Genomic DNA, 72,089 nt, shown 5'->3' on the forward strand with positions numbered 1-72,089 from the left:
CGTTCACACACTGCCTGCCCTCTGCCTGCCCTCAATGACCCATAAATCTGCAGCGCTGCTCGAGACTAAACATGCCACATGCACAGGATTTAGCTTAAAACACCTTCTGTTCTTTCTTTTTGAAGCTGTAATTTCCTGCGTTTGCTTATTCAAGCAATGAATCTTTCTCACTTGCCACAAAATAAGTGACTTCCTGATTGCACAGGCTGTATAGTTTATGCCTTGCTGCAAAAACTCAATGTTAATTATAACAAAATATAATTTTAACTTGGGGCTACAGTAAAGCACTTACAATGTAAGTGAAAGGAAACAATTTCTGGAGGATTTAAAAGCAGAAATGTGACAATTTTAAATGAATTCTTCTGTTATTTTAATGTTTATGAATTGGCCCCATTTGCTTTCATTGTATTTTTTCTTTTTTAAAGAAGGACCATTGCAAACTAATTTTTTTGTGGCAATCAACCTTATGCGAGAATTGCCGTCAGTTGAGCTTAACTTGTACTGAACCAGGAATACTTCTTTAATTTGATGTGGGGAGTATAATGCTTTTTCGTGTTCCAAGAATATGTCTTCTCACATCATGAGAAATGAGAATTAATAAAAGAGAATTGAATCTGCCAGGTATATAATTACATTCTACATCTGCAAGAACGCTCTTTGGGTGACAGGAGTCCGACAATAAGTCTATCTTCCTGTATATACGGCGCACTATAGCACAAAGGAGAGGATTGTGTGTTTTTACAGTGAGGATATCTGGACAGGCATCCTTTGGGAGGACAGAGGAACCAGGAAGCAAAGCAACAGAGCACAGAGCATGGAGGTTGGGGGTGATTGGTGTTGAGAATTTGACGTCTGCTCGCCAGGCTATGTCCCATGGGAGTAACTGTCAAGATTTGGGGTTTTATCCCTGTTAAAGGTATAATTCACCCAAAAATAACAATTCTGCCATTATTTACTTAGTCTCAGGAAATTGTTTCCTTTGAGTCTGCATGAATTATAAGCATCAGGAAAAAATAGTGAACATCTTTCATGTTGTTCGATAGATTCTTCTTGCCTCTAATGCACAAAAACTTAAATTAAACATTCATTAAAAAAAAAATTACATTTTACTTGAAAACATTTTTTTACTTTTAATTTATTTGCAATTAAAATATCATGATATTTTATACTTCATGATATTTTATATATTTTATGAAAAGTGCATAAAATTACACTTTTCATAAAATTAAAAATTTTAATTTAAATAAAAAAAATAATGGTTATTTTTTGACATATTTGATGAAGCAGCATTGTCTTTTTGGTTCTAACAGTCATTTTTTCTCAGTCTTCATCAGTACTTCAGAATTTTCTTAGTTATATTGGCCTTCTCAAGCGAAATATCTTTTTTGAAAAAGTTTTTTTTTTTAACGAAATGCTTTGATTTGCAAGTGAAGGCCAATACACTGACCTCAAACCTACCTTTTCCCCCCTGAGATTTTCACTCACAGATAGCACTGTTTCCTGAGAATGTGCCTCATAATATAACCTATTACACTGCTATAAAACTGCAACAATACGACAAATTGTAATGAGTTTCTGCAGAATGACTGCCCTAATAAAGCCAGAAGCTGATAAACAGGAACATTAGCCTAGAACTCAGTGCAGCAATTGTTCCTGTGGGGCGACTATGTTAACAGCTGAAAATCCCTTCCTTTAGGTAGGATTCGGGTTTTTCTGCAAGAACCAGAAATAACCAGTGATTTCAAACTGACTTGGACTGGTTTCTTGTTGGCAGACTAACTTGTTTACTCTTTAACCAAATTACAGCCCAGAACGCCACAAGGCGTCCACAAACGGTGTTTCCCTCTGAGCAGAGACTTAGTGACTCCCATCTGTGGCATTTTTTTGGGAAGGTTCATTTTGGGTCCTGTACCTCTCTAACAGTGCAGTATCACAGACAGGTCAACTCTCAGAGAATGAGGATCTGTCTCCGGTCCTACTCAACAATGAAATCTGCCCTGAGGCCTGCTAGTGAGCGCTATATAAAAACATCTTGTTTGTTGTTAGTGGTGTTTCATTAATCTTGTTGCAAATATGGCCTTCTGGTGAAGATATTTAGGCACATTATGTGCATTTGTCTTTTGAGTTTCTCCACATGTTTCAGATTGAGGTCATTTATTGGATTTTACCCACTTATTATATGCTGTTTGCATGGCTGAAACTATTCATTGTGCCTTAAGGCATAGCTTTTTAAAGCAAGGTTAGACTGGGTCACTAATGCAAACGCTGTGAGAGATTCAAGATGAACATATGCTTGAACATTCCTAAAAAGTAATTTATTAATGGCTGATATTACTGTTTATTTGCATGTGCTGTTTCTCCAAAAGAATCATGCAAATTATGATGTGCAGAAACAAATGACACTGGTTAAATTTAAAATATTTTTTGAATGTCAAAATTCAACCCTATGTTGCCTATGTTTTTTAAATTAAATTAATAAAATAGTTTACATTTGCAACTGGCGTCCTAAAGCCAGAAGGTTTATAATATATTCTAGTATATTTAGTTGCTTTCCATTTTGTACTAAGATTTCTTTTTGTCACAATGCAAGATAAACCACACATTTTTATATTTTTAAGATGGCATCTCTTTTGCCAAAGATCTTTTGAAGCATGAATGTGTCTAAAATATCACAAGAAGTTGTTACAGAAAGACAGCTTTGTTAGCAGTCCCTCATGTCACCGGCCTCCGGGTTCTCACAAGATCTTCAGAGAAAGTTGGTCTAGATGAGGATGGAGTCACATGGCTGGCTGCCAGAGGCTAACATTAGTATTAGCACCTCTGTCTCTTGAGACGAGCAAAGTTAATACTGTGTCAACATTTATTACCACCAGCAGAAGTTACACAATACAGAAGCATAGTTAAAGTCTCCAATGTACCCTTTCGCATCTCATAGAGAGAACAGAAACTATAAAGAAATGTTTTAGAAAGCTAATTCATACAAAGCAAGTATTTCTAAAGCTTAGTGTGAGACATCAGGTGTAAACCTTGAAGGATGTGAATATTAATGATTCATTTCAAAAGACTGCAGTCTGTCAGTACACCCTCAACTGCCTTTCCTTCACTGCTGGCATAATTACTGGTTTAGCCTTGTGAGTTTGTGACACCAGAGCCCCATTAAGTGTTGATAATGGCAGCCCCAGCATTCCAACAGCTGGAGCCTCAAGGCTGACTGGAGAACTGGAGAACTACACACAACCTCCCATTGCCATTGCATTTGTATGTGTGTCTATGTGTGTTTTGTGGAATGGATCTGTCAGGTCATGTGTTTTATCTCACTGCCAAAATTTCACCTTATAAAAACATCTTGGGGCAGTTTAATTTGCATTTAAGCTCTCTTAAGGGAACATTTGCCTTATCTAGATTACAAATTATGTAGTTTGTGTGTATGTGGTTTGTGGTAAAGGATCACTTGTGAGTTGGTGTTACTTATTATCAGTTCTGCCTTTGGCAATCAACATTTAAAAACGTTAAACAGCTTGAAAAAACAAGTTGGTTAGGTTAATATAACTATTAATATTGCTCATTTGAACAAATGCTCAACTTTAACTGTTGTGCTGCATAATATTTGTGTTTTTTTTAATTCTTCGAAAGACAAAGTTCAAAAGCATTTATTTGAAATTGAATTTTTTTGTAACGTTATAAATGCTTTTTCTGTTTTTTTTTTGTTAATTGAATGCACCCTTGCTAAATAAAAGCAATTAATTTACATAAAATATGTTTTTAAACATTTATTAAAAAATGGCATGATGATGGTGAGTTTTCCTTGGTAAAATCTAATACTCATAATGCACTATTCTTTCTTTCAACTAAACTCAAATTCTCTAGCATCAAATAAAAAATCATTTTCTGAAGGCTTTCATACTTTCATAATATCTCCACAATCAGAAGGAAGGAAATTAAGGAGGGTTGTGAAAGTATGTGAGGGATGCTTGGCTGCTGAGGTGTTGAACTGTTTATGTAATCCAGCCAGCCATCACCCCTCCCAGGCTTTTAGTCCCGCTCGCTCTGGTTTAAACCCTTCATCCCCCTCCTTTAGCACGAGGAAGAACACTGAGGCCTTGTACTAGTCCAGGCTTGGGGTTCCGGGCCCGGTGCCGACCATGGAGGGACCACGTCAGTCTCCCCCGAGCCATTTCCTGCCCTAACCCTCCCATCTAATACCAAACAGACCTCATTCTGCTTGTGTTCCTCGACAGGACTGAGCCAATGGGTGTGCCAGAACCCTCCATGCTCTTTGCACTTAGCAAAAACATCAGAAAACAGAGAAGGTCAGCATGGAGTGTTAAACAGTCTCCATGGTTTCAGTCTCGCTGTAGCAGCATTGAATCTTTCACCTGATAGTTGTCGACGGAAATAAGTTAGTTCACTTTTGCTATAAACAACATCTGCTTATGAATGGGTGTGGCAGTTTCTCACGAGGACCTCGGTGGGAAAAACGTATATATGTTTTTGTTTGTTTCATCCTTATATAAGAGGGTGGAGACTTTACCTTAGTAGGTAAGAAGTTCCTGGAATTCTCCAGCACATATTTGTGCATCAGTACAGTTTTGTTTTTCCAATCCCAATTCTTGTTTGTAAAGATTTTAGTGGCAAGATGACAGTCAAATGTCTAAGTCAGTCATAATATTGTTATTTTTACATTTTACATTTAGTGTCTGTAAAAATATAATGTGATGTAACCACCAAGCAAAAGGTATTTTTAAACACCTTGAATTCAGATGAGTGTACTTTAAATTAAAACATATTCATAAAATGTTTGTTCAAGTCATTTTATGAAGCTGTAGATTTAGTAATTTTCATATTTTTCTTGATTCAACAGAGCCCTGTTGAACTCCCTCCAGGAATCCTTGGCATTCATCTCAGCACATGGTATTTTTTATGCACCAGAATTGGGCAATTTTCTATCATACACGCTTGCTCCTGTTGCAGCATCTGAAATAGCATACTTATTCTTCGCAGCTGCAATTATCCCAGTCAATTATCAGATTAGCGGTTGGCTGGAAAACTAGTAACTTCTCTACAGGAAACTGTTCTCAATTAAAGACCTACTGTAAAAGGAGACTGTATAGTGGCAGAGTTCACTGGTGTATGGGACACCCTCACAGCTAACAAAATTTAGTCTTTTATATTATTATTTCATATACATTATATTTTTAAAGAAACTAATACTTTTAATTACTTTTAAATTGATCAAAAGTGGCAGTAAACACATCTATAATATAAAAACAATTCTGTTTGAAATAAATGCTGTTATTTTGAACTTTCTAGTCATCAAAGAATCCTGAAAAATAAATGTTTTTTCCACAAAACTATTAAGCAGCACAAGTGATTTTCAACATGGGTAATAATAAGAAATGATTTTAAGCACAGAATTGGCATATTGGCATACTTTCTGAAGGATCATGTGACATTAAAGACTGGAGAAATGGCTGCTGAAAATGTTGCTTTGCCATTATAGGAATAAATTACACAGAAATTCTAAAATATATTATATTTGTATATGTTATTATTATTATATGTTATTTTAAATTGTAATAACATTTCACAATATTACTGCTTTTACTGTAGTTTTGATCCAATAAATACTGCCTTGGTGAGCGTAATGTCTTTCAAAAACACAAAATCTTGCCCCAATCTTTTGAACAGTAGTGTATATAGATGCTATTTATACATACATAAAGATATACAGTATATCTACATAGATATAGATATACAGATAGGTCAAAAATCTTATTTTGCAAACAAAATCTAAAATCTAAAATGACAGATAAATAAAAGTTATTTTAAACAATCTTTACCACTTGTATAGATTTCCATTCCACATCTTAAGTGGGGTTAACTGAAGTATGACTTTCTTTTCATGTACATTCATCTGCTAACACACCTGGTAAGCTTTATCACCTCATTTCACCTCGGTTATGGTCTCGGCAGACAGGCACAATCTTGCCTGTGATATCCTCCTGTCTTCACCACCCATTACAGCAGATTTCTCACATGAACATATTTGTGCATCTTCAGACCGAATGGTCTGCTTTTGACAAATATGTCGTTGATAAGTGCACATCGCCCCACTCGTTCGCTAAGCTTTGGATGTTCTTGTAATTCACTCCTTTGTGTAAAAAGGGAGCACTGGGTTTATGTAGAACGGGTCCAACCTACTGGTCTGTCTCCAGTTTTGCTCCCCCATGCTCCCTACTGGCTTTGAAGAGCCGCTGCAGCGGAGTGTAAATCAGCCCGTGGGACAGGTGGATATCTGCCAGCTGTGTGGAGATCCAGGCAGGATGTCATAGGGGACGGAGAGCTCTGGTAAAGACCACTGGATCTTCTCTAAAAGTGGGAGGAGAGGTGAAAATGATTGAATTGGACAAACATCATTTATGTTGCCTATTACGTCAACAGATATGATGCAAATGTGTCTGGCAGATAACAATAATAACTAGATTTATTAAGTTTTCTGAAGAAAATGGGAGTGCTGCTTATAGACAGTGTTGTAGTAAATGAGTCTAACAAAACCGGACTCAGTCTCATGTCTGATTTAAAGACCATATTTTCTATAACCAGTCGAGACTCAAGGCCGAGTCCAAACACTCCTGAAAATATGGTCAATGATGTTTTTGTTTTTAAAAGATGTCTCTAGTCACCAAAGCTGTATTTGAACCAAAACAGCAAAAACTGTAATAATGTGAAATATTTGTACAAATTGTTTTATTATATTCTAAAATTGTATTTATTACTGTGATGGTAAATCTAGGATTTTTGGCAGCTATTTCTTTAGTTATTGTCACTTCAGAAATCATATATGCTGATTTTTGAAACTGTATTTTTTTTCAGGATTCTTTGATGAATAGAAAGTAAAAATAAAAATGTCAAAATTACTAAAGAAATCTTTTGTAACATTGCAAATGTCTTTACTGTCACTTTTGATCATTTTAATGCTTCCTTGCTGAATAAAATCCTTTATAAAAAAACTTACTGACCCCACAATTTCCACAATGTTATCTTAGATGACATTTTCTTATTTAGCAGTTATTTGTCAGTTTGAGGGACATGGCCATTGCTCCTATACCAACTAATGGCTTTTACTTACCTCAGATGGCTAGTTTTGTGTATTACATAAAAACTAGCCATTTAGTCAAACAAAGTAACACACTAAGTTTCGATTTTGTTGTGTTATGTTAAGTGACATAGCACCAAATAATGGTTGGAAAGTATCTTAACCAAAAAAATACAAATAAAAGCGAGGCTGTCTATTTCAGTGTAGTTAACAACTTTTTGATAGCTGCTTGAAGTAGCTAACCACTCTTTCCAAACAGTAGATTCAGTGTAGTGTAGTTCTGTACTGTGAACTGCTTTCAATTATGATTAGCATGTAGCTTCCCCAAACTGAGGCAAACACTCCCTGTTCAGTCAGTGATTCTCTCAAAGGCTCTTTCATTCTTCTGTTCTTCCATGTTTTATTCAGTGTGGAAAATCTTAGTTAATTGGTCTGGAGTTGGCTTTTCAATGGCTGTTTCCTTAACAACAGTGGAAAGACCCCTTCTCCCTCCCCTTTTTTCTTTCCCAAACCCTGCCCATTTAAGGCTGTACCACTTTTTTCCCCTTTACTCCCTCTACCTCACTCGCTTTCCACGTCTTTCTCCCTTCTGCGTGTGAGGACTCTGGGACAGCTTTTCCTGCTGCTTGTAGCGAACGGCTGAAAGGGAGTGAACACGCGGCTGCTTGTAATACAAACTCGAATACGCAGCTGAGCAGTCATTGGACAGGACTGTGAAGACCCTTCTCAGTTTGGGCTGCAACGTATTGATGCCGTCAGTTCTGGACTAAACTTCCCAAGAAGTCTGATGAAGTGTGTGATGCTGTAGGAGAAGAAATGTGAGATTTCTGTGAGGTAAGTTTCTGACCTTTCGTCATGCCATATTTAGTGATAGCTATTACTTGATATAACTTTAGTAAACTGGTTGCACTCTGTGAAAATTGATAAGATATAAGAAATGTTCTGTGATGTTCTGCACTGCATTTCTATTTTGCATTTCAGTAAAGATATATAAACATCCTTAACCCAAGATGTATTTTCTTGAGAGGCACAATAGTATTTTTTTCTGAAAACATGTCTTGAATTAAGTTTATTTTTGTATTATCAAGGTTCTTGTTTTGAGCATAAACCTCACTTTGTAAGACTGTGTAAAACCAGAATTATTTTTTAAAGAATGTTACATCCTAATAACTTAAGCAATTTTGCTTTTACAGAAAATGAATATTTTTTTATACTTTGATATTTTATGTATATTTTGATTTTTGATTTATACAACTAAAATGCATTTTATTTATTTATTTATTACATGAATGTGATGCTGAGTGTTGTAAATATAGAGCTCTGGCACATGTCACATCTCTATGAATTTGTTGACTCATATGCTCATGAATCATGTCCTGGTTATGATTATGAATCCACCAATCAGAGATATCATCTTTACAGATGGAAGTTATTTTAGATTGCACCGCATGAAGCATGTGTGTGTATAAATGTTTTCCTATATGAGAGTTTGATCCAAGTTCTGGACAGAAGCATCCCTAATATAACTGAGTTTGTATTAGGGCCAGAGCTGCAGCTGTAATGTTTTGGTTAATGTTTTAAATTTACCTTTGACATGAAAATCTATTCAAAGTCTCGCACCTTTGAGCAGCTGATTGTTAAAGTCTTTGTTCGTTTTGGCATGCAGTGTTAGTTTTGATTTATATCCCGATGGAGAGATGTGCAAAACTCACAGCTGCTTTTTGTTTAGAGATGGCTGACTTGTGTTCAAATCCGTTCAACCCTGCTCTGAGCATCTGCTTTCTTCCACTGACGCTCTCTACTGTTGATCAGTGAGTCACCTTATCTTCTTTAGTGCTGGTAGATAATATAGTCTGTCGATTTAGGGAAGGTCAGAGGTCAGTCTCTAATCTAAATGCATTTGTAAATCCTGCTGTATCCACATTTTTGTGATGATGACTACAGCAACCCACGTACTCACAAAATATAGTGCTGACTAAGTAATCATCCTATGACTTGATATTATGTTAATATTATATACATATTATATTGCATTGCAAATCTTCTTAAGTTTTGTGCAATGAGCAGCTCGAAAGTAATACAATATTTTTGTGTGAGACCAAAATGTATCAGACCAAACAAACCAAAATACCACATTTATTATTATTATATTCACTTATGATATTCCCTTCCACTCTTAAAGGGGTCATATGATGTTGCTAAAAAGAACATTATTTTGTGTATTTGGTGTAATGAAATGTGTTTATGCGGTTTAAGGTTAAAAAAACACATTATTTTCCACATATTGTACATTATCGTTTCTCCTCTATGCCTCGCCTTCTGAAACGCGTCGACTTTTACGAAGCTCATCGGTCTGAAAAGCAAGGTGTGCTGTGATTGGGCCTAGATTGAGCAGCGGCGGCTTAGAGTGAGGAACGGCCGGAGGGCTAGAGTGAGCAGAGGCGGTGGGCTTGAGAACAGCGTGGCCGGCGGATTCGACGAAGGAGGCTTGTGGCAACCACATGTGACGACCCTGGGCTGGACTCCGCTTCGTCCACGGTGAAAGCCGATCCGGCGATCCACAGCGCAAAGTTATAGTATTTCTTCAGTAACCAGCACGGATCAGCTCCAGGCATGACGAAGCAGATATCGTCCTCTTTTGGAAGACCAAACAAAGTAGTTTCGCTTTCACAACGAAACACGCAGCGCCTTCACTACATGGCGGCGGTAACAACAATACTACAGCGAGAATAAAAGTTACACCTTCTTTCTTTGCGTGAACATTTGGGCGGCGTTATGCAAATCTTCCCACATAGTGACGTAGGTATGTTTTAGGTTAGGTAGGCTGACTCTTTTTTTTTTAAAGAAAGACTCTTTTTATAAAGAATATCCCTTTGGATTTGAGACTTTAGTCTTTGCAACTTTACAGATCTTCTTTATGCAACAAGAGCTTGTAACACTCCAAAGAATATGGCACCATTAGATGTGTTGAGATTTGATGTCAATGACATTTGGTCACAAGTATCAGTGGCATCAATCACTGATGTGCACTTTTACTCTCTGAATTTGTCTCAGAGGTTCTGAAAATGACTACATTTTGATATATATGCTTAATTCTGCACACTCTCATTGGCTCTCAAATGTATCAACTCTCAAATGACTGCTTTGAAGACAGGGAAGGGCTTCGCTATGCCTTATCTAAGTTTGTTTGATTCAGAGGAATATTTACACTGACACTCCTTTTGTTCTGAAGATTTGAAAAGTTTAATGACTATGTCAGTCTGTGCTTTTAAATGCGTCCCCAACATTCTTTCTCTCCACATCTCTGTTTTTATGAGCTTGTGGATTTTGATTGAGAGAATAAATCCCTAAATTCAACAAAAGAGCAAACCCCAGATAATATAGCACAAAATGCTCAGTTAATGCCATTGGCTTGATTTACAAATGCATTGAGAGTGTCAGTCTTGTTTAATGGAGCAATATTAAAGTTAAAGGGAATTAGTAAATCCCTTTGAATGAGATTGAACATGGGTGTGTTTAAGTTAAACATCATTCATTCTTTGTATGCTGCTCTTTTTTTCTGTTCTTTTGTACATATAAATCAAGTAAATATATATATATATATATTTTTTTTACTTGTTCTTTTTAAATAAAGCTAATTATACTGTACTTACTACAGACTTAACACACACACACTAAAGGACACTTGTATTTTTAGAATAAAATAAAAACAATGTCTTTATTAATAAATAAGACTCCACCAACGATAAAGAGGATTTAGCAAAACGTGCATGAGAGATGGAGGGGCGAGCGCTCTTTCAGATGGGCTGTGCTATCACATTATTGCATCTAGCAGCAAAAGCAGTCTATTTTAAACACGGCCGCCCTGCCAAAAAGTATTTAACCACTGATGTCACACACACTCCCACACGCACAAACACACGCATACACACACTTGCACCCTCTAAACTGTAGACGGAGCTGTTTAGTCAGCGTTAAACTAAAATTGTGCATGAATGATTGTAGCAATTAGGTTAGAAACAGCTCAATTACTGTATCCTTACCAAACAACCCACATCTCACACATACTTGCTCTCTATTTTACTGTACATGCATTAACACACACTCAGTCAAGTTACTATATATATATATATATATACGTTTTCAACATTGCTAATAATAAATGTTTTTTTTAGCACAAGATCAGCCTGTAAGAATGATTTCTGAAGGAACATGTGTCACTAAAGATGAGTAATGGCTGCTGAAAATTTAGCTTTCTTAAAAAAACAGAGGGAAAAGTATGTAATAGAACTTAATAAAAAAACAAATAAGAAAAGTATCAGAATCCTGATCAGTGATTGGTTACTCCTAAATACCTTAGCCAATCACAGCTTTCTTTGATCTGTTTGCTCTCACAAACCTGAATATTTGTGCTATGTTAATGCTTTAATAAAGCTCTGTGGCCAGTATGGGGTTAACAATGCCCACCCATCCATGGGAAAGATGGACCACATGCTTTGTGTCGTACAGTAATCAGAGGGTCTGCATAATGGATCCAACATGTTTCTTGGGATCTCCAAAGGCCTCCAGGCTCAGATCGATCTGCAGATGAGAACATTGTGCTATTTGTGGAGCTTTAGAGCTGGGATCACCTGAGGGTTAGTTGTCCCATCACCCACAAACTTTCTGTGCTTTTTACACCAAACCCAAACAAGCAGGAACAAGACTGCAGATGCACGTGATTAATTAAATCCAAATAACTCTCGCTCTCATTTTCATTATAGGTCTCATTAGGGATTTAAAACTAAAACAAGTGTTAATTGCTTTTATTTTGGGGTTTTAGAGACTGTGTTGCACTCTCATCCATTCCCATATTCCCATATAGAGTGTTTTGGCCCTGGTGACCCTAGAAGTGGATTGGAGCCAAAGATCAGGGCACATGAAGCACACATTATTAAAAGAAGTGTTTTTCTACTCTGCATTTGCATAGAAAACTAGTGAGGCTCTTTGGCTCCATTGAGACAGACATCTGGTCCACATTAACACCCAAAAGCATAGCCTTCAGCCACACAACCCCCACTGACACCCCAGGCTGGCAAATACACCCTCTGTTATATTAAGATCATTGAATGGTACCAAACACCCAACATAAGAAGAAAGGCTTTTAACTTTTAGTAGCATTATTGAAGTTTTGAATTGAGTCCCAATTCATATACTGACACTATGCACTGAATGTATGTACAGGACTTTGTTGATGATGGGGAAGTACTTTGAAGTATGTATACAGTTCGTCTGTGTTGTAATTCCACTGCCATGAGTCATGACATAAAATTGCATCTTATGTAAATATTAGCATTAAGCTGACTTCATTAGCCTACTTAACCTTCATTATTACTTCACTTTTCAGTCCATTTGTTTATGTAAATGAAAAGATAATTTCACAAACTTTTTTTATGCAGCTGGACATGTGATCTCAGAGCATGTCTGTCCACATGAGGGAACCCACTAAAATAATACAATTAATTTAATTGTTTATTTAATTTATTTATAGTAGTATATGGCTAAGATCCCATGAGGTGACCTGCTTCATATGAATATATATATATATATATATATATATATATATATATATCATGTCTGACTTGGCTCCAAATGAAATATCCCCCTCAGTAAGAGCTACTGGCAGGAAACACAGTCCAAATGAGTTACACGACTTAATCTGCTAGATTCTCTGTCAAGAGAAACAAGAAAGAAAGACACTCTACACTGTTTTGGAAATGTCACGGTGAGGTCCAGGCCTGTAAAGGAGCTCAAAATAATTCATGTAGCAAAGGCTTTTACCATGCAACCCTCCTGAGCATTTTTACAGGCAACACAGCCAGTAGAAATGTGTCCAAGTTCACTAGTTGGACAGTTACCCTCACCTCTTGAGGTTTTGGAAGTTACATTGAGCTTCTAACTTTGATTTGTTGAGACAATTCTGGACATGGTTGGTGTTCAGGTAAATCTGCCTGATGGGAGAAAATGAGACCCAAGGGGCTTGGTGTTGGCTGAGGGATTGCACAGTCAGCACTTTTACAATGCTTTTGGACGGTTGTTTATGGAAAAACTCAAGATTATGAGGATGTTAGGATTGTAGCGTTCCGCCAAATGCAAAGATTATGATAAAAGCATTTCAAATGTGCTTTCGGGGACACGTTTTACTCCCCTCACTCCTTTTTCCAACATAGCTGTTTATGGGATTAGAGGAAAACATTTTCTTTCTTAATTTTTGAAGTGAACTTTTCATCTTAAAAGGACATTTTAGGAGAACAGACACTAGTCTAGTCATAATAAAGTTGTTTTCTACTGAGGCTGACAGAATAAAGTCGTCATTAAGAGTAGTTTGTTTATTGAGATGACCACCTCCAGCCTGTCCACAGTTTGGGAATAGTTTAGTGAGACAAAGAAACCCAATTATATTTAGATTTAAAGTTCTGTATCAGTCACCGAGCCCTTTGCCAAGAAGACCACATGTGGTTCAACCACTGTGGCAGTAAATTCCAGTGGCTCCGAGAACATTTCTAGTATCAAAAATATCCATTTGCTTGTTTTGGCTGGTGGTGTCATATGAACGAAAAGGCTATGCTGGCTGCTCGGATTATGTTTTTCTTTTGATATTAGTGAATTCAATTATAGCCTTTAAAGTCATGGAGTAAATTCCGTTCATGCTTTGTGATGATATTTTTTAGTGCTTTACAATGAGGGAGTCGTTCAGTCAGGTTGTTTTTGACCGATGTGTCCCTCGATGGTCAAGACTGAAGCTTCTGTTTAACAATTAACAGAAAAAGGAATCGCTCCAGAGATCTTTGGCCTGTCACTTTGTCCCACACAAATCATCCACTTACACTCTTTATTTGAACAGACAACTTAATGAGAAAAACAGAGAAATAAATCAGGGGGTGCTGTTTAGGTATTTGCACTAGGTCTCAATTTTTCCTGTCAGATGGAGACTGATCTAGGGGAAGGAAATGCTACTGTGCAGGGCTCTACAGTGTGACCATTTCAGTCGCATTTGCGACTGAAAACTACTGCTTGCGACTATGACATTTTTTTAGGAGCACCAGTGCGACTGACCCCATCTTCATCATACTTGTGATTGTGCTCAGTGGAGCTTCAAAGGTTTCTACGTGTTTTTGCAGCGTTGAGTAATGCATCACAGACATATCTCACGAATCCTTTCATAAGCAAAGTGTAGACAGGATGTAAATAAGAGATTCATTGCGCAGTGTAGAGAGCTTTGTTGATTATAAATGTGAGATCGCGATAAACTAAGATGAGTGACAGCTTTTATTGATTTTTAAGGGAGTTTGTAAATGTGATACTGATTTAATACAATACAATTCAATAAACAAGAAGTTAATATTAAGTGACTTTGTCCGACTATCACACTATTGTCTGATTTTGCTCTATTTCGTCATCGAAAATAGTTTAAAACAAAGACACAGCAGAGCCGCTGCACATCTCCATTCAGACACAATGGTGTTTCGTTTATGAATGAACAGGTTTTTTTTTTTTTATGAATCTAGTGAGTCAGTGATTCATGATTACCCATTCATAAAGACAGTCACTTTCTTCATTCCTGAATGAATCAGCCGTTCGAATGAATCAATTGAATGAATGATGTGATAAAATCAGTGACTTGCCACCACCTGCTGGCAGTTTTAGTTTAATTTTAAAGTATCTTTTCAGTTATTTAAATCATTTAATATTTCTATATTCAAAATTTTATATTTAAAACATTAATCTCATCATGAATTTATGGATTTAATTGCACTCATGCCGCCTCTGAGCCTCATTAAATGTCTGAAAGGACACCAAGCCACTCAATTCTACTTGTTCTTATTCTGTTGTTTTAATCACAATTTTTAAAAAGCTTATAATGTATATATTTTTTAAGAATTTGACAAAAGATGACATACTTTTAATAAAGTTAGAGGAGTCAAATATCACCTCGTATTGGGAAGGCTACTTTTTGATAAAATTTTGGATTATTGATTAGAAGGTGCTCCTAACATTTTGAACATGATCCTACATTTTTTAAGTTAGGAGCACAAGTGCTCCTAAAAAGAAAAGTAAGCGTAGAGCCCTGCTGTGGTCGTCTTATTGTGAAAAAGACAAGAATTATCACCAGATATGACAGTCTCTGGACTTGTAATTTATATTAATAGATACATTACTATAAAATATTAATGTTTTTTTCCCAAGTTAAAATATTATTTAGTAAGACTCTAGGAACCTGACCACATGGGGTTGCACCAACAAGAGATATTTTTAAGGGTCAGATCAGGTAGAAAGAGCCCCTAACTGTACATTTAAACATTTAAACTTTGACCATGTGCCTATAGTTAGCTCAAACTAATAAATGATGTTCTCCGAGCTTTATTAATGTCCCCAGATGTCAGAACATACATTGGTATTTTCCTCTTTGCTTTGTCAAGTTTAAATGCATGCAACATCTGCTTTGGAGCAGAACATGAGGTCAGAGAAAGAAAACCGCTGATGTTGGAGTGACGGGATCGCATGAGGGCAGGAGGCCTGCAAATAATTTCCTCCTCAGGGGAAAAACAAAACACAAACACTGATACCAACAAGAGATATTTTTAAGGGTCAGATCAGGTAGAAAGAGCCCCTAACTGTACATTTAAACATTTAAACTTTGACCATGTGCCTATAGTTAGCTCAAACTAATAAATGATGTTCTCCGAGCTTTATTAATGTCCCCAGATGTCAGAACATACATTGGTATTTTCCCCTTTGCTTTGTCAAGTTTAAATGCATGCAACATCTGCTTTGGAGCAGAACATGAGGTCAGAGAAAGAAAACCGCTGATGTTGGAGTGACGGGATCGCATGAGGGCAGGAGGCCTGCAAATAATTTCCTCCTCAGGGGAAAAACAAAACACAAACAAAACAACATGGCAGGTTAATAGGTGTTTAGATTGACTTGTCTTCAGCTGCCAGTAGACTCCACTGAGACGTGACTGTGCTGTGAGTGAAGAGTTAAACAGAGCTAGTAGGGTGAACATTTTTTTGGAGATAATTACTTTACTAAGTTTATATTTCTATATTTTCTGGTGTTTTGTGTATTTTTGTGTAACTAGATTATTGTAATTTTTATTAGTGCATCTGTGTTATAGACTTTCTGGATCAGCCACTGCAGTAATTCAGACAGGAACCCAACAAGAACATGCATTTTGATCCAGCTTCCAAGTGAAATATGTTCATACTGTCTCTCTTCTATGTCATTCCTGGGTTTGCCATGTGGGTCAAAATTTGTAATGATCTCTGGCTGTGGTTTCTATACACGTTACGAGCTTCCAAGAGTCAGCTAGATCCAAATCGGCACTGCAAAGCAAAGGGGCTTTACTAAACCAACTCTGAAAGAAACCTCCTGCTTCTGCAATTTTTTTCACACCATCTGCCTATGCTATATTTCAGATGTCTGGAAGCATAGCTTTATAACTGGCACAAACTGAATAATTTAGGCTAGTACTGTGTAACATATGAAGAAAGCTGACAAAAATGAACACAGAGGTTAATATTGAAATATTTATTCATGATGCTTCTGTTCAGCCGGTTCACGCTGTGATTTAATTTTCTAATTCAGTTCACTCCTGCTAAGTTTGAGAACGACTCCTTCATCATGTAGTGGATTCCTGTCTGGGATATGATTTATTGCATTTTCATAGATGAAATGTGAATCTGTTTTAGGCTGTTAGATCTCAAGCTGACTTCCTGTGTGCACGGCGCAATCTGGCGCCTTACATTTGTTTGCACTGCAGATGCCTCAGTGATTTTAGATGTGTTGTGGTCTGACAAGGGTGTGCATCTCTCTCTCTCTGTGTGTATTTGCTTTTGTCGTTGTGTAGACGAAGACCCAAGATATTCTGAGGACACAAGGCCATAACCAGAGTGAGAAGCTTGATCCATCTCAAAAAAACCATGAGGTGCACCATGAGGAGGAACTGATTGCATTATATGGTAAATTTCAATGCATTTATTTCTAGGCTAGTTTTTTTGGGGAAGGTATGCTTTTTGCATTCTAGAAAATAACGGTTTATAATTTCACAATGATCACATTTTAATTGATGTTTTAGAACTGGCTTTTTCTTTTATTGAATATTAAAGGAGGTACTTCAAATATTTTAGGATTTTCAGCGAAAAACAGTTAAACACAAAGCTATCATATGATGGCAGAAGACTTGGAATATAGCAAATGAGCCATTTTTATGGTGCTTGAATGCCTCTGGTTACTATATTTTTTCATTGTACGTAGTGTTAACATTCAAACTAACATCTTTTGTGTTCCAATTAAGAAAGTCATATAGGTCTGTTTTTGGGTAAACTGTGCCTTTAAAAGTAAATTTTTGTAAGGCCAAATTGTAAATGCTTTGATAATGTGTAATTACTTGGTCATTTAAGCCCATTTAAATCACTGAGTTTGCATACTTAAACATTATGTGTACAGCAATGATGTCACAGACAGAAAGCAATAGTGAGTGAGAAAAGCCAAAGTCAGCAGGAAGTTCTGTGTGACTGTAGTGGATGGGATAAAAAAAGAGGAGTGGGGGACACAGGAAGTGTAGCAAGATCCGGCAGACGCACATGACCCCAGTTCTCCACGATTTCTGTGGCGCCTGCAACGCGTTGTGGATGTAGATGAGAACCAGGCACAGACCTGTCATATTGTCATAGGGAGGATGTTTGTTTTGGGTTATAAATATAACCTCAAACTCTTGCCCTCATACTGTATACGAGCGAGGGTGTGGCTGTATTTGTTGGTCCTTGGAAATATGAATCTTCCTTGGGAGTTCACAGTTAGAAGGGAAAAGAGTCAGAGAGGAAATACACTACGGACGCAAACAAAGCAGGAAAGGAAAAGACTGGAGATGTATTTGAATGGACGTCATTAGGGAAGAGTATTGAATCATGTCCTTTATTCAGATACAAAAGAATCTGACTACTGGCTACACATCATTAGGTGGAGATTTGTAAGGGAAATGGGCCCCACTAGCTCTTGGCAATACTGACCTTTCCACCTCACAACAGGAGCTCGCAGGGATGGGTTGTAGACTTCAGGATGTTTTTACTGAATAGTTATATATATAGTTAGTCTATGCTGTGCTTCACAGTGCCAGAGAATTTGAGAAGAAAAGCTCAATGACTTGACTAGTCTGTTACTTTTTCTTTTGGAACACAGAAGCATTTGGCCTAGTTTTTGTTTGGCCTGAAATTCATTCAGTCAGTCAGTCAGTCAGTCAGTCAGTCATTCATTCATTCATTTTTACATTTTTTATTTAAAAATGTCAAATTTATTCTTTATTTAAAAACGTACCCGTAATTTTACAATATAAATATTTACAGCTAATTTTACCTCTAAAAATGTTGCCTTTAAAAACAAAACTGTTTTTGATAAAAAAAATAAATAATAAAACCCCCTGAAAGAATAAACCTTAAAGCATGACCTTTGGCCTTGTTTTGAAATTCTTGCATTTATTTATTAATTTATTGGAATTTTAGATTTTAGAACTTTTTCTTAAATTTTGAATGTATTCTTTATTTGAAAACTTACTCAATTTTATAATATAAATAATATAAATATTTACAGCTAATTTCACCTTTAAAATTTTAGAATAAAAAATTAGCGGATTTAATTTGTACATTTTTTAATTAAAAAATTTTGAATTTTGAATGTATTCTTTATTTGAAAACTTACTGTTATTTTATAATCTAAACATATACAGCTAATTTCACCTCTAAAAATGTTGCCTTAAAAATAGAACTGTAAGGATCTATAAAAAATATTAGTCTATAACAAAATTTTACATCTTGTTAATTGCCTCTTTTTTGTGATTTTCTAGAATAAATTAAATCAAAATAAATTAATAAATTAATAAAAAAATAAAAATAAAAAATGCTGATTACAAAAATATGAATTTTGCAGTGTTTTTAGGATAGTCAGAAACCACCCAGAACACATTAGCAATGCCCTAAAAAAACACTTAGCAGTCACGCTTAAGCATGTGCTGAAAACAAGCACCAATCACCTTTATCAAAAGTATTTTACATTTTTTATCCTGTAGGTTAGAAAACACAGTACAAAGCCAGGATGAATGTGAAAAGGAAAGAGATGGATTTCTTGAGCAACGCTATTGCTGCTTATGCTCACATTAAAGGTCAGTGCTTTTTCCATGTTTAACATGCAACTCAGGTTAAAAGAACAGCAAACTCATATGAATATGTTCCAGTGACTAAACTAGACTTGTTTCTATCTATCCAGCCAATCCAGAGAGTTTTGGCCTTTACTTTGTCATCGGCGTCTGTTTTGGCCTGGTGCTCACTCTCTGCCTCCTGGTCATCCGCATTTCCTGCAAGCCTCGGACCACTACGGCGCCCCCCACGCCGGAGAAAAAACAGCTGAAAGACTATAGTGAGGAGGAGGAGGAAGACGAGGAGAGCGATGATGAAGAGGAGGAAGATGCAGGAGGCCTGGACTCCTCCATCCGGCACAGCACCACAGAGATCCCCATGAGTAACCATCTCATCACGCCGGACGGGACACTTAGCAGGAACGTGTTCACCTCAGCCGAGGAGCTGGAGCGGGCACAGCGATTGGAGGAAAGGGAGAGGATCATCAGGGAAATCTGGAGAAATGGACAGCCGGACATCCTGGGAACAGGGACGGGCACTATTGGAAGAGTGCACTACTACTAACACTCCTGGACATTTCACTGGCTGAGTGCAGTACTTTGAAAGACTGTTAATGGACAGCGTTTGTAATTTTTTTTCATACTGACGTTATTGTAATCCTACAGACCACGGGTACAGCTGTTCTGTATGCAACATTTGAACCGGGCACGTTGCTATCAGTCCCTAAGTCATGGTGCTTATTAAAAAAAATCATTTTAGACTTTGACGTCTGAATTGATGTTTAAAAAGTATTTGTATATTGTAGGTGATTATTAGAAGCTCACTGAAAGCAAATGCACTTTTGCACCATGCTATTTGTGTGTAGATTTTTTTTTCTTGATATTTTTGTACTATTTTTAAGTCCTCTGTCAAATCATGCAGTAACTCATAGATTATAAAGCTACATGGCAATATACACTGCTGTTCAAAAGTTTGGGATTCGTTTTTGTTTTTTTAAGAATTTAAAGAAACTAATGCTTTTATTCAGTAAGGATGTGTTAAATTGATAAAAAGTGATAGGAAAGACATATTGTTAGAAAAGATTTCCATTTTGAACATGCTGTTCTTTTTAACTTTTTATTTATCAAAGAATCCTAAAAAAGTATCACAAGTTCCAATAAAATAAATATTAAGCAGCACATCTGATTACAACATTGATAATAAATCAGAATGATTTCTGAAGGATCATGTGACACTGAAGACTGGAGTAATGGATGATGAAAATTCAGCTTTGCGTCACAGGAATAAATTATATTTTAAAGTATAATAAAATAGAAAACTGTTGTTTTAAATTGTAATAATATTTCACGATATTAAGTTTTTTTCCCTCTATTTTTGATCAAATAAATGCAGCCTTGCTGAGCAAATGATACTTCTTTAAAAAACATTCAAAATCTTGCTGATCCCAAACTTTTGAACAGAAATGAAGAGAACAGAAATTAAAATTCGGTGCAGATTAGAGAATTATTTTCATGATTTATACTAATTTGTCTAAATACATTTTAAAAAGCTAAATTCAATTGTTTTTAATGCTACAATGTGAAACAGGCATCACAACATTAAAATGTATGATACGAAACTTACTTCACTTACTTGCAATATTATTTTAAGATTCATTTTGTGAGTTGGATTATGGTAAAATGCAAAATTAAAAAAGTGGATTTTGAAATGAGCAGAAAAATCCAATATTGCCCAGTATTGATACATTTAAAAAATGTCTAATAACAACTCATTACTGATATGGTTCCAATATATATTGTGCATTCCTAAATAAAGCCAAAAAACATCCTGCTCAACATGGGTCCTGCTCTGAGTCCCGAGTAACATGGTTATACCAATCAGCAGATGCAGTTTAAAACAATCAAGGGTTGATTTGCCAATCATCTATGATAAAACCCACAGAGCCATCATAATATATCAATAACAAATACCAAATTAGTCAGATCTTTATATATTTTACAATAAATTTCATGGTTGTTTTGGCTACGCCATCGGTCATTTACAATAATCTGTTTATGGCTATACAAAAAAAAAAAAAATTGTCATATTTAAAGGGGGCATATGATGCTGCTAAAAAGAACAGTATTTTGTGTATTTGGTGTAATGAAATGTGTTTATGCGGTTTAAGGTTCAAAAAACATTATTTTCCACATACTGTACATTATTGTTTCTCCTCTATGCCCCGCCTTTCTGAAACGTGTCGATTTTTAGAAAGCTCATCGGTCTGAAAAAGCGAGGTGTGCTGTGATTGGCCAGCTATCCAGTGCGTTATGATTGGCCGAATACCTCAAGCGTGTGACAGAAATGTTACGCCCCTACCATATTGTGATGATGCCCTGTCCAGCCGGAGCGATGATTCAAAAACATTAAAACCCATTATAAATGAGGCATTCGTTGCATCCAGTGGGGACATAATTATGGATTATAATGACTTATACTGTCTTTTTACGCGTTGCATCGCGCTGCGTAAACATAAAACTGCATTTGTCTGCATTTGTGATCGGAGAAATGACAAACAACAAGCCCTACTCTACACTGCCCAAAACTCGCGTTTGAATCATCAGTGGCAAATCCTTTTTAACCACTGATTTCTAGTCTCGTTCGCTTTCAACAAAGAAACAGCGTCACATGTGGCGGCCTACAGTGAGCAGAGGCTGGGGGCTAGCGTGAGGAATGGCCGGAGGGTTAGAGTGAGCAGAGGCGGGTGGGCTTGAGAACGGCGGGCTGGACTCTGCTTCGTCCACGGTGAAAGCCGATCCGGCGATCGACAGCGCAAAGTTGTAGTATTTCCTCAGTAACCAGCACGGATCAGCTCCAGGCATGACGAAGCAGATATCGTCCTCTTTTGGAAGACCAAACAAAGTAGTTTCACTTTCACAACGAAGCACACAGCGCCTTCATGACATGGGGGCGGAAACAACAAAACTACAGTGAGAATAAAAGTTAAGCCTTCTTTCTTTGCGTGAACATTTTTCTTTGCGTGAACGCTGTGCAAATCTTCCCACATAGTGATGTAGATATGTGGGGGTGTGTTAGAACGAGGCGTTTTAGGAGGGTGTGGCTGACTCTTAACTTTTATAAAGAATATCTCTTTGGATTTGAGACTTTAGTCTTTGCAACTTTACAGATCTTCTTTATGCACCAAGAGTTTGTAACACTCCAAAGAGAAAGGAAAAATTGAAATCGCATCATATGACCCCTTTAACTTAAATATTTGCTCACCAAACTGATGTTATTGCATTGTTTTATTTCTAGTTAAAAAAATTCCTTCTGGGAATCCCATGGAATGTGGAATGATGTGAAGAGATAATGGCAAGATGTGTGTTTAATTTAAATATTATTGAGCTTTACATTGAAATTGAAAATGCTGAAACCCAAACAATTAAACCAAAGTGTACCAATAAAAAGTGTTTGCATGGGACAGAATGTTAGAATTTTCTAATGAAACAACTTTCCTCACTGTTTAACTAAACTTGTAAACTTGATAACTGCTCATAAACTCAATCTCAAACTTGAGAACTGCTCATAGGACACCTAATATGTATAGAACCATACTAAAAACAAAAAGTCACAAATTTGTTTTGATTGATGGTACTGTAATTCAACCTACAAACATATTTCCCAATGATTAGTCAGACTATGAGGAGCTAATGTGTTCCACATGCTTTCCAGATGCTGTTTTCAGTTTAAAGGGAAACTAAATCCGCACCAGTCTCACATCACATCTTCACAAAGGGAAAATGGACTTTCAGATTCAGTTTTTTGACAAGCAAAGAGCTTTTAAACAGCATTTGCTGTGTTATAATTCATCACAAATGATCTGGAACCAATCGGATTGTTTTGTGTCATTTCATAAGATTCTCTTCAATCAGATTATAGGGGTTATGAAAAGAAAATTCATATTTTAATATGCTACGTTCATAAAGGTGATACCAATTCTGTATTTGTACATCATTGATATATTTCACTTACAAAAATAAAGCCATCTTGTTTCATTATCTTAACACAGACGAAACATTTATGCATTAAAAAAAGATGCCAGCACATGTTTATCAGAACATCTCTGGGTAAATCAGGCTTGGAGCAAAAACAAGTGGAACTATTTATTGATTTATTTGTTAACAGAATACAACCACAAAACAGAAATATATTAATTATAGAAAGTGTGTTAATACCTTTAAATATGGCCTTACATTATCCCCAAATTTCCATGAAAATATAAGATATTGGATGTCTGATATTTACACATTTCAAAATGCACATATGTCTTAAGAAATGAATGCCGAGGACTCCCACAACCAAATGAGCTGATAAGCAGTATATGAGAAAACCAGAAGTCTTTTGTAGTTCTGCTCTCTGATTTAAGCTCTGGCTTCTGGTCCACTCAACCAGGAATTCATCAATCAATCAATCAGTCACATGTGCTGGATTTCCATTCCCCCAACATCGTTGTTCTGTAGCCTTTATGTCCATGTCCCAGAGAAGGACCACGGGGTGTAGTGAAATACTGGTGTTCAATGTTCACTGTTTTTTCCTCAGAGCCTCCACCTCATCCTATAAATATCAAAATATTAGTTCTACTTGGCATTAAGGGGAGACTATATTTTAATTCTACAGTGTAAAATCAAGCTGGCTGACATTATTCTGAGGTACATAAATAAATAACTCCATCAGTTAAGAAATTATATTGTTAAAAGTACATTTTTTAAGTTTAACACTGCCAGATATTTGGCTATTTTAAACTTTATGACAACTGTTATGCGATTCAGATGTTTGGAGTTCAAACAAGTTGTATTTTTAACTCATAGCTGCTCTCTTGAGGATGAAGACGGTAATTATCACGTTTTTTTTCATGCGCCACTGGCAACTAGATTTAATTTGGAATACAGGATTTAACTGTATATAACTGAATGAGAAACTGTGATGCAAAAAACAAATCACTGCAATTTACTTATATTTTTTCTTTTTTGTATTTTTCCTCTTCTTTCTTTGTTGCTCAAGCAATTGAAATAAACTTTGCCCTAATTCTATTACACTACTTCGAGTCTTTTGAGTAAGAAAAGCCATAAATATGTGATTTGTGTAGTCATTTTTAATATAGTATTTATGCGAACTCTACAAGTTTGTTTTAGATGCATATCATTGCACATATAATAAAGCGATACTTTATAATCTGCACGTAATAATCCCCACAGAATAGACTCAAATCTCACAATTTACCTGTAATCTCATTCGTTTTTCTGTCTCATCCTTCAGTTCATCTTTAAGATCCTTTATGTCTCTCCTGGTTATTAAAGAGGGATATTGCAATAAGAGAAATGTGTGATATGATCATTCAGGTGTGGTAGTTAGGGGTTCATACTCACTCGTGCTGTGCTTTGAGGAGGTCCAGTGACATGCGGATATCTTTGAGCTCGGTCAGCACAGAGGCCAGTGAAGTGCTCTCCTCCTGAGCCACAGCTTTGCTTTCAGGCAGTGTCTTGGGTGGTGACGTGGTTTTAGCTACCTGCTCTGTCTTGGTGGAAGGTGATGACTGAGGTTCTGTACCCTGCGAGAAAAATACCAGCAGCTGAGCAACTGAGGGGTGAAAAGAGATGTAACTCCCAGGACAAGATAACAAAATGTAACAAATGCTTTACATGTACACTACTGATAAGTGTAAATTAAGACTTCTACATTGCTACAAAAGATTTCAAAGAAAATGCTGTTAGTTTGAACTTTCTATTCATTGAATCCTGAAATAAATGTATCATGGTTTCTACAAAAATATTAAGCAGCACTAGTGTGCTTAAATAAATGTTTCTTGAGCAGAAAATACAATAAATTAGAAATGTTATGTTAAATTGTAATAATATTTCTGTGTATTTACATCAATTAAATGCAGCCTTGGTGAGCATAAGAGAACTTCTTTCAAAAACATCAAAAATCTTACCGACTTCAAACTTTTGATAGTATATACCAGACGTGTAAAGAGATGTTTTATAGACAAATATAATTTCATAATGTAATATCAATACGTTTCCAACCTTTGGTAACACTTTAAAACAACTTTCATTAATAGGTCCTTAAAACATGATATCATGCTTAACAGATCAATAGTTCATGTACTTTCAAATATCAATATATATATTGTGTATGAATCATGTTTTTTTATATATATATTTGAAGGCACATGAGCTGATCTGATCTGTGAAGCATTATATAATTTAATAATATTATGAATGAAAGTTATTATAAAGAGTTATCCAAACCTCTGGAATATTTTGTGGTAATCCATCTTTCTCTTCTGAAGTTTCATTGTGGTCAATTTCAGCAGGAACCTTTATGAAAAACAGATGTCAATTGCATTATTTGTCAAGACATTAGAATTCATTTGAAAACTAACTTGACTACATCTTTATATTTGTTATATATAATCATGATTAATTATTTTAATTGATTGACAGCCCTAATTTTTAATTTCTTAATTTTTATCATCATTCTTCATGCACCACCCTTGGCATGATTTGGCTTGTGTGGCACACCTCAAGTGTGATTAAGTATTTTGACTAATTTCGAGTATTAAACTGAAATCAACTTCAAATCAACCAATCCTCCAATCAACTCAAATCCTGACACGTGTATGAGTGTGTTAGGCTCACTTGTGCGTCAGAGGTGAGGGCTGTTGGTGGTCTTCTCTGTGGAGGTTTGGCTCTGTTGGCTGTGGGATGGCTCAGTTTCTCTGAGGACACATCTACACCGTCAAACTGGTCAGGGGTCTTCTCTTTAACCTCCTTCTGTACTGGCGAAGCTGGGGGCTGTTGTTTAGGTGAGACAGGTTGTGGCTCTTCATTTCTAAGAGGGGGAAATAGGCATTATGCATGTTACACGCATAAAACACATTAAAATACATTTCAGAATCTTCTGAGTACGTAAAACACACAAATACAAAGCAAGCATGAGCCACAGATTTTCAACGTAGTTTCAATTTAATAGCTTCGTTCTCTGCACTGAAATCAAAATAAACATCAGCATCCGTAACGTGGTGTCTAATGTGTTTTAGAGTGCCGTGAGCTTTTTTCAAACAATGCACCACTTTGATTTGTTGTGGAAAATATAAGATGAACTGTTAATTGGCTGTAATGTCTTAGTTTGTGCATGCATTTCAGTCAGAATGACAGTTCTTTCTGTACGCTCTGCCTGAAGACACAGTCTCACTCAGAAAAACAGGAAACAGGCAGTTTGGTTGATTTAGTCCCTCAGCAACTCATAAAATTTCCATTGCTCTCTACAAGACTGACCATTCACAGGCCCTTTAGAATAACACACAATGCTAAATTATCATCTAATGAGGGGGAATTCAGTCCCTTTAGCATAATAAATCTAACCGATGAAAGGAAATTCATGATTTCATTTATCTGGTGAAATAGTGAAAAACTTCTGTTTCAGATTCCTTCTATTTTTGGCATTACTTGGGATGAAAAGCATCACAGAAGGTTGTATGCTCAAAGATGATTTGCTGAGGCGTCACTTACTTTGGTACTAGTTTTATGGGCTTCTCCTTCACTGGTGGTGGTGGAACGGGTGGTTTGTGCAGACCGGGCAACTTAATTTTACCAGGTGGGTCACTTCGAAAGTCTTTAGTGTCCGGTTTGTCACCTGAGCAAAGAGGAGAGAGTGCAAAGACAAAAGATAAATATTATCATAATAGGCAAATTCTTCAGACAGCAGTGCTTTTAAATGAGCTCAAATATCTACTGAAGTAATACATTTTGTACATGTGTAATTTAAACATTTAATAAAAAATGTAGATGTGCATTTACTATATAATTCAATTATCAAGATAGGATGTTACACTTAAGCAAGAATATTTACAGGTGTGTTCAGAATTATTACATTTAGTTTCCGTCTTTGTGTTCGTGTCAGAGCTTTTCTGGTCCATCACTGGCATCTGGTTCACTGAGATATAAGAAGATACAAGATTTTGCAGTCAGTATTATGACGTTTGATCTGACAGTGGTGGCTCTATCCATTTGTTGTTGTTTTTTCTACATATCTTACAAAATTCTTCACCCTTATCAATTTTGCTTCTTTTTGGACTGTTATGTCTTGTCCAAAGAACACCAGAGGAGGCCAGCCTGCACCCTTGAAGCAATTTTTGCTGCCATTCTTTTTCATAATTTGCCCTTTACACACTTTTAGAATAACAGCACAAAATAAACATCACTTTGAAGCATTCTCACAACTACACGGGTTACATGCTGGAGGTCTCAGTGGCATGGGAACAGGCAACTTTCCCTGACAAATGAGCAAATGAGCTGCTGTTTCCTGTGGCTACACAAAAAAATATCATGGGTTCCCTTAATAAATCCAAATGGGTTCAAGTATTAACAGTCATTAAACTGTCTTGAAGAACAAAAAAAAAAGGTCAGATCTCTGTGCTCATTCAGAATTACTCTTGTGGAGTCAAAATCAAACAAGACATTAAAGTCACAATCTAAGATAAAATCAAAGATCTTAGCAAAGCCATAAATATCACATGTAATTATTTTGAGTAAACATCCTCTCTCTCATACAGAACATTGTTTCATCTACCATCAGGACTACTATGACAAGATCTTTTCTTTTAAAAGCAAATCTTCAAAAAAATAAAAACCTATTAAAAACCACATTCTGAGACGTTCCTAATTCCATGCAGTCAAGCGACAAACGACATCAACTGCAAACACATCTAGCATGTAGAGAACATGAAAATCCAAGAACTGAAAATACTGAAGAATAAACAGAGTCTATACATACCCCGTGAGTTTTTCAGCATTCCAACAATACAACCCTATAATTCATATGAAAGCGTTTATATATAGAGAGCACAGGGGTGCTCCACTTTGCCCTTGCCTTTCTCTAGAGTCTGCTCACATGACATCTCTTCATGGCCTACGACTTCCTGTCACAGCCCCACACTGCTGCATCAGTGTTTCTTAGAGCGGTTTGTGGTAATGAATGTGATGTGTGTGAAGTCAGATTTAAAACTTAAGTAATGAACAGAGATTCTTGCACCACATTTCCAGGCCTTTAACGCCACTTTAATACTGTTACAGATTACATTCCGCAGTAAACAAAATATGATCAGCCTGAGGGGAAATAGAGTCTCATGCTTGAGTGCAAAACAAAACATATGAGCAAAACGCCTACTTCCTGTCCTAGAAATGACAGTTGTCAATAACAGGTGCAGAAACTGTATTTTACAGCTTGTAGTTTCCATCAGAGAATTTTAGTGAACTACCAAACATAAGCTAATATTAAACGAACATGCTGCAAAGTTGTTAATTCCTCAGAAAAGTAAGGCTGATTGAAAAAATATAATATTGTTTAATAATAAGGGCTGTTGAGCACTGTATAAAGTTAATAGAATGTTCATAAAATGTTTATATTCTTTATAAAAGGGAAAAAAACTAAGCTATTCAATTGTCTTTATTTTTGCATTATGTGAAAATAATAATAATAAAAGACATTATAAATATACATTATGTAAGTAAAGAAATGGCACAAACTTCCTCTAGATAAAAATAAATCTTAGCAGTGTCTAATGTCTAATAAAGGTTGTGTTTCTGATTTCAAGAACATTATTGAAAGAGTCATATAAGAGTCACTCTTTCATATGATGAATTCCAGCTTAACTGTTATTTATTCATGTGGTATTTATTCATGTCTTTTGATGAACTATATACTTATTTGAAGAGGACATCCGAGTTCTTATAAAGACACAAAGCAGTGCACAAAAATTCTAATTTTATATCACAAAATGCAGTTTTTCAAGGTTAGCATAATTGTGCTAGAGTATAACTTGCTAAAAATGGAATACTAAAATAAAGATTGATAAATATACTACTTTCACAAAACAGAAAGTAGTAATTTAGTGCAAAAGCAGTTTTTTTTTTTTAAGTAATGGCCATGGGTCACGCCATGCAAGAATAAAACCTACAAACTTTAGTTTTGAATTGACAGTAACAAGTACTTTAAAGATGCCCTGACACGTGCCACATGTTTTACATCTTATCGAACTAGCTCACACACCCCCTAAAATCTTTTAATACTATTTCTAACATTTCCAGCTATGTTTGGTATAATCTGAAGAAACAGACTTGTCGAACCAGCCCTGCTACTATGACAGGTGCTGATGTCTTACCTGCGTTTTTCAGAGAGCCATGTCTCACCGGTGGCTGGCCTGCATTTCCAGTCTGCGTCAGAAACGAGAAATTGTCAACAAAACATAGATTAGTCCTTCTGAGCAAGATAAAGCTCACACTCTTTCCATGTAGGAGGAATCCAGTCACCGTTTTAGTGTTCCTCTCTTCTAATGGAAACCTCAGAGTCAATCTCTTTTAATATAATAATAATAATAAGGTATTAAAAACAGATTTATAACCTCCAGTCTGTTCCATCTTAAAACAAATTAAACTATTTGTGAACTAAAATCGGTTTTCTGAGCCAGCCCATTACTAACAGCCCAGAGCAGTGTTGACAAAAGGGAGACTCCCATTCTCTAACAGTGCACAAATGGGCCAATCATGAGAACATTTCTCTGTCCCACACTCACATGAAGAGCATCCGCTGGGATCACCATGACGAAGTTATCAGGAAAAAAGCCCCTGCGTCCGTTCAGTTCCCCCTCCCACCAGCCCTCGTCCTCAGTGGACTTTAGGGAAAAGAAAAAGAAAAGAAAAACACAAAGCTGAATCATTGCCCAGGAAAAGACACAGACTTGTATATGGGGTATAAACAACCAAATGAGGAGGTAATCAGTTAGAATACACATATGAGATCACTCTATGCCCTTTTCGTTTCATTTAATTACCACTCAAAACAATCTGAGGTCAGTAAGATTTTTTTTTTTGAAAGAAATAAATACTTTCAGTAAGGATGCATTAAATTGACAGTAAATATATTTATAATGTTACTAACATTTCATTTTCGAATAAATGCTGTTCTTTAGAACTTTCTATTCATCAAAGATTTATCACAGTTTCCACAAAAATAATAAGCAGAACGACTATTTTCAATATTGATTATAATAAGAAAATGTAGTATTACAATTTAAAATATATTAAAATAGAAAACTTTTTTATTGTAATATTAGCAGTATGAGCATAACAGACTTTGAATGATCTTTTGGTAGCATAAAGAATAACAGAACCATAAAATGGAAGCATAATTTCAACTCAAATCAATTTCATGTGCATTTATTTACTTATTTGTTAAAGCGATAGTTCACCCAAAAATGAACCTTTTGTCATCATTTCGTTCCATTGTCATGTTCTTCCAAACCTGTACGAGTTTCTTTCTTATGTTGAACGTAAAAGAAGATATTCTGAAGAATGCTGGTAATCAAACAGTTGATGGTCCCCATTGACTTTCAGAATATTTCTTTCCCTACTATGGAAGTCAAAGGGGACTGTTTGGTTCTTCAAAATATCTTCTTTTGTGTTGTTCAACATAAGAAAAAAATGTATGCAGGTTTTGAAACGACATGAGGGTGAGCAAATGATGACAACATTTTTGGGTGAACTATTGGTTTAAGTAATTATTTAAGTAAACATGTAATAAGCAAGGTAATGTAAAGTCATGCTGTCATTTTCACACCCTTATCAATTTTGCTTCTTTTTGGACTGTTATGTCTTGTCCAAAGAACACCAGAGGAGGCCAGCCTGCACCCTTGAAGCAATTTTTGCTGCCATTCTTTTTCATAATTTGCCCTTTACACACTTTTAGAATAACAGCACAAAATAAACATCACTTTGAAGCATTCTCACAACTACACGGGTTACATGCTGGAGGTCTCAGTGGCATGGGAACAGGCAACTTTCCCTGACAAATGAGCAAATGAGCTGCTGTTTCCTGTGGCTACACAAAAAAATATCATGGGTTCCCTTAATAAATCCAAATGGGTTCAAGTATTAACAGTCATTAAACTGTCTTGAAGAACAAAAAAAAAAGGTCAGATCTCTGTGCTCATTCAGAATTACTCTTGTGGAGTCAAAATCAAACAAGACATTAAAGTCACAATCTAAGATAAAATCAAAGATCTTAGCAAAGCCATAAATATCACATGTAATTATTTTGAGTAAACATCCTCTCTCTCATACAGAACATTGTTTCATCTACCATCAGGACTACTATGACAAGATCTTTTCTTTTAAAAGCAAATCTTCAAAAAAATAAAAACCTATTAAAAACCACATTCTGAGACGTTCCTAATTCCATGCAGTCAAGCGACAAACGACATCAACTGCAAACACATCTAGCATGTAGAGAACATGAAAATCCAAGAACTGAAAATACTGAAGAATAAACAGAGTCTATACATACCCCGTGAGTTTTTCAGCATTCCAACAATACAACCCTATAATTCATATGAAAGCGTTTATATATAGAGAGCACAGGGGTGCTCCACTTTGCCCTTGCCTTTCTCTAGAGTCTGCTCACATGACATCTCTTCATGGCCTACGACTTCCTGTCACAGCCCCACACTGCTGCATCAGTGTTTCTTAGAGCGGTTTGTGGTAATGAATGTGATGTGTGTGAAGTCAGATTTAAAACTTAAGTAATGAACAGAGATTCTTGCACCACATTTCCAGGCCTTTAACGCCACTTTAATACTGTTACAGATTACATTCCGCAGTAAACAAAATATGATCAGCCTGAGGGGAAATAGAGTCTCATGCTTGAGTGCAAAACAAAACATATGAGCAAAACGCCTACTTCCTGTCCTAGAAATGACAGTTGTCAATAACAGGTGCAGAAACTGTATTTTACAGCTTGTAGTTTCCATCAGAGAATTTTAGTGAACTACCAAACATAAGCTAATATTAAACGAACATGCTGCAAAGTTGTTAATTCCTCAGAAAAGTAAGGCTGATTGAAAAAATATAATATTGTTTAATAATAAGGGCTGTTGAGCACTGTATAAAGTTAATAGAATGTTCATAAAATGTTTATATTCTTTATAAAAGGGAAAAAAACTAAGCTATTCAATTGTCTTTATTTTTGCATTATGTGAAAATAATAATAATAAAAGACATTATAAATATACATTATGTAAGTAAAGAAATGGCACAAACTTCCTCAAGATAAAAATAAATCTTAGCAGTGTCTAATGTCTAATAAAGGTTGTGTTTCTGATTTCAAGAACATTATTGAAAGAGTCATATAAGAGTCACTCTTTCATATGATGAATTCCAGCTTAACTGTTATTTATTCATGTGGTATTTATTCATGTCTTTTGATGAACTATATACTTATTTGAAGAGGACATCCGAGTTCTTATAAAGACACAAAGCAGTGCACAAAAATTCTAATTTTATATCACAAAATGCAGTTTTTCAAGGTTAGCATAATTGTGCTAGAGTATAACTTGCTAAAAATGGAATACTAAAATAAAGATTGATAAATATACTACTTTCACAAAACAGAAAGTAGTAATTTAGTGCAAAAGCAGTTTTTTTTTTTTAAGTAATGGCCATGGGTCACGCCATGCAAGAATAAAACCTACAAACTTTAGTTTTGAATTGACAGTAACAAGTACTTTAAAGATGCCCTGACACGTGCCACATGTTTTACATCTTATCGAACTAGCTCACACACCCCCTAAAATCTTTTAATACTATTTCTAACATTTCCAGCTATGTTTGGTATAATCTGAAGAAACAGACTTGTCGAACCAGCCCTGCTACTATGACAGGTGCTGATGTCTTACCTGCGTTTTTCAGAGAGCCATGTCTCACCGGTGGCTGGCCTGCATTTCCAGTCTGCGTCAGAAACGAGAAATTGTCAACAAAACATAGATTAGTCCTTCTGAGCAAGATAAAGCTCACACTCTTTCCATGTAGGAGGAATCCAGTCACCGTTTTAGTGTTCCTCTCTTCTAATGGAAACCTCAGAGTCAATCTCTTTTAATATAATAATAATAATAAGGTATTAAAAACAGATTTATAACCTCCAGTCTGTTCCATCTTAAAACAAATTAAACTATTTGTGAACTAAAATCGGTTTTCTGAGCCAGCCCATTACTAACAGCCCAGAGCAGTGTTGACAAAAGGGAGACTCCCATTCTCTAACAGTGCACAAATGGGCCAATCATGAGAACATTTCTCTGTCCCACACTCACATGAAGAGCATCCGCTGGGATCACCATGACGAAGTTATCAGGAAAAAAGCCCCTGCGTCCGTTCAGTTCCCCCTCCCACCAGCCCTCGTCCTCAGTGGACTTTAGGGAAAAGAAAAAGAAAAGAAAAACACAAAGCTGAATCATTGCCCAGGAAAAGACACAGACTTGTATATGGGGTATAAACAACCAAATGAGGAGGTAATCAGTTAGAATACACATATGAGATCACTCTATGCCCTTTTCGTTTCATTTAATTACCACTCAAAACAATCTGAGGTCAGTAAGATTTTTTTTTTTGAAAGAAATAAATACTTTCAGTAAGGATGCATTAAATTGACAGTAAATATATTTATAATGTTACTAACATTTCATTTTCGAATAAATGCTGTTCTTTAGAACTTTCTATTCATCAAAGATTTATCACAGTTTCCACAAAAATAATAAGCAGAACGACTATTTTCAATATTGATTATAATAAGAAAATGTAGTATTACAATTTAAAATATATTAAAATAGAAAACTTTTTTATTGTAATATTAGCAGTATGAGCATAACAGACTTTGAATGATCTTTTGGTAGCATAAAGAATAACAGAACCATAAAATGGAAGCATAATTTCAACTCAAATCAATTTCATGTGCATTTATTTACTTATTTGTTAAAGCGATAGTTCACCCAAAAATGAACCTTTTGTCATCATTTCGTTCCATTGTCATGTTCTTCCAAACCTGTACGAGTTTCTTTCTTATGTTGAACGTAAAAGAAGATATTCTGAAGAATGCTGGTAATCAAACAGTTGATGGTCCCCATTGACTTTCAGAATATTTCTTTCCCTACTATGGAAGTCAAAGGGGACTGTTTGGTTCTTCAAAATATCTTCTTTTGTGTTGTTCAACATAAGAAAAAAATGTATGCAGGTTTTGAAACGACATGAGGGTGAGCAAATGATGACAACATTTTTGGGTGAACTATTGGTTTAAGTAATTATTTAAGTAAACATGTAATAAGCAAGGTAATGTAAAGTCATGCTGTCATTTTCACAAAACACACCTCTTTAGAATGATTCAAGATTGTTTTGTGTTGGCATTCTAATCACCGGATCATCATTTATTATTTTGCTGCAATGACCAGCTGACTGTACATTATCCTTTACATACACATCGGATGAGGTAACTTTGTTTTTCATTAGAAAATGAGCTGTGTGCTGTATAAATAGAAAGCATTCAGTTGGTCACAAATGACACACCTTGTTGATGATTGCTATGACGTCTCCCTTCTTCAGGTTTAACTCGTCTTCGGCAACAGCTTTGTAGTCGAACATGACCTGACAACATTCCTTCACTGTTGAGAAATTAAATATGAATTTAGTGACTTCAAATGTACTGACGTTGTAATTAAATTTAGCAACTTGGGCTTTTCCTCAACGGATTTGCCAGGTAGGTTTGGTGGGTGAATCTGAAAGCACATGTTGCTGCTCTTCTGGTATGAAGGTCTTAGGGAAGTCCTTTAAGAATAGATATTTTCATTCACTGATAACTGCATACACATTGTCTTAAGACTCTGCATGTTCTCTGTCACTGTGTAACATGGGAATAGTGTTCGGTCCTCTTCAAGTTGAAGTGTACAACCTCAAACACCAGCTAAACAGCATTTAATTACTTAACCAAAGTCATCTGTACGGTATGGCATGTTTTTAGACTTCTCACCACTTGATGTTTTTCTCCTTAAACTTGGTCTCTGTTGTACTTTTCCCTGCATGAAAAAAAATATTACAATATATAAATTAGAATAGAATAGAATAGAATAGAATAGAGTTTTCACCTCTTTATTGAAGACAGCTTCAGAGAGTTTAGGCCTGGATTTGACTTCAGTTGTCTTGCCATCTGCAGAACATTAAGAGGGTCCAGTAAGACAGTAACAAACATACAGCACCCTCCATAATGTTCGGAACAAAAACACATTTTTATTATTATGTTTTATTTTATATTTACTTTATTCTTTATTTATTAAATAATGTTTTATTACAGTTTGGTTTCACCAGGGAAAATACAAAATTTTTTATACATAGTCCAGGCATTTCAGGACACTATACTGTTTAGAACCAATGGCTTCACAGATGTTTGTGATTACTCAACCATTTAAACTTTCAGCATTTAGTCTTTGTTCTAGGCTACTGATAAAATTTGGACTCTGTTATTTGCGTTTGTTAACATAAGGACCAGAGTTTTGGCAGTAAAAGTGAAGAAACGATTGAAGCCGAGAAACAAGAATAAAGCAATAAGCAACATCAGACAACTAACCAAAATTCTCAGACATGTCTGACAGAAACACTTCTCAGGAAGCATGTGTGGATTTGTCCACAAAAGACTTAATGGGACTACAAAAATACCACAAAGGTTCACCACAAACATAGAATGCCCAAGTTACAACAATCTTTGTCACAACAATTATGGAGGGAACCCTATTATGCATGTGATGCAAAAGAAATGCAAGTTCCAATTTTAAGTGTACAACGTCACCTTTTGAAGGGACAAAAATTTCCTTGACAAAATTTGATGGAAAGGCTCCTATTTGGTTATTTTTCTTTCCCATCCACCACCCATCTTCAATCTGCCAGATAAAACAGAAATTATAGCAGAATATTTATAAATATAAAATTTCATTAGGACACAAACATTTCCCAGATACATTTACTCATTTGATGGGTGTTTTTATCCAGTATAGTACTGTGTATTACGGGTATACAATTTGTCATAGAGAGAGAGAGAGAGAGAGATTTGAAAAGACTTAAGGGTGAGTAAATTGGTTATTTGCATTATTATAATTATTATTTTTTATTTATTTATGTATTTATTTTTTGGGATGAACTATTCTTTAACGTTAACAAGGATGATGAAAGATTGCCACTTCTGCTCACAGAAAGCACAAGTAACTGCAATACGAAACCACATAAGGTCATCAATGGTATAGATAAAAGGTTATCAATGAAGTTTCTAGAAATGTATAGAACTTCTCACCTCTCTGAGAATCTCGATGGTCTCCCCGACAACCAGCTCCAGCTCGTCCTCGTGCGCGGAGGTGTAGGGAAAAGCCACCTCACATTTCCTCGTCTGTACCTTTGGTTTCTTCGCTGGAGCGATGAAGTAAGTGGAAAACATATGTAACATGTCAACACGTTAACGTGTGAGAACAAACTGAACTGAACTAGACTGCAAAAGCACTTCCAGTTTTCACTTTTACAAGTACTTCACTTTTATGACAAGTTCTATTTTATGGTGGATATAGCCTATGGATTTTGAAGGGTATAATTTGAGACCGGATGTGGAGGCACAAACCTTTTATTAGCCTACTTATTTTAGTCTACCAAGTCGGGATGCTTTGGGCAGCTTCAGACGCTTACGCCTGTGGTTTCGGATGTAAAAGTTTAAGAATCTGTCACTGAAAAAAAAAAAACACATTTCTCCACCATAAAATTTTAATATTTGAAAGAAAACATATCTGTTATTGTTGGGGACTTTGATTCATCCAAGATTCATTCAGAATTGCTTTTGTGCAGGTTTACGCCAGGAGTGACGATGAATGAATCATTGGTTCAACCGATTAATTCGACTCTCGAAAAATACGAGTGTCAATATTTGCATGACTTTTATAAAACTATATATAAAATTCAACAATCGTTTAAATACCGTGCCTATGTCATTTTAATTAGTCTATGTATTTTAATTATGGTTATCGGCCATTTTTAAATCTTCTACCCTAATGCCACTCAGAGTGCCATTCAGACTCACAACCGAATCGGTTTACGAAGGGGTGTGTTCGTTTATTCGATGCAGCCAAATATTGCATCTGCACAGCCAGCATTCAAATTTCATTGGTCTTTAATAGGGATGGGCGATACCTCTTATTTAATTTTCGATCCGATACCAATATTTTCAAGCCCAGTATCGTCGATATCGATACCTCTAAACTAAACTTAATTATAAATTACTGAATTTAAATTATTAAAAGAATATAATCAGTAATTATACTGACTAAATATTAGATTTTAAAGCCATGTTTTTAACATTTCATAGGCCTTTTTTGTTTACACTGTTAGAAATAAAATATACTATAATTGTATTTTAGCCCTTTCCTGGGGCAGTAACCTCAAAGGTGCAACTATACCCCTAAAAGGGAGCATATTAGTACCATACAAGTATGCATGCTTTAAGTGTAGATAAGTTTCAAAGGTCCACCTTTGTTGGCTAAAGTACTAAAATGTATTATTATTATTATTACCATGGTAAATTTGTGGTTACCGCAGTTTCACTACAAATACTGTGGTAAACAGTGGTTACAGTAATAAAACCATGGTTATTTTTTTTGTAAAAGGCTGCCAGACTGTTGTACCCCTAAAGGCTAAACTCATTTTTGTTTTTTTTCTGACAGATTTATTAACAGCAATTACAGAACATAACACAATCCATTTGAACTTTTAACAACCAGTTTAAATAAATGTACTTGCACAAACTAGCCAATTAAAAATAAATATTACATGTACACAAAAGTTTGGGGTCAGTAAGATTTAGTAATATTTTTTTAAGTCTCATGCTCAGGAAGGCTGCACTTATTTGAACAAACAAACAGTAAAAGCAGCAATATTGTGAAATATAACAATTAAAAATAACTATTTTCTATTTTAATATATTTTAAAATGTAATTTAAAATGTATCTGTGATCAAAGCTGAATTTTCAGCATAATTACTCCAGTCTGCAATGTCACATGATCCTTCAGAAATCATTCTAATACCATTTGCTGCTCAAGAAACATTTATTATTATTGCTGCTTTATATTTGTGTGGAAACCGTGATGCATTTTTCAGAATTAATTTTATATATAGTAACAAAGTTATGTAATGTAATAATGTGGCAATGGTTTCTTAAGATCTACTTATGTTTCTGATGCTTTTGGGGAACACAGTCCTATTTGAACAAGCACTGTGAGCCATGCGTCAGCAGCGAACTATTTGCGTGTGTTCCGATGAGCAGGAGAAATGGTTCTATCCAACACAATTATTCGCTAATATAGTCCATTTCTCCACTTATGCCCCGAATTTCTTGATAAATTAAATAAAATTAATGGTTAAAAAATGCACTTTAGAATCGATATTTTTATGCGAGGATCGATCCTTTCGATACAACATCAGTATCGAAAGTATCGATACTTAAGGATCGATACGCCCATCCCTAGTCTTTAAGGCAGGAAACACCCTTACGAAAATTAACCATGGTTTTACTACAAATAAAACAACAAAAAAACATGGTTACTACAGTTAAACCATGGTAGCTACAAATTAACCATGGTTTTGCTACACTAACCATAGTTTAATAACTTAAAACTTTGGCTATACAAATGGTAATCGATACGCCAAAAAAACTTACATTTCCTCATGCTTCTCGGCTCTCTGTTGCTGTCCCCTATTAAGTAAACAGGCACTTCCTGTAAGGAGAGAATAGCCATTTTGAAAATGACCATTATGGCTACTAGGAAAGCTATGGAAAGTGTGCTCAAACAGGTGCAGACCTTGGCAAAGTTGCTAGGGAACATGCCTCTCTTTCCTCTCAGCTCTCCTTCCAGCCATCCTTCCTCTTTACCCTTTGAGACGTTCTTCACCACATCTCCCACATGCACCGTCAACTCATCAGACATTGTCGCCTCAAAGTCCAGAAGCACAAGCACCTCTAAAATGGACAGAAGAGAGGTGAAGCCATTGGTGGTTAATAAACTGGAGTGTTTTATGAAATATGTAATATTTTGGCTTGTAAATTATTTTTTCAGCTACTTTTAAGTATCTAAAATACATTTTAACAGCCATTCTACAGATTTTTCACTCAAATAAATGCAGATTTCATTTGGGCCAGCTATGTTTGTCGTGTCCAGTGTAGACAGGCTTTAGCTGTTGCGGCGCGACACGACAACTGTCGCGTCCAGTGTAGACACGGTGTGAGTCAGTTGCACTTTCTCAATCAGCCTTATCTTTTATGAAATACTTACCCTACAGACAAATGCATCTAATTATGTGAAAGACATGAAAAAACATGCCAAAGAGATTGAAGTGGTAGGATTTATGTGACTCTAAAGTGCAACACGGGAGCTGGATAGCCATGAGCAATGCGTTTCAACAGGCTTACAGGTATGCGAGTTGAACCTGAATGATTTGAACTCAAGAATGCATAGCAGTACAAAGTGCAGTTTGCATGATTCACAGTGGCATTTTATCTGATTTCCTGCAATAAACTCTTGTGTGTTTTATCAGTCTAAATGTTAAGACTTAATTACAGGTAGTTTATGATCAGGTGAGCTAAAAAGAAAGCAGCATTATAATGATGTTGGTGTCATAAACTGTCAGCTCAAGTTTCTTGACCACATACGCCACACTGAGTAAATCAGTAAATAAATAAGTTACATTCAGATAAATAAATACATTCAGTTATGGATAATTGTTAGTAATAATTTTAAATCAAAAATATGATACAGGTGTAACCTGTCGTTTATTGCTTACTAATCAAAATGATGTTACACTCATTATACTACAATTCACATGAACACTGGCTACCATATATATACATAATCACTATATATGCTTCTTCTAAAATACATTGATCTTTCCATTAAAAAGCCATAGGTGTTGGAATGGCAATACAAATAAATAAATATATCTATACATAACCCAAGTACCACAGCTTGCCAAATCATAACAACCTTTTTGAAACAAAGTTTAAAAACTCACCCATGGCCCCTTGAAAACTGTGTTTAGAGCACCAAGTCTGACAATGAAGATTCTGTTCAGTTCTCAAAGTGTCATGGAATCCCTGCTTGATTTAGTGGCATTACACAATCCAGAGACAGCAAAAGCTTTGTTGGACCTCCTTCTTTCTAGTCAAACATTAGCATTGTTGGGGGAAAAAAATTCTCAGCTAGTCAAGACACGTTATACCCTGAGAAGGAGAGATAAGCGTGTAACAGGTGAGACAGGTTTGTGTTGGTATGCGCCTTCTGGTGTCACGTGCCACAGCAAATATGACTGACAATACTGCATGTGCTCTCACTTGAAAGGAATTCAAGGAAAACCTGATGTTTAAATAACCTTGATTTGATAGGAGCGTACTGTTAGGGTGCGTCTCAATCAGCTCCCTAGCAGTCGTGAATCAGCAGATCGTGTACACGAATTCGGGCACTGGTAAGTGCTGCACGTTGGGACAGCCATCACTCAAATTCCAGTGACATGATTAACGTTACGTACAACGTCAACGGACAACATAGTAGAACGTCATCACTGGAATTAATAAACGACAGACAGGACCGAGCTCTTTTTGATATTTATTTTTTTATTCTCTTTAAACACGTCGTTCTGGTACAAGTTCTTACAACATTTCAGCCGAATGTTAATTAGATGTGTTCAATTCCTGTCTAGCGATGTGTGTTTATGTTGAAATATACTAAAAAACGGTTTGTCTTTTCAAATCTTCTATCGCGAGTCATCGAGTTGGCTCGTGTGGTTTAATGTTTCGCGCTTCAGAAATGTGACGTTATTTCCGGTAAGGGAGTATAGTGAGCGCCTATGCGCCCTAGTTTTTGCAGTGCACTCGAAGGATTTCGCGATTGAGCCAGCCCTTAAAATGGCCGACTCCCTGATCAGTGCCCGTATTACTGAACAAAGGAGCTGATTGTTAAGAGTGTGTTGATATGAGTTCTTTCAGTCTATGCCATGCTTAACTTTTATTGAACAGATAGCAGAGATATGATTGTACTGAGACTGTAATGCTTTTATTTAGAGCATGTCGGGTCAATTTACACAGAAATAATAAAGCATTTTTAAGAGACCATTAAAATAGGCTTAATTCACAATATGATAATTTACACACACAAAAAAACCCCTTCCTGTTTCTACTTGACACAAAAATCAGTCAAATGTAAAATTGCTGCATTTTATTTCTTTCTGATTGTGAGTATATAAATGCAAGTCAAAAAAGTCCAAATGTATATATCAGACAGTGCAAATCAGAACCCAGACAGCTAAAAAAAATCAAATTTTGAGAATGAATGAAAATTGTTCACTTTCCCCCCAGCACATTCTTTATACTTTAACTCTTCAAAAACAAAAATAAAGGTGCTTAGCCAATAGAAAAAGGCATACAATTTGAAGACACAAGACACACATTAGAAAAACCATAATAAAACAGGATGCACACACATACTGTCAAAAACTTGCACCCCAATAAATCAAAAATTCTCTTTAAAACATTTGTATGTGCATGTACATTTAACTTTATCTGTAGGCTGTTTGTCCAGTTTCAAAGTTGACATCTTTGACTTTGACTAGCAGTGGGATGAATGTAAATCTTTTCCCCCCACATGTCAGTGACTGGGACATGAATGTCTACCTGCTGTAGTTTGGTCCCATAGCGAGACTGGGTCATTCATACAAGTTATTAAGTCAAGATCTTCCTTTCTATAGGTAGACACACAAGGGTCTCAAAGAGTTTCAATTAAGTCCACAAAACATTAATATGTACATCTATTTTTTTTTCAACAGCAATAATGAGTACATAACCAGCCATAGTTCTATACTGGTATTCTACACTTCAGGCACTGTGGTGTATCAACGGCACCTAACCATTGAACTAATGGTCAAATAAAATGGGCTTTTTGATGCCTGATATCAACATCTATAAAGCAGTGTGGTCAATAAACTACATATGTGTCGTATTATGTTGAATTGTACTGTATATTACACGATCAAAATTCACACACAAATAAAAAAATAACATTTCTTACTATCCATAGACAAAGCTATCAGTAAAATTGGAAACTAAAAAAGTGGGGAGATAAACACTTCCTTTAATCAGTTAATGATAATCTCAAAATGGACAAATATCAGCTGATCAATTGGCCTGCCTTATCCAATCAGTCTTTCACTACTTAGATATTAACTTTTTGTTCTGCGTTTGTTTCGTTTGCATGTTTTAATAGTCTTGTGCAAAAAACGAGACCGGATTCACAATGGAGGCACTCGATTTCGAGATGGAGTGCTAATTCTTCCAGAGATTTAAGGATAGAAAATAAGTTTGAAGTTGCCTTTAACAGTGTCTGCCATGATTAGATGAATGTGCTCCTCTAAATAACTTTGCTTAAACTCCATAATATGTATTTTTCTATTAACTTTTGAGAGTTTGCATGTACAAAAAAAAAAAAAAACATACACAGAAAGCACAAAACACGACCAAGCTGACAAAAAGCATCCTCACGAAAATAGGAAATCAAAGCAATACAATAAAAAAGCCTCTTTCCTATGAAAAAGTTTTAGATGCATATGGATGTGAATATTATATCCAAAGGCTGACAAGTCTTATCCCAGGGTTTAAAGCATGATGAGGGATCTTAACATCGTTACTGCTCTGTTCTCACTGGTCCTGTTCTACATCTTCTCCTTGCTGTTCGCCCTCATCATCATCAGTGGTCTGGAATTTATCATGGGCCCATTTAGGGCTCGTATTATTGATGGTGTTGGTATTTGTGGCCCTCCGGAGGATGAAACGTCCCTTTGCGCGAAGAGCATTACCGCTACCACGTCCTCGTGTGTCCATCATCTTCTTCTCAGCTTCACCTTCTCTTTCACTGTGCTGCAAAGACAAAAAATACAGACTTGCCAAGAATCTTCTTGATGCAATTATATAACATATAGTTGTAGGTGGGACTATTTTTTCCATTAGAAACTCCAATAGAAAGGGAAAGCAGAATGGGTGTTACAAAGATCACAACATACTAGGAAGTATTTCTTGTTCTTGGGAGTGTATTCTTGATCCCAGTCGTCATTCTTTGCTGACATGTTCATCTGTGAATCACCATTACTGCTTCCATGGAAATGTCCTCGGTTCCAACTTCTGCCACGCATTCTAAGCTGCTGAGAAACAGCAAATGGCAACCTTAAGTACCACAGCAATAAACAAACATCTTAGTTATTTCATACACTCAAAACTTACAAAGCCTCCTCGTGCCCGTCCTCTTTCTGCAGGCTCTCCATACTCTCTAAGCCCCTGTTGTATTTTGGAGAAACCTTCTGCCTTGATCTCAGCGTCTTCTTCGTGGTAAACAAAGGAAGATGAGGAAGATGACTCAGAATGCTCACGTTTCTTCTTGTTTTTCCTTAGGAATTAAATAACATTAGATTCAGACATTGTTCATGAATGTTAACAGGTCTTAAAAATTCAAAAATCAACTGGATCGAAGGTAACAAATTTTATTGTTCTTCAACATGCGCAAGATGACTTTATCAGGTCATTTGCTTCTCCACCAACTATAAATTAATCTTTACCAGAAGGAAATCAGGACATTTTTTAAACACTTGACAGCCTTTATCCAACATATTCCATATATACAGCTGACCAGAAAGGCAAAAAGGTGCATTCACACTGACAGGGATTTAATAGCTGAAGGTGACCAAGTGGCTGTCCTATTGGGCACAAGCAGGCATTTAAACTTGACGGTATCAGGAGGTTAAAATCATGTAAGCTCCACTCCCATTGGAAGTCGCTGCATCGTTTTGCAGCTCATTTGCATAAAATTCAACTCTGCTCAACATTTGCACAAGTTTGAAGTTGCCTTTAACAGTGTCTGCCATGATTAGATGAATGTGCTCCTCTAAATAACTTTGCTTAAACTCCATAATATGTATTTTTCTATTAACTTTTGAGAGTTTGCATGTACAAAAAAAAAAAAAAAAATACACAGAAAGCACAAAACACGACCAAGCTGACAAAAAGCATCCTCACGAAAATAGGAAATCAAAGCAATACAATAAAAAAGCCTCTTTCCTATGAAAAAGTTTTAGACGCATATGGATGTGAATATTATATCCAAAGGCTGACAAGTCTTATCCCAGGGTTTAAAGCATGATGAGGGATCTTAACATCGTTACTGCTCTGTTCTCACTGGTCCTGGTCTACATCTTCTCCTTGCTGTTCGCCCTCATCATCATCAGTGGTCTGGAATTTATCATGGGCCCATTTAGGGCTCGTATTATTGATGGTGTTGGTATTTGTGGCCCTCCGGAGGATGAAACGTCCCTTTGCGCGAAGAGCATTACCGCTACCACGTCCTCGTGTGTCCATCATCTTCTTCTCAGCTTCACCTTCTCTTTCACTGTGCTGCAAAGACAAAAAATACAGACTTGCCAAGAATCTTCTTGATGCAATTATATAACATATAGTTGTAGGTGGGACTATTTTTTCCATTAGAAACTCCAATAGAAAGGGAAAGCAGAATGGGTGTTACAAAGATCACAACATACTAGGAAGTATTTCTTGTTCTTGGGAGTGTATTCTTGATCCCAGTCGTCATTCTTTGCTGACATGTTCATCTGTGAATCACCATTACTGCTTCCATGGAAATGTCCTCGGTTCCAACTTCTGCCACGCATTCTAAGCTGCTGAGAAACAGCAAATGGCAACCTTAAGTACCACAGCAATAAACAAACATCTTAGTTATTTCATACACTCAAAACTTACAAAGCCTCCTCGTGCCCGTCCTCTTTCTGCAGGCTCTCCATACTCTCTAAGCCCCTGTTGTATTTTGGAGAAACCTTCTGCCTTGATCTCAGCGTCTTCTTCGTGGTAAACAAAGGAAGATGAGGAAGATGACTCAGAATGCTCACGTTTCTTCTTGTTTTTCCTTAGGAATTAAATAACATTAGATTCAGACATTGTTCATGAATGTTAACAGGTCTTAAAAATTCAAAAATCAACTGGATCGAAGGTAACAAATTTTATTGTTCTTCAACATGCGCAAGATGACTTTATCAGGTCATTTGCTTCTCCACCAACTATAAATTAATCTTTACCAGAAGGAAATCAGGACATTTTTTAAACACTTGACAGCCTTTATCCAACATATTCCATATATACAGCTGACCAGAAAGGCAAAAAGGTGCATTCACACTGACAGGGATTTAATAGCTGAAGGTGACCAAGTGGCTGTCCTATTGGGCACAAGCAGGCATTTAAACTTGACGGTATCAGGAGGTTAAAATCATGTAAGCTCCACTCCCATTGGAAGTCGCTGCATCGTTTTGCAGCTCATTTGCATAAAATTCAACTCTGCTCAACATTTGCACTGAGTGTGAACGCATCTCCAGGCCTTTTTATAAATGTTTTTAAGGCCTCTTGAGAGGCTCAAGATGGACTTCTTGACGGTTTCATCTTGCTTAATCTTTACTTGACTCAACCATTCTTTTAATGTTGAGGCAAGTAAAATTTTATCTGAAATTGCTAATTGTTTATTGGTTGATCGAAATACTACATTTAGAGAAGTCATTATCACCAAGGCAGGATTTTTTTCACTTGAGAGGTCACAACAAACCCAAACAAAAATACAACTGTCAGCTTATTATTTTTGTCACCAAAATGGCTGCAGCTTCAACCGTTTAAGTCTCTCTTCATTCTGTTTTCCAAGCTGAACAACTCATAGCAGAACCTCTTTATTTCTGATCACTCTCACATGCCTATACAGCAGCTTACTTCAGTTTTTTGTGGTTCTTTGAGTTTTTCTCAGTGGATATTTCCTTGCTTGAACCTGGAGATTCCCTCGATACTCTTCCTCCATACTCTTCCTCTCTGTGCTCTCTCTCCCCACTCAAGTATTTCTTTCTGCGCTCAATATCCAGCCGAAGGTCCACTGAATTACCTTTAGATTTTTTACCATCGACCTGTGGTGAGGAGAAAGAGATATTTTGGCCAGATGAGGGTTAGCAGCATTCCAGTAGCTTCATGTAGCATTGCATGGGGTGGGACCAAAAAGAAAAACATGGCAACAGCTGAATTAAAACAACCATGCAAATGGATGAGAGGAAGAGACCTTTTCTAATATCATTTTAAGTGGCATTTTGGCTTCACACAGTCTTTCAACAGACTAATTAAACAGTATTTCTCAGAAATGGCAACAGGCCGCAAAGGTAACCCTTGGATTTCCTCTTACTTGCTCACCAAAATAAAAAAAAAGACATTTAACAAAACAAAATAGTACATGAGGCAACATTACAGGACCACAGCAGATATACTTTCATTGGTGCTCATGAAAGTATGTTGTTTTTACTTGGCCTAAACACCTCACTTGTTCTTTGCAGGCTTTGAAGAGGAATACTTACTATGACTTTTGCTTAGAGTCCTTTGAATGGATTTGACATGGGAACAACTGGTCACTTCCATTTCTGACCCCTGATTTCTTGCCTCTTAGGAAGGCTTGTACCCATAGTAAAAGGTTACCATCAAACGTTGAGGGGGCATTTACAACACAACAACCTGAATGCACCTCTTTTTGCATCTCACATTTGGACATTTATGCATCTCTCATCAGAAACAGAGTTTAGAGTGAGAAGGAAGCCTAAGAATGCTCTGGCTGGATCACTCGAGCAGCATTCTTTTCCAAAATACGTCATATTTCAAAATGTTCGGTCACCTTGAAGCTGTTTTCCTTGGAGCTTTTCATCTCATCAAACAGAAGAGAGTGCCTCTTAAAAGCACTGGGAGAAACATCAATTCTCCTGTGAAAAAAAAGAGGTGGAGAGAGGAATATTTTGATAAATGTCGATCCTCCTTTCTTAGAGCCTTAGAAATTGTCAAAACAAATAAATTACTAATACGTGCATGAGAAAGCAGCCTGGGAAGTTGTCCCTGAATGTTTGTACCTGTGTATCTCTGGACTCTTTCTCTGCTTCATGAATTCTTTCTCAGCAGCTCGTCTCTGGTACATGGCAAATCGGTCATTTAAGGTCAATCCAGAGGAAGGAAAATATTGAGCTGTGGGCGGGCAAAAAACAATTGATATTTTTGAATTAAATTATGAATTAGTCATATAAATAATTTTTAAATATAATAAATGAATAAAGCATTTCACCAAGTAATAAAACCTGAATAAACAAAACAAAACAAAAAGCTACAAAATATTAATTAAATTAATACATTTAATTTTTAGAATACAGTGTACCCTCTCAGAAACTTGGCTGCAAAAGACATCAGTCATCATATTCAGTCACCTTTAATGTGATGGACAATTGAAACTATGTGTTGGGCATACAGCTCAGATGGGCTTTTGGGTGACTGCTGAGCCTGAAGATGCTGAAGGACAGATTGAAACTCCAAATCCTTCTTATCGAGATGCAGTAAATCCAGAAGATTCATTCTTTCATTGCTCAAAACAGACGTCCTGTCAAATACAACAACGGTTAGGAAAGGCAAAATGAAATAGAATTCAAATCTGATTGTCAGAAGCAGTCATATGCACAACGTTTTGTGAAGATGCAAGTAGAAGCAAAAGGTCCTTGCTGAGATCTTGGAGGGAAACGAAAATCATTTACCTTGCAAGGTCATCACTTAGAGAATCCATTCTCACACTGAATTCACTTCCTCTTTTCACTGAAGCTCTTGGTGGGGATTCCTCGTTCATAACCACAAACATCTCTTGCTCACGGTTCTCAGAGCTCCTCCTGGGCAGCAGTGTGGGTTTAGAAGAGGAACTTAGAGTGGTTTTCTCCTTTCGTTTTACATTAGAGAGCTTTTCAGGTGAGGGATCCTTAAACATGCCACTGAGCTGGTCTCTCTTAGATAGAGCAGCTAGTAAATTCGCTGCTCTTTCCTGTTTATGGCAGAGCAGGAGAGCTTCCAGCTCATCATCCCACGCCATGTCCTGCATCCTCCTGATACGATTCTCGAACATTTCACGAGCGGACACCGTGACTTTGCTTTTGCTTTTGGAAGGATCGTTTTCCTTATCCCTCACGCTATCAGGCATCTCCATTTCTTCATCATCGTCCTCTCCATCCTCGCACAGAAGTGTCGGGCCATTTCGTGAACCCCATTTAATGGAGCTTATGGATAACTCATTACCATCACCACTCTTGGCAGATTTGGATTTCTCCTTCTCTCCTGCGTTGTCGTGATCTACAGTGCGAGACAACTCAATGCTCTTTTCAAACATTTCTCCGTTTTCTTTATCACATACTATATCTCCATTACTTTTCCCTTTATGTGTGTTGTCGTCCCATGTAGAGGCCTGTTTTTTAAGATTTTGCTCCTCCAGAAATCTAGTCAACGAGAGAAAGACATTCTCAGTTTATTGTTATTTTCAATAACATGCTCAGACGCATCTGTTGTCAGTTTAACGTGACCAAGGACTTCTGCACCAAGTCAAATTGACAGAACTATTCGTAAACTGTAATGGATTTGTTCATTTTACCGTGCACAAATGAATGGCTTCCACTGTGAAAGAGGTAAACAAGTGGGTGTGAGGCTTGGAAAATTTCACTTCATCCATTTGCAAAGTGCAAATATAAACCTTTTAGACCTTTTTAGAACATCTAAATGACAGATTGTGAGCTGACATTTGCAAACAAGGCATATCTAGCTTTTCATGTGTGTTGGCTCCTTCTTCCAACAGCTCTGTTGATGCATTTGAAGGGCAGATTGCAAACCCAACTGTGCAATCTTACTTTTTGTCTGGCACACATACAGGATTTATTGTGTTATTTCCACTCTTACACTGACTAAAATAAAAGTAAAAAAGAAAAAGAAAATAGAAAGCAAATTTCAAATGCATATAATCCATTGAAATGATGAACATCTGTCATTTAATTCGCTTGAAAGGCCTAAAACACAGTATGTACAAGACAAATTAATCTAGGGCTGGGTAGAAATGGGAAGAAATAGGGCTTTGTTTGAACAATTGACTACTATGTATCAGTCCTATTTAGTGAATCAAAAATATACAATGCATCCAGTGTAGCCTTGATTCTGGCAATTAATGAAACTTATGGGATGATTTGTATTATGAATGGTTTAAAAAGATGAGTTACTGATTTGAATCGATCTGAAATGGCCCTTTATGATATACAGCATTAGCAGACAGAGACTAAATGGAATCGAATCAGGAAGCCTGCAATAATACCCAGCCCTAGGATAAACAATGAAATAATATACACTATTGGTAAACATTTTGGAATAACTATGATTTTTTTGTTTTTAAAATAAGTCACTCAGTTGCATTTATTTGATTAAAAATACAGTAAAAACTGTGTTTAATATTTTGAAATATTATTACAATTTAAAAGAACTATTTTCTCATTTAAAATATTTTAAAATGTAATTTATGCCCATGGCGGCAAAGCTGAATTTTCAGCAGCCATTACTCCAGTCTTCAGCATCACATGATTTTCAATGAATGATCGCTCCTAATATTATCAGTCTGTCACGATACTGATGTTAGGGAGACGAAGGCACGACGAAGATTATAACAACAAATCCTTTTAATGGTAATCCACACGATGAAGAGGGTCTAACACACAGGGTAACATTAAACAATACCGGACAAAGGAAGACAGGACAGACTACACTTTAAATACGGGAGCAAATTAAGATAATTAATTACACACACACCTGAACTATACACTCTTAAAAATAAATGTGCTTCAAAAGGTTCTTCACAGCGATGCCATAGAAGAACCATTTTTGGTTCCACAAAGAACCATTCAGTCAAAGGTTCTTTAAAGATCCATCTCTTTCTTACCTTTTTATAATCTGAAGAACCTTCTTTCGCCACAAAGAACCGTTTGTAAAACAGAAAGGTTCTTCAGATGTTAAAGGTTCTTTATGGAACCATTTAGACAAAAAGGTTCTTCTATGGCATCGTGAAGCACCTTTATTTTTAAGAGTGTATGACACAATCAAACATGAGGGAAACTAGGTCACACAGAGCACATGAGGGATGAAAACAGAACAAAAGTCCAATGGGGTGTGACAGACCGCTCCCCTCCTGGAAGGCTCGACCTCACGCCGTGGGGACAAAGGGAGGGACGGAGGGGGACATAGGAGGAGGACACATAGAGTGGAGAAGGGATGGTGACAAGGGACGGCGAAGGGCAGGCAGACAAGACAGGTGGAGGACGGACACCCAGGAGGAGGACAATGACAACCAAAGTCCAGGGTGGAGCTGACAGAGGGAGAAGCCAGTGAGAAGCTAGGAGGGAGCAAGAGGAGCCAGGTGTGACCCAGGCCACAGCCCTGATGGTGGCCAACGGAGGGGCCGACGGAGGGAGGAGCCATGGCGGAGGAAGGGAGCAGATGGCCCCGGCGACTGAGGCAGAGGCGGGGATCCGGAAGACCGTAGTGGAGCGACAGAGGACCAAGGTGGAGCTGGAGGGAAGGAGGAGCCTGACAGAGGCAGAGGGATGGAGGGACGAAGTGTAGCCGGAGGAGTGGAGTCCTGAGGCGGCGGATGGTCGACGACAGACTAAGGCGGAGCTGGAGGGACAAGGGAGCCCGGCGGAGCTGGTGGACTGATGGGCCACGGCGGAGAGGAGGGAGCTAAGAGCCATGGCGGAGCCGCTGGGTTGAAGGGCCGAGGCAGAGTCCTGAACTTAGAGGCTGGAGGTGGAGACAAGGGATCCTCCAGCCACGATGCCGATGGAGACTGGCAGACCCTTGGCGATCCCACCGCACAGATGATGGGCTGAGGGTGAGCAGAGGGGCTGCCAGGAGACAGCGGTGGCAATGGTGAGGACTGGTGCAGAGGTGGTGGGAGAGGGAGGCTGGTCGGGAGTTCAGGATGCTCAGGGGGCTCAGGAACAGTGTGTGCTTCCCACACACATCACAAGGCCACTCCCAACACCGGGAGTGCATGTAACAGGGGGTTGACCTCCATGGTCGTTGTCCCACAGGCAGATAGACAGTTCAGGGCAGACAGACAGTTTAGGGCAGGCAGATAATTCAGGGCACGCAGATAGTTCAGGGCAGACAGAGAGTTCAGACGAAGGCGGGAGAAGAGGGGGCATGTCTGCATATACATCCCAGTCATAGTCCACTGAGCTTGGTTCACCCTCAGCCATGGTGCAGTGGGCGGAGCTTCCCTCCACGCTCTTGCTGTACATAGCAATCTCCCCCGTGGTGATCTCTGTAGCTGCCTCTCGCACCTGGTCTGACGTCACAGGCTCTGGCTCCGGTGCGATCCTAAACTCTGTCGCTCCATTATGCAGTCACGGCGGGCTCAGGCTCTCCGTCATCGGTGGGCTCTGGCTTTTGCTCCACGCAGCAGGGTGATGTTGGGCTGGGCTCTAGGTCCTGTCGTGCTCCGGATCGGGGTAGGACGCTCTCCAGACACCAAAACATGGCCTCCCTCCAGTTCAGTCCAAGGGTGTCTGGGAGGTCCACGGGGCGATGGTAATTTTCCCCCGATCCGGAACAGGGATTTCAGCGTCTCATCATCAAATGAGGACGTGACGGCAAGACGAGTAAATCCCAGAGCGAACGTTACCAGGTCGTGGCTGAGCCAAAATTGAGAATTTCGCCGCCCATTCCATTTCTTTCTTTTTTCATGGTCTGGTATTCTGTCACGATACTGCTGTTAGGGAGACGAAAGCACCACGAAGATTATAACAACAAATCCTTTTAATGGTAATCCACACGATGAAGAGGGTCTAACACACAGGGTAACATTAAACAATACCGGACAAAGGAAGACAGGACAGACTACACTTTAAATACAGGAGCAAATGAAGATAATTAATGACACACACCTGAACTAAATGACACAATCAAACATGAGGGAAACTAGGTCACACAGAGCACATGAGGGATGAAAAAGTCCAATGGAGTGTGTCACAGCGTTAAACTGCTTTAATATTTATTTATTTATTTATTTATTTTTATTTCCTTTTTCTGGATTCTTTGATCAATAAAAAAATTCAAACAAACAGCATTTTGTAACATTATGTCTTATGTCATTTGTAATAATATTGTCACTTTTGATCAATTTGTGTGTCATTGACAATAATAAGAAATGTTTCCTGTGCACCAAATCAGCATATTAGTATTAGAATGATTTCTGAATTATCATGTGGCACTGAAGACTGGAGTAATGGCTGAAAATTCTGAAAATAAAACAGTAATCACAGAAGTAAAATAGATTTTGAAATATTTTAAACAGAAAACAATTACATTAAATTGTAATAATATTTCATAATATTACTGTATTTTTGATCAAATAAATGCAGCCTTGATGAGCCTTAGAGACTTCTATTATTCCAAACTTTTAGGATGTGTACAAACTGACAAATAAGCAACAGTTTTTCATTAAAAGAAAGCAAACTTACTTCAAAAACGCAGTGGAGATAGCAATTGTATCATCTGTCTGTTGGTCAATATTCGTAAAGAGCCCAAAACCATTGAAAACTGGTGTAAGGCTTTTCTTTATGGGGCTGGTGTTTGAAGGTGCAGTTTCAACACTCTGCCAGGTGGTGGCACCTTTATTAGGAGCTTTATGAGCAGGAATTGTCACATTGGTTGCAGAGTCCATCGGTTGGTCATTAGTGACAGTGGAGCAAACCTGCGGACTTGCCTTTTTAGGACTAGTGTCATGGTTCCTCAAAACCTGACAGTTCTCCACAGCCCTGTCTCCATCAGAGTTCCCTTTGGCCACTGGAGAGCCTCCAACCTGCTCTGCCAGAGCCCCATCTCCTCCTCCGTGGGTTTCTTCTGGCACAGAGGTGTCCTCTTTGCAACTGCGTTTGGCAGACCCAGAGTTGGAGGAGGAAGAGTGGTGCGACTGTGGCGATCTCCCTGAGGACGACCTGTCAGAGCGACGGGAATGGCTGCGGGACTGAGGACTTTTTGACTGCTTCTTGGGAGAGCGTGAACGCGAACGGCCCCTCTTAGGGCTGTTGGGGTGGTACTGCTGCTGCTGCTGCTGCTGATGGTGCTGCCGGAAGTTCTGCCAGTTTTTGGGTCGATAGTTATTATATCCACCCCTTCCACCACGCTGAAAGCGGCCACGGAAAAAGCCCTGACCTCTGCCCCGAAAGTAATATGGCCTCCGGAAGCCTCTGTGGTTGCCTCGAAACTCACGTTGATTCTGGTACTCCCGTGTGTGGTTCCGCTCCCGGTTGTGGGACGGAGAATGGGATCTTGACCGAGAGCGAGACCTAGAGCTTGAAGACAACAAAAAGAAGAACCGAGTCAGCAAAACTCTTTAGGACATAGAAAATGACACAAAGAGACATTATATGCTATAGTGTTTTTCCAAGGAAAACAACAAAATAATTTTTTAATCTAATTTTTACTAAGATTTTTTTGTTTACAACTATGAGATCTCATAGATCAACTATGAGAGATATGAGAGAGAGAGAGAGCGAGAGAGAGTGAGAGAGAGAGAAAAAAAACTAAACAAAACATAAAAGTAGCCTATACATCTTCTTCTGGAGCCTCAAGATACCTCTGCGTGACAACAACAGACCAAAGATTTTCACTACTAATCTTTACCTCCATTGCAGATCTCAAATCTAATTTTATTCAAATGTAATTTGGTTATGAGACACTTTAGAACAAATTACATTCATTTTATTGATGTCCAACTAAATTTTTCAAAATAACAGTAAATAATGACTTGTGGGCCCCTTCCTCACACAAATAAACAATTTTCTATAATGCTTTTATAGTGTTTTTATCCTTTTTGTAGCTAGAAAGCCCAGTAGTTGTATGAAAAAGACTCTCTTAAAAGAATGCATAATAATAATAATAATAATAATAATAATAAATTAATGAATGTTATTAAATGAACAACAACAACAACAACAATAAAAGGTTGACTATCCCTTTAATAACTGATAACATTCATTTCTAAAGCAAAAAGGCCAATGAATATAGCAGTACAATTTTACAAATATACAAGAAATATTTATTTCATATATTCTATAATTGTGAATTCAGCTGTTTCGATTTACGATTTAAGATCAATAATTAGTGTAACACTATTTCACAGAATTATTTCAGGTAGTATACACTGCTGCTATGACCAATTACAAATAAAAGCTCTGGGTGCAAGGTCAACTTTAGCCACACGGTGGACCTGTTGTTCTATCTATGAACACATCTAAATTAAATAGTTCTGGTCTCTCTGTAAAGCAGTCCATTTCAGCATGCCTTAACATATCACAAACACTGATAATCAACTAAACAACTTGCACATGCAAGTACTTCATACTGTGCATTGCACTCTGATCTATAGAATATTCCATATGTATAATTTATAGAATATAATCTCATTGGGAAATGAACAGACACTGAAACATTTCAACATTATGCACACGTCAACTGTGTCAGACAAAAAAATTACAGAAGACATGCAATTATGCCTAGCATTGTATTAAAACCTGTCATTCTAGTAGAGTGGATTTTTTTGTCATTTTTGAAAGTGAAATGGTGTTGCAAATGATTATCCAACTGGAGCACCCTGCAACCGAATTACAATCCAACAAACAACTACAAACATAATGACATTAACAATAATCTACAGTTTCGGCTGGTTTTGTACTCACCTGATGCGCTTTTTCATTGGAATACAGAGTAAGAAGGTAGTGCACAGAGCAACATGATACTCTCACAGTGAGAAAGAGGGACTTTACATATCCTCTAGTGAGCGCGGATGGAAAGAGTCAGTCACATGGGTCATATTGGAAAGATTTCTACTCTCTTTTCTACGAAGCAAAGAGGAGGTTCTCAGCCAGCCAGTTACAACACATTAGCTTTGTACAGAGAGCAGACTTTAACTGAAGGTAACAATTACAACAGCTCCCTTATTTGAAAAGCTATTATCCACTAGTTAAGTTAAATTGATTTAAGTAATTGTTTAGTCACTCTCATGTAATTCCAAACCTATATCATTTTCTGTCTTCTGGGAAGCACAAAAGCAGACATTTTAATTGTACTGGTTGCACTTTTCCCTGTTATTACAATGAATGGAAACTGAGGCATTTAATCTTCTAAAGGGTGCAAAAGCAACATAAAAGTCATCCATATGACTCATACACTGAACGGCATGTCTTCTAAAGTCATATGATAGCTTTATATGAGATACTGACCAAATTTAAGTCATTATTGACTGAAAACCTTGATATTGTAGCTCACATCTCACAAGATAATTCAGAATGACATAATTTTTGGTCTGTTTGTCACACAAAGCTATCATAAGACTTCAGAAGACCTGTCATATCGACAACTTTAATAGAGTTTGCGTCTTTTTAAAGGGGTCATATGATGCGATTTCATTTTTTCCTTTCTCTTTGGAGTGTTACAAGCTCTTGGTGCATAAAGAAGATCTGTAAAGTTGCAAAGACTAAAGTCTCAAATCCAAAGAGATATTCTTTATAAAAGTTCAGAGTCAGCCACGCCTACCTAAAACGGCTCGTTCGAACACGCCCCCACATATCTACCTCACTATGTGGGAAGATTTGCATAACGCCGCCCAAATGTTCATGCAAAGAAAGAAGAGTTTTATGTTTACGTGGCACGATGCAATGCAACGCAACACGTAAAAAGACAGTATAAGTCATTAGAATCAGTAATTATGTCCCCACTGGATGCAACAAATGCCTCGTTTGTAATGGGTTTGAACGTTTTTGTGTCGTCGCTCCGGCTGGGACAGGGCATCACAGTATGGTGAGGGGAGTAACATTTCCGTAGCTGGCCAATCAGAGCACACCTCGCTTTTTCAGACCGATGAGCTTTGTAAAAATCGACGCATTTCAAAAAGGCGGGGCATAGAGGAGAAACAATAATGTACAGTATGTGGAAAATAATGTGTTTTTTAACTTTAAACCACATAAACACATTTCATTACACCAAATACACAATATAATGTTCTTTTTAGCAGCATCATATGACCCCTTTAAAGCTTGACACCTTTAACTCTAATGGCACTTAAAAAAGCAACTAGTACAATTCTTTGTTCCACAGAAGAAAAAATAAATACAGATTTGGAAAGACATGAGGGTGAGTAAATGGACAAACTTTGGACAAACTGTCCCTTTTATTTAGTACTTTGCTTTCTCAGAAACAGGGTATTTATAATTTGGAAATGACTGCATTTTCATCCACTTATGACCTTATGACAGTTTGACTTCATTCAAAACCATACAGCTATGCTTCATTTAAATGACATGCATGCATCAAGCTTTTTCCAGTTGTGGCATCTCTCTGAAACTGTGGTCAGCAGTGAGAGGCCAGGCTCACAAATAAGGGACATCAGATTTGACCCTCTACAGATTCCATTTGCATGAAAAATCAACATTGTACATCTCTCCGACTGGCCTCAAAGTACACTGTCAACCACACAGGAAAAAGGATCCATGCTTATGGGAAAAAAAATCATGCATCCTCAAAAATATTTAAAACAAAATACCAGAGTACCACAAATACGTATCCGTTTTTGTCTAATACAGAGCAGCAGTTTTTTGGCAGAGGCAATTTACATTTGGCTACCTAACGGGCTCCACTGTGTTGTAAGCACAAAACCAGCAGTCCTATGAGAATGTGCAGGGAAGTACAATTTTAGCACGGGAAATAAGAAAGTGTGGTGAGCCTTTCCAAAGCCACAGCCCTTCCCAAATATGAGGCTTTATGCAATGCTGACGAACACATGGAGAGTAAAATCACAGTGACTGAGCAGCCCCTTTTCAACAAGTGAGGAAGCCGGAGTATAAAAGCACAGGGTGCTTTCATTTATGTACGGAGGTGTACCTTACATAACTTTGGCCTGGCAGCTGTGGCTAGACGGCTGAGACTGGGATATTGATTTTAATTTAAAACGAGTCATGGAGGGGAAGCTGAGTCACGTGTTTACAATGTTCCATTGTGTGTTTATGAACAAAGTGAGAAGTTAACAGTTTGCCAACCCACTCAATCCTTAAGCACATCTGTCAAGACACAGTAAGCCTTATTGTGTTTAGATTTGTACTTTGTAGTTGGGTCAGAATGAGTAGCTAATGTTCATTGTTCACCAAGCACAAGATTATAAGTAGACCCAGATGGAATCTTTCTTCTTGCATTTTCTGGGTTTATTTACACAGAATTGTGAGCTAATTCCATATGGGCCTGATTGGAAGACAGCAGAAGAGGCTAAATGAATCTGCATGAATGACCTAGTAGTCAGGAAAATGGAAATGATTACTGATCATTTAATTAGTTTTTTTCCTCTTAGAAATTATAATACAACACATCCCTTCTTTCCTATTCATTCTGTTACATATTTAAGTCCACAACACATCACTGAAAGTGATGACTGAAACTTGAAAGTACAAAGTCGGACTCAAAACTGAAATTAATAATTGAAACCAACTCCTTCATCCAGCATCTGCACACACCTGCTTTGTACGCTGCATTAATGGTAAACATCAAATTTTTCATTTACAAAATATTTTGTATGCCATGATGATTGCAAAGCCAGTAGTTTCCATTTAATTAGCATTGACACTTACCAATATCTGCGTTTCCTGGATCTAGATCTAGAGCTGCTTTGTGATCTGGAACGGGAGCGGGAATCAGAATGGGATCTTGATCTGGAGGCCGAGCGAGAGTGAGACCTGGACTTTGATTTCTGTGTCTTTGACATTGTCGCTTGTAGCCTCTCACATATGTGCCTGTAACAACACGAAAACCATTCAGACCAGCAAATTACAAAAAAGTTGAAATCATTAAAAAATGACATTTTTAAAAAGTTTTATGAGCTGTTACCATGTTTGTTCTAGATTTTTTATAAAAGAGTTTATAGTGTTACAAGGGCTTGCTTTACTTTAAAAACTGTATGTAAATCCCCACTCATCCATCTACATTGAGATGTTTATTCTCTGGGACATTAAGATGGGTTGGCTTGGCAGTATTAAAATTTCCAATATCTTTAAATCACTGTTTGTCAGGCTACAACCTGGAAAAATAAGCACTAAAGGCACATCAGGAATTAATTATGGAATGTCAGTCTACAAGGCTGATCATGTTTATGTGAGGGATCATCAACAGACAGTCTGTCATTATTCTTAATAATAATTTAGTCAGTTTATTTTGTGATAATGGCTGGCTAACTGTACATTATACCGCTCATTACACAACTAAATATTGATTTGAGTTGACTTTGTTTTTTATTTTCTTACCTACCTACCTATATATTATATTAAAACTTCCACCAGAAAAAAAAAAATCATTATAGCAATCAGCCAACAATCCAACAATATTAAGAGTAATATTAATACTGTAAACATCCGAAGTGATTTTTACTACAGTCGATAGCTGAGATGTAAGATGGCATCATTTGTGCTGTACAAAACAAAATGCGTGAGTCTACAGTGTGAAGCAAGAGACATGAAAGTAGCGCCAGTTTCAGTTACCGATGAGAAATATTGCCATGCGAGACAGTACAACACTCGGGTTCCAGAAGTAAAAATCAAATTCATTTTTATGACAGACCTACTGTGAGCTATAAGGTTTTTAATTGATGGTATATGCTTTTATTGACTTTTAAAAAAAAATTTATTCCTGGTAAAAAGACTCTGCAAAGCGAGCTCCTTTAGCATCTGCCCATGATGGGAATGACAGTCTTCATACACTCTCAAACTACTTTATATGTATATTAGTATATGCATACTGTGCAATAACATTGTTTCTATATACAAAATCAACCTCTTGAAATCAGCAGTTTTATATTCGTTTGCCATCTTTTATTTGATTATGTCATGTTTCCCTCATTAAAGCCATTAAGTAGACAGTCTTGTAATCTTTTGTCTTTGTAATGTTGTGATTCACCTCGCTGATAGCTGGTTGTTTGATTCATGGCTTATAAATCTTAAACGAAGACAAAATTCCAAATGGAAAAATGAATGGGAAAAACATTTCCAAAGCCAAGGCCACTAAAAAAGTGGAAGGCACTGATGAACTCTATTAGGAAGTATCAAAGTTCTGAATGTCACGATTGACCAGTTGAAAATTGGCCATTTTAGTGCAGTGTGTAATTTCTGTACCAGTAGGAATAGCAAAAACAATGACCAGGAAATCCACTTAAAACGTCTAATTTAAGAACGGGTAAATGGCTTTACTTATAGTCTTCCTTGTACATTAAAATGCGATAGGAGAAAGTTGATCAGCACTGAAAAAATGCACACTTCAGCTTCAATTAATCTGACTTTCTTTCAAGATTTAAATATACACACTGCATGTGTTGAGTCTACTGACAAGGACAAATGTGAGGAAAAGCTACAGGCTTGGCAGGACAGATGTAAAGTGACGCCACATTAGCATTGAGGCGAGAGTGATTTACTGGCTCTTTAATTTTATTCCCAATGTATTTAAAGAGGTGTTGAAAGGTGATTCTGTTTATTGTCCATTATCTTTACCCTCCACAAATGCCCTCAACTGTTTCGCTGGCCTCACTCTTGGGTTTTTACCATAGGGAACACTGGTGATCAAAGAGAGACAGCACTGGCTCAAAATAAACTTGCAGCAGAGATAAAGAGAGAGCTTTTGAGTTCACTGCGATGGCTGCAAATATCCATATTATAAGCTGCTCCTCGACTGCTTGACATCATACCGGTTTTAAGATAGTACTATTAATTAAAGTTACTAAACATAGATTCAAATCTATATTTGCTATCTTTGCACTCATTACTAAGTGCGACACATTCAAGCTATTTGTTTACTTTATCTGGACAGAAAGCAACTGGTGACGCATCGCAAACAATTAGCTGTCACCTAACTGATCCATTAGGACTGCTGATATAAGGATCTCAAATAGATGCACAGAAATAGACCCTTAAGGCCCGTTCACACCAAGAACGATAACTATATTAGCATCCACACCAACAAATGATAACATTCTGATTATTCTAAGTGCATTATGCACTTACAATGTCTGCAGCTTTCAATGCTCAAGCGCTTAAAAGCCGACTGGATTCTGATTGGCTGTCAATATTTTTTATCATTCATCAGCTGGAAAAAATGCTTTGAAAGTGACTCCAACTATATTGTTTTTTGTGTGTCATTATTGTAATACAGTAATTGTTGTGTGGACTGCACTATTCTCTTCTTTTTATCTTCTTCTAACTTTAACTCTTATCTTTAACTATATGGTTATAGTTATCGTTATAGTTGTCATTCTTGGTGTAAATGGCCCTTTTTGTGTTCCATGACATCCTAGACTTTCTCTTGGCTTTGCTTGTGATAAACAAGTCTCAAGATTTACTGCCATTTTTTGGTAATCCTACATATGACGTGCAATTCACCTCGGCACTCCAGAAAAGATTTTTGGGAGCTTTTCCTTTTTAAGACTCATCAGAAGTAGCTTTGCACACAGGAAATTGCAGACTGAACGCTTAAGCTACAATTCACTGTGGTATTTTTGTGTATAGCATGCTAGTCTGAGTAGATCCGTGTTGCTGTTTTAGAAAACACTGACCGAAATGAACCCAAAACCTCTTTTTTTTTAGTAATATCATGCATGTTTGTCTATTTATTTTTAATTAAGAAATAAAAGCTTCATATCTTTGAAAATGATTTTAACTGATGCCAAAAAATATCAAACTGATTTTGAAAACCTTATGAATGTTTACCAGTTAATGAATAGTGAAAGGAATAATGAAAAATGCATTTTACTAGTTATTCTTACAACAGTAAAACTGTGGTAATTTGGCATCATCAATAATCACTGTCAAAAACATATGAATTAAACTAAATGACACAAAGCTGCTTGCATGCTGAAGTAGCTCGTTCCCAGAGTACATTTGTAGTTTGTTTTATCCTCTTTTATTCCATTTAACTCTATTATTTTATTATATTAAAGTTTCTATTAAAAAAAATTCAGAAAGGCGGGGCATAGAGGAGAAACAATAATGTACAGTATGTGGAAAATAATGTGTTTTTTTAACCTTAAACCGCATAAACACATTTCATTACACCAAATACACAAAATAATGTTATTTTTAGCAGCATCATATGACCCCTTTAAGTTATATTAGAGGTAGGGTGCAATTTGTTAAAAACAGAGGGGGCTATTTGGAAAGAGAGTGTCATCATTGAAATTTTAATATAGAAATTTAGACAAGGTAGAAATACAGTGTAATTCATATAAAATGAACAGTAAAAATACATAATAATGTATTAATAATAAATAATGTTTTAAACTGAATTACAGTCTATCCATAATATTGCTTTCTTTAGTGATAAAGTCATCTTGTCGGAGTCAGAACAGAAATATGCACAGATCAAGCACCGTTTATACACAAAAACAGTTATATGAGAAATATGTTGGTGGATTTTGATGTGAGAGGACAACAGAGAATGGACTTTTTCAATGGAGGAAGCATTATTATGTATTATGGTATTTTGACCAGATGGCAATGGTTTAAAGTTATAATTCCTTAACAACTGAGTTGTTTCTTACAAACATGCTGCTTTCCACTTCACAAGACATTAACTGATTGACTGGAGTTGTGTAGATTACTTTTGATGTTTTTATCAGCTGTTAGACCTCTCTTTCTGACGGCACCCATTCACTGCAGGGGATCCACTGGTGAGCAAATGATTTAATGCTGAATTTCTCCAAATCTGTTCCAATGAAGAAACAAACTCATCTACATCTTGCATGACCTGAGGGTGCAAAATTTGGGGGTGAGCTATTCCTTTAAGAAATCATAACGGATTTGTCTTCCAAATAGGCCTACAAATTGATGTCATGATTGAACAGCTCAAAAAACAAGGAATGACAGTACCAGACATGAAGTGCATTATTCATTCTTATTATTCACTTTACTTTTCTTCTTAGAATTGATAATTTTCTTGACACTAGACCTGCAAATAAGAAAATAAACATCAGCCCAAGGTTTGTGCCAGGTCCTCCTACTCATAGCTTTACTTTTGCAAGGCAAATATTTAGCCATGTGTTTGAGTGAGTAAATAAAGCCATGATGTGTGGTCCTTAGTTTTTGACAGATGCTGATATTCAATCAAAATAGAAAACAACAGAAAACTCTGTTATTTGTTTGTTCATGATGAAAAGTTAACTGGTGATATGACTGTGTTTCATTGTATTGATTATACTCTGCATGGATGCACAAATTGCGAGATATTTGTTGATAGCAACATCATGATAATGTGTGCAATGGTTATTCTGTGGTTTGGAATAGATGACCAAATCAATTTTATTTTAGCCAAAACTTAAACATGAGGAATACATATTGTTAGAATCTATTGCATCTGTCTTACCCTGAACATGTATAAAGAATTCACAGTAGTAATCGATTCAAGACAGCAAATTTGTTCCTGCAAATAGTGCTTATGTCAAATGGATAGCCTGCCAAATCCATCCATACAGCTGACATATATCAACCAGACCAAGACAGTATGTACAATAGCTTTCAAACAAATGATAATGTTATATTAATAAATGTTTAAATCTTTAAATGGTCTAAATTCGCCAGTTTTCACTAGAGTGTTTTCGAGGTTGAATTAAAACTGTTTACAATGTCTTTTAAATGGTAATATTAACAGGACTCTCTAACCTCCCACATATGTTTCAAGGGTGTGTGCTGGGTGTGAATTGGACATATGAAGCACATCAGCTCTGTTTATTTAAGTTGGGACAAAAGAAGACTTTCACTGACACCTACTTTGTAAATATAAACAGATGACCACACAGACTCTCACATTAGGCAAATGATTCTCATTAGGCAAACAGATAGTGTTTGATAATGTAATGGGTGTCCATGTGGTTTTGACAGTTGTGGTGACAGCCCAAAAATATATTGACTATATGGGTACACACAAAATGTACAAATGGAGACTTCATCAGTTTCACAGCTTTTTCAGAATCTTTGAGCCAAAAGACTTGAACCAATATATTACAAAACCTGAGTGGGTTTTTTAAACAGCCTGTGACTCAGAGGTCAAAACCAATTCATTTCACTTCCTTTTCATCACTCAGAATGTAGTTCAGCTGTCTGACACACATGATAACTATTAAATCTATGATCAGCAGAGACCAGCTATGACCATTTTACAACACCTCAATGGACAACGCATGGGAGGAAGAGAGCTTTGGTGCCAGCTTTGTTTTCCCAGCATATTTTGATTTGTTACAGTCTTCTTTTGCCAGGGTTTTCATGATTGTGGCTTTTCATAGCATTTCTGACCATCTGTTAACTGTTACATCAGGTTAGTGTGATAGCCAACACAGAAATACACAAGGTCCCATTGTTTTTTATTGTGTGTCTTCTATTTGCAACACAGGCACATAAACCGGGTCCGTTTCTGTGAAACCATCAGCTTCAGTGTTTGCTCGTCTACATTTACATCAAGAACTTGCTTGAGAGAAACAGTAAAGTCATGATACCAATGCAAATTATAGATGCATGCTAGAGACAATCTGGAACAGTTTTTCATCATGCATCTGACATGATTTACTGTTATTCTCTGTCTCAGAGGTGTCTTTTTTCTTTCTTTGGATCAGACCTTTTAAAGAGATTTTTGGAAAGAGGACACTGGTATAATCCAAAATTGTAAATTCAGATAAAGTTACTACTACGCAACACAACAAGAAGTGAACTGTGCTTAATGTATGGGGGAAGGCATTTTAGAAAATATAGAGGTGTAGAGAAAAATATTATCACATTAAAATGGTGGATGTCGAGCAGTTATATAACACAAAATATTATGGCAATCAATATAATGCCAACAGGGAGTTTTGGAACGGGATAATAGGCCTGTTCTGTTCCTCTGGTTTTAGTCCAACCAGATGAAACTCTAAAGAGAGATTTCTTGGAGGCACGTTTAGCTGTACCCATGGAAAATATGACCTTCATAGCTTGCCTAATGAAAATCATATCATTCGAACTCTGCATGTTTTGTAGTTCAAGACTTCATCAGCCAAACTGCAACCTCCAACATTTTTGCATTCTGTTTTCCATGCAATTACAATGAACAAGGACTGAGGACAAGGACAAGCTTAAAAAAGAAGCAAAAGCACCATAAAAGTTTAATAAAAAATGGTCCATATGAATATATACACTATGTGCACCATGTACCATAAACAATGTGGAAGGTGACCATAAGGAAACATGCCAGATAATAATAAACACTTTTTGACTTCTGGTACGTCTCCTATCTCGCTGTTCTGTTCTCATCCAGCTTTAGCACATATTGCCTGGGGAATTCATGTTGAATTTACAGGTGTGTCCTCAGTGACACGAGATCAAAACACATGACAACCATTGTGACAATTGTGTCATCTCTCCTGCCCAGTAACTACTGCCTATTGTGTTCAGCCTCCATAGCACCTGTTTTTCCCATAGCAAAAGAAATGATACTCGATTACAGGCCTGTACATGTGAGCTCCTAACACATCCAAGATCGAGGAGGTCAACTTCAAAGTGTTGGCTTTGAAATTTTAAATGGTCTAAATGGATTAGCATGAGGGGGATCGCAAAAGGACAAGCACTTGATATGAGTGGCTTTATTATTATCGAGGTCTGCATGGTAAACTGAAACAAAATTCTAATTTTTTCACGAGGAATTTGCATTGTTTAAAGCATAATAGAACTAAGCTTAAATAGTAAAATGACTCAATAATCAAATTCAGATATTATCAATAGCTATCAGTCATAAAGAGATATACTGTATATATAATTCATAAGCTGATACAGCTGAAATATTTAATCTGCTCGCCAATACAAATCAAACAATAAAGTTAATATTTAATGAGTGTATAAACTTGTCAAACTGCAGTATTGCATTTGTTTAAACTGATTTCATTCTTTGATTAAACAACTGAAGGTGGTTTCATAATCATGCATCAGTTTCTCAATTAAACCGTTTAACTCACAATTATGCAAACCACATGCATTCACATTATACTCTTAAAAATAAAGGTTCTTTATTGGCATAAATGGTTCCACAAAGAACCTTTACCATCCATGGAACCTTTTCAGTCATCAAAAGGTTCTTTACAGTGGAAAGAGGTTCTTTAGATTATTCAAATGTTCTTCACACTAAGAAAAAAATGGTTATTTTAAGAACTCTTCACTGAAAGGTTCTTTGGGGAACCAAAACTGGTTCTTCTATGACATCGCTTTAAAAAAAACTTTTGGAACCTTTATTTTAAGAAGTGTATACTATACTATATTTAGATGCATACACTCTAAAAAATGCTGGGTTGTTTCAACCCAACTTTGGGTCAAATATGGACTAACCCAACACCTGGGTTAGTCCATATTGAAACAACCCAGCATTTTTTAGAGTGTATACATTATTCTATCATATACTGTTGTTTTAATGCCAAGCTACAAGATTGCTCAATCTCATTGCAGTACTCTTTTGTTTCCTAGCCATGGCAATGTGCACACCTTTGATTGTCAAGCTCAAAATTGCACAAGACATCAGAGGAGGTGACACAGCTATTTTCAATCTAGTACCACGTTCTAGTCGCTTCCACAGGGCACGAACCATGTCAGTCCACACTGAACGCGCGTCAGCAGAAGAAATCTGAGAGCATGACACAATCTCAAGGTTTTTATCTCGGCATAATTAGAGTCATCAGGGCAAAGTGATGATGGAACAGATCAAACTAATACACATTAGCTATATCTAACCCTTTGTAGTCAGAAATGGGAATTTTTTTTTATTTTAGATGAAAGGTTTGAGTGTTATAGACATTTGTCTGTGCTAGAAACCATATGTTTTTGAAATCAAGATTAATTAAAGTTCACAGCTCTGCTAGGAATAGTGCATTGCTGAAATTCAGTGTGTCATGTAAGACTGCAAGAAATGTGTGCCAAGCAAAACAGATTTTGCTTCACTTGAAAATACACTGTTGCCAGCAAACCATCATCAAACCTGTCTGTATAGCTAAATATAACTGCAAATACCTTATCTTACAGTTTTATTTAATATGCAAAGCCAACAAGCAAATAAACAAATGCTTGTAACATATCTGCTTGCTCTCAAGGCTGGAGAAAAATAAAAATGTTGCATAACTTGCAAAACCTTATTAAATGATTAAACATCTGTCAAAGAGTGGATGGTTTAACAAAGTATGCTTGACATATTTCTTTAAACCCAAATGTATTGCTATTTAAAAAAATAGCAAGCAAAAGACAATGTGTGGGACCGCTTTTAAATTTTTTCCATGGTTTACTCGGCAGAAAGACTTCATCTGCATATCTCAAAACTGAATGCAGAATTTGTTTTTAAAATGTCCGTTTATATGTCTCTGGTTGTAGTTCATATTTGATGTACAGTATAGCGTTCCATACGCTTGTTCAACTCTGTTTGAATACCTGTAACTGAAGAATAGCATCTTTATTTTGGAGTCTTGAGAGAAACCAAAACAAATATTAGGACTACTGTTTGCTTTACCTTATTTTGTTTGTCTTACCTGATTGGAAGCTTCACCTGTTAGTTCTATTAGAGAGAATGATTGCCAAGCCACATTCATTTCAAACACTGCTTGTCCAGGAACTGGAAAGTATTCAAGAATCTAGACAGTTGACATTCCTCACTCATTTACAATGCTTCCTGTCATTTATTAGTGTATGTCAGCTTTACTTTCCAATACACTGTTTAATAGGTTGGATAGCAAACTTTTTATGTCCAGATATTGAAGCGAACAGGAATGAGTGTGCATCAGTAAGTCTAAGGTGCAGGTTGTGGATATCAACCCGAAGTATAGTATTCAACTGTTTTAGATGCCAGATACTAAACGGTCATAAATTGGTTGGAAGTTTTCAGCACCGTTGGCATTAACAACATATTCACATTGTTAATGGGGCAACTGTTTAAACAGTGGAGGAAGTTTGAAAGGAAACTTGTCTATGATGAATGGACTGATAATCGAGTCTGCCCAGGTACCAGAGATATAAAGTAATTGTATCTTATTACTATACTTAATTATTATTAGCACATAGTTGGTGAGCATTCTATTAAAAAAAAACTCTATTCAAAGGTCAAAAACTGTAAAACCTTGTTCTGCTAATTTCAACAATTTCAGGTAAAACCTAGTCTGTCCATTTGTGATTCTACAGCTTGCTTAACAGTTTGCGCATCAAAATTATTTAAATGACAAGATTACATGCATTTCATCCATACTTAAGGAACCAATATTAACTTTAAAGATTGAAATAGTACAATTATTCTCAATTTCATACACCTAATTTAACACTTGCTTTTAACTGAACATTTTTTGACACAAAATACGTTTAAACCTAAACCTAAATAGACAGTTACATTCTTTAACATATAAATAAAAAAGTATAATTTAGGTACTTTTTACACCCTTCCAGGCGCATGTGGGAAAAGACCAAGTTGTTTTCCACAACCCAAAGCCCAAAGAAATGAGGATGACATCAAGAAGCCACAGACAGACATTACAGCTGGAAATGAATCATTTTAGTACTGTTGTGCAAATGTCTCAAAAACCAGAAAGAAAAAGACAGAATGTCTGTTAACATCATAGCACAGCAGCATTTGGAAAGAATAGGGGGCTTTGTGTCAGCCAGCACCTTTGCACTGAAGCAAACAGCCTTGTTTGTTAACCAGAAGGAAGCTGAATGAAAGAGAATGAGCGCTCCCTAGACAGGCTTCTATCCTTGCCTAAGTATGGGTCTTAAGCCTCTAGTTGCAGCTCGCTGCCAAACAAGCAGACCTAAATAGACGCCTAATATAATGCAGTGCAGCCCACTCATAAAAGAAGAGCCCTGACCGAGACACACATAACAGGTGGGTCAGTTGGAGTTACTGGTAAAGAGCAAAATTTGCGTCAAGAATAGATTATACGTGGGAGGGAACTTTACAAATGGATTTTTGATGAATCAGTATCTATGAGATTTCAAGGGAAGCCTTGAGCTAAAACGAGGTCTTTGAATATTTGACCCCACTGACTGCAAGTCATTAAGAGTCAGTCCAGAGCGACGGCTGCCGTCAGAAGAGATTCCTTCCCTATCATGATTGGATTTATGTCTCTCTCTGATTCATTGAAATACGAAAAAACAGGCAGCTGATGAAGCTGCTGCTGATAAAAGGGACAAATTATGCATGACCAACCATGCAAATTATGCATAAATGTAGTGAGTTTGCAGAACAAATGGAAAAATATTCAACAGTCAAATGGGAAAAAGTCAACTGGAAGAGTTTTAAAAATTGTCAATTCATCTCAAACCAAAGTATTTAAGTTCACTGCCAAAGTACATTCAGATAATGGGGCACACGTGTGCATTTTGCACACACAGCAGCTGATGCGTCATATTTTGTACTGATGTTCTTTGTTTTCTCAAAAATGATCCATTGCAAATAATCCAATAAAAACAGCCGATCCTGGTTACAGTCAGGTACTGCTGATTAATTGAAGATGTGGCGTATGACTTCAATTGACAAAATTCTTAGCACTGCGTGTTATGAAGATCTCGGTGTGTGCTATTTTCCCCTAAAATACCACATCTAAGGACGATGCACGTTTCAAAATAAGCTGAACAAAATGACACAGCAAATGCCTCAACGTTATCTGGGAAGAGCATCAAGAATGCTCTTTTATTTTATGATTGAGAAGCCAAGATCTCCACCATGCAGTTGTTATTCCTTTTGACTTAGAGATGGAGGTGTATTTGACTCATAAATGTGTGCCCACAGGCACAGTATGTTGAAAAACATGGCAAAGCCAGCTGTCACCGTCTCTAAAGAGAGCTCCCAGAGGGCCATGGTGAGTGTATTTGAGAGAAGACAGCAGCTGAGGCAGAAAACTGCTTCTAACTCCCCAGACACAGGTTAATCCACCTGGCTGCCGATGTAGCCTGCGGCCTTAATGCATGCTGGGAGTTTGTGATCTGTTATTTCAATAATGAAAGTTACAAGCAAGGCCTCTCGAGCCACTGCAGTAAACAGGGCACTTCACAACTGAGACGAAACAGCTCTTTGAAAGCAATTTCAGATCTTCACAAACATCCTTCTCAATCCCAACCCCCAAGACACCAAGGGTAAATTTAGCGCTCATGTAAATCCGTCCCTCCCATATGTCATTTTCCTAGCACTGTCAGTCAATATTTACAGCTTGTTAACAGTCTCACTTACAGTTAACTTTCCAACATAGCAGCGATGATTCCAGAAGTTGGTTGGCACTGATTGGGTTCACATAATCGATCAATTGCGGCATTCTGCAGTCAAATATTTTATGTAATGACCCTACACAGCTGTGCTAGTTTCATGCAAGTCATATTATGTTTCTCACATAATACAATCATTTCATTTCAATTTTTCATGGCCATTTAGTGTTTATTTAACAAGCAGCCGTGTAATTAGCGGGATAATGTACAAGTTAGCCGGTCATAATCGCAAAATAAACCCCTTCACAAGACCTATATTGGGTGACTCTGAAAAAGGTTTTTAATTTTGATCACTGGGTGTAGAAACTCAGTACATCTGAGCAAGGGTGCATTATTCCTATATGACTCTGCTATGAAAAGTAGCATTAACTAACACAAAATGTCTGTATTTGTTGATATTTTATATTTAAAGGGTATTTTGGTATTTTGTATAAAAGGTCATCTCCTTTACTATAACATGATATTAGCAATCAAATAATGCTATTTATATGTGTGTCATGAACTCTAGACCTTGGCTTTGTAAATTGAATTTCAGTCCCACTGCAGGGACCATTTGCCGCTCATGTAACTGATATCAAAGAGAGTGTCAAACCCTGCACCACAAAGATTAGCTACGACTCTTATAAACTCTTGATGCCTTGATGCTATTATAAAATAATTCTGCACAAACCACGGTACTGCACCACCATATTATCCAACAATCAGCTTTACAAAAGCATCTGTAGTAGCCTACTTTTAAAGGGATAGTTCACCCAAAAATGAAAATTCTGTCATTAATTACTCACCCTCGTGTCGTTTCAAACCTGCAAGACCTTCTTTCATCTTCAGAACACAAATGAAGATATTTTTGATGATATCCGAGACCTCTTTGACCCTCCCATAGACAGCAAGGATCCTACCACGATCAAGGCTCAGAAATGTAGCAAGGACATCTTTAAAATAATCCATGTGACATCAGTGGTTCAACCATAATTTTACAAAGCTACGAGAATACTTTTTGTGTGCAAAGAAAACAAAAATAATGACTATTCAACAATTCGTCTCCTCCGTGTCACCCTATAGCACCATTTTGGAGAGTATCACATGCGTAAACAAAGTCCTTGCTACGTTTCTGAGCTTTGATCGTGGTAGTACCCTTGCTGTCTATGGGAGGGTCAGAGAGGTCTCAGAAATCATCAAAAATATCTTAATTTGTGTTCCGAAGATGAACGAAGGTCTTACATTAAGTCAAAGAGGTCTTACTTAATTTGCTGTAAAGTTGCTTTGCAATGACTTGTATGGTGAAAAGCGCTGTACAAATAAACTTGACTTGACTATTTAGCGCCCAAACTCTGGAATAACCTACCTAACATTGTTCGGGAGGCAGACACACTCTTGCAGTTTAAATCTAGATTAAAGACCCATCTCTTTAACCTGGCTTACACATAACACACTAATACGCTTCTAATATTCAAATCCGTTAAAGGATTTTTAGGCTGCATTAATTAGGTCAACCGGAACCGGGAACACTTCTCATAACACCCGATGTACTTGCTATATTGTTAGAAAAATGGCATCTACGCTAATATTAGTCTGTTTCTCTCTTATTCCGAGGTCACCGTAGCCACCAGATCCAGTCTGTATCTAGATCAGATGGTCACTGCAGTCACCCGGATCCAGTACGTATTCTGACCAGATGGTGGATCAGCACCTAGAAAGGACCTCCACAGCCCTGAAAGACAGCGGAGACCAGGACAACTAGATGAGTCCCAGATACAGATCCCCTGTAAAGACCTTGTCTCAGATGACCACCGGGACAAGACCACAGGAACCAGATGAGTCCTCTGCACAATGTGACTTAACTGCAGCCTGAAATTGTACTGCTGGTTCGTCTGGTCAGAGGAGAACTGGCCCCCCGACTGAGCCTGGTTTCTCCCAAGGTTTTTTCTCCATTCTGTCACCGATGGAGTTTTGGTTCCTTGCCGCTGTCGCCTCTGGCTTGCTTAGTTGGGGACACTTCATTTCCAGCGATATCGTTGACTTAATTGCAAAGATATTATTTAAACTGAACTGAGCTGGATGATGACATCACTGAATTCAATGATGAACTGTCTTTAACTGAAAAATTAGTGTTTACTATTGTCATTTTGCATTATTGACACACTATTTTCCTAATTAATGCTGTTCAGTTGCTTTGACACAATCTGTATTGTTAAAAGCGCTATATAAATAAAGGTGACTTGACTTGACTTACAGGGTTGGAACATGAGGGTAAGTAATTAATGACAGAATTTTCATTTTTGGGTGAACTATCCCTTTAAAATACTTGTCTTGACCCCACATTAACTATACAACAGTATTTATGGAGCATTTCCACATTTCCATTTTTATTTCACAGAAAGACTCAAATGTTGGACTCATAAACTCACTAGTTCTCAAAGTGTGAGGCCAGAAACATACTTTACACAAGTGCTTGGTCAATGCATTGACATACCTGTGTATAGTGTGTTTTAGACCAAGGACAGTCTCGTATGCGTCCCAGATTTAAAAGGGTGGAGTAACACCATGAAAGTGGTGCCATAAAAGCCACTTTAATGGAGATTTTATGTGATTTTCACAATCACTATCCTCTCATCCCTTATCCATCTCCTCAGATGGAAAAAAAACAGGTCTGAAATGAC

The 72,089-nt window shown here is 36.9% G+C and overlaps 3 protein-coding genes and 1 long non-coding RNA gene across 10 annotated transcripts; 2 read left to right on the forward strand and 2 right to left on the reverse strand.

Moving 5' to 3' along the window:
• Positions 1 to 7,637: 7,637 nt before the first annotated feature.
• Positions 7,638 to 20,234, forward strand: eva1ba (eva-1 homolog Ba (C. elegans)). Its single transcript, XM_016276606.1, has 4 exons — positions 7,638 to 7,930; positions 16,986 to 17,097; positions 19,200 to 19,292; positions 19,397 to 20,234. Exons 3-4 carry the CDS (start codon positions 19,226 to 19,228, stop codon positions 19,828 to 19,830), a joined length of 501 nt encoding a protein of 166 aa, XP_016132092.1. The 5' UTR covers positions 7,638 to 7,930; positions 16,986 to 17,097; positions 19,200 to 19,225; the 3' UTR covers positions 19,831 to 20,234.
• Positions 20,235 to 22,909: 2,675 nt separating this feature from the next.
• On the reverse strand, positions 22,910 to 40,658 carry LOC107588495 (SH3 domain-containing kinase-binding protein 1-like). 3 transcript variants are annotated; one of them, XM_016276613.1, is made up of 17 exons: positions 40,219 to 40,658; positions 39,012 to 39,169; positions 38,870 to 38,927; positions 36,466 to 36,578; positions 35,968 to 36,058; positions 35,270 to 35,331; positions 35,155 to 35,200; positions 34,695 to 34,789; positions 33,449 to 33,547; positions 33,038 to 33,089; positions 27,160 to 27,243; positions 26,820 to 26,943; positions 25,947 to 26,139; positions 25,557 to 25,625; positions 24,672 to 24,853; positions 24,526 to 24,589; positions 22,910 to 23,859 (listed from the first exon to the last, which is right to left on the reverse strand). In XM_016276613.1, exons 1-17 carry the CDS (start codon positions 40,220 to 40,222, stop codon positions 23,827 to 23,829), a joined length of 1,527 nt encoding a protein of 508 aa, XP_016132099.1. In that variant the 5' UTR covers positions 40,223 to 40,658; the 3' UTR covers positions 22,910 to 23,826. The 3 variants fall into 3 exon arrangements, with proteins under 3 accessions (XP_016132099.1, XP_016132100.1, XP_016132101.1); XM_016276614.1 differs by having other exon boundaries at positions 22,911 to 23,859; positions 27,181 to 27,243; positions 40,219 to 40,653; XM_016276615.1 differs by lacking the exon at positions 25,557 to 25,625 and having other exon boundaries at positions 22,911 to 23,859; positions 40,219 to 40,651.
• Positions 24,852 to 41,982, forward strand: LOC107588496 (uncharacterized). The gene is made up of 3 exons (XR_001609593.1): positions 24,852 to 24,961; positions 28,620 to 28,623; positions 41,970 to 41,982. It is a non-coding gene; the product is annotated as an uncharacterized lncRNA (long non-coding RNA).
• Positions 41,983 to 42,444: 462 nt separating this feature from the next.
• LOC107588494 (thyroid hormone receptor-associated protein 3-like) lies at positions 42,445 to 57,967 on the reverse strand. 5 transcript variants are annotated; one of them, XM_016276608.1, is made up of 11 exons: positions 57,781 to 57,967; positions 52,624 to 53,457; positions 47,839 to 48,564; positions 47,518 to 47,687; positions 47,170 to 47,281; positions 46,941 to 47,025; positions 46,004 to 46,191; positions 45,119 to 45,158; positions 43,472 to 43,603; positions 43,255 to 43,389; positions 42,445 to 43,111 (listed from the first exon to the last, which is right to left on the reverse strand). In XM_016276608.1, the coding sequence occupies exons 1-11, from the start codon at positions 57,912 to 57,914 to the stop codon at positions 42,893 to 42,895; spliced, it is 2,775 nt and encodes a 924-aa protein (XP_016132094.1). In that variant the 5' UTR covers positions 57,915 to 57,967; the 3' UTR covers positions 42,445 to 42,892. The 5 variants fall into 5 exon arrangements, with proteins under 5 accessions (XP_016132094.1, XP_016132093.1, XP_016132098.1 ...); XM_016276607.1 differs by having other exon boundaries at positions 43,255 to 43,392; XM_016276612.1 differs by lacking the exon at positions 57,781 to 57,967 and adding an exon at positions 54,844 to 55,049 and having other exon boundaries at positions 43,255 to 43,392.
• Between the last annotated feature and the right edge of the window lie 14,122 nt (positions 57,968 to 72,089).

This window comes from Sinocyclocheilus grahami, unplaced genomic scaffold, assembly GCF_001515645.1.
Source record: "Sinocyclocheilus grahami isolate Dianchi unplaced genomic scaffold, SAMN03320097.WGS_v1.1 scaffold104.1, whole genome shotgun sequence".
Classification (NCBI taxonomy): Eukaryota; Metazoa; Chordata; class Actinopteri; order Cypriniformes; family Cyprinidae; genus Sinocyclocheilus; species Sinocyclocheilus grahami.

Coding starts and splice junctions, on each gene's coding strand:
- eva1ba (XM_016276606.1), top strand. CDS start 19,226: ATGAATGTGAAAAGGAAAGAGATGGATTTCTTGAGCAACGCTATTGCT. Junction 19,293..19,396: donor TGCTTATGCTCACATTAAAG/GTCAGTGCTTTT, acceptor CTATCTATCCAG/CCAATCCAGAGAGTTTTGGC.
- LOC107588495 (XM_016276613.1), bottom strand. Junction 35,332..35,967: donor AATTTTTGTCCCTTCAAAAG/GTGACGTTGTAC, acceptor AATGTTCTGCAG/ATGGCAAGACAACTGAAGTC. Junction 33,548..34,694: donor TCATAGCAATCATCAACAAG/GTGTGTCATTTG, acceptor TTTTCCCTAAAG/TCCACTGAGGACGAGGGCTG.
- LOC107588494 (XM_016276607.1), bottom strand. CDS start 57,914: ATGTCAAAGACACAGAAATCAAAGTCCAGGTCTCACTCTCGCTCGGCC. Junction 48,565..52,623: donor ATCTCCACTGCGTTTTTGAA/GTAAGTTTGCTT, acceptor CTCGTTGACTAG/ATTTCTGGAGGAGCAAAATC. Junction 47,688..47,838: donor CTAAGTGATGACCTTGCAAG/GTAAATGATTTT, acceptor TGTATTTGACAG/GACGTCTGTTTTGAGCAATG.